This window comes from Elephas maximus, chromosome 16, assembly GCF_024166365.1.
Source record: "Elephas maximus indicus isolate mEleMax1 chromosome 16, mEleMax1 primary haplotype, whole genome shotgun sequence".
Lineage (NCBI taxonomy): Eukaryota > Metazoa > Chordata > Mammalia > Proboscidea > Elephantidae > Elephas > Elephas maximus.
This window is the reverse complement of record NC_064834.1, coordinates 82,635,131-82,696,078: the sequence shown is the minus strand read 5'-3', so window position 1 is coordinate 82,696,078 and position 60,948 is coordinate 82,635,131. Positions and strand designations below refer to the sequence as shown.

Genomic DNA, 60,948 nt, shown 5'->3' with positions numbered 1-60,948 from the left:
GTCAATTTCTTTTGCGATATAAAAGAGATTAATAAGCAAGCAAGCGGAGGGTGGAGGTGGGGGAGATAGATGTCAAACTACGTGGAGATCTCCAAGGAACCAGGAAACAGAAGTTGAAGAGTTAAGAACATTTCCGCAGAACAGACACAGAGAGAAAGCCTTCCCGTAGAGCTGGTGTCCTGAGTTCGAACTTCTAGCCCCTTAAACTGTGAGAAAATAAATTTCTGTTTGTTAAAGCATCCTGTCATGGGTTGAATTATGTCCCCCCAAAAATGTGTGTGTCAACTTGGTTAGGCCATGATTCCCAGTATTCTGTGGTTGTCCTCCCATTTTGTGATTGTAATTTTGTGTTAAAGAGCATTAGGGTGGGATTGTAACACCTTTACCAGGCACATCCCTGATCCAATGTAAAGGGAGTTTCCCTGGGGTGTGGCCTGAACCACCTTTTATCTCTCAAGAGATAAAAGGAAAGGGAAACAAGCAGAGAGCTGGGGACCTCATACCACAAAGGAAGCGGTGCTGCCAGCAGAGTGCGTCCTTTGGACCCGAAGCTCCTTTGCTGAGGTGCTCCCAGACCAAGGGAAGACTGATGACAAGGACCTTCCTCTAGAGCTGACAGAGAAGGAAAGCCTTGCCCTGGAGCCATCACCCTGAATTTGAACTTCTAGCCTACTGGACTGTAAGCGAATAAACTTCTCTTTATTAAAGCCATCCACTTGTGGTATTTCTGTTGTAGCAGCACTACATGACTAAGATTCATGCACACGCAAACTTTTACACACATGGACCCTCATGTACTCACAAAATGTGCTCACATGCACACACACACAGGGCATTTATACATACAAACACACACACACGTGCATACACACTACACATACAAATACACACACATATGCACTGTCATGCACTTACACACACATACTCACACACACTCACACCTCCCTATAATCCCTCACGCACGCACTCACACCACAGTCACACCCACTTCCACTCATCCCTTCACAAACTCCTCATAACATGCACATACACTCACAAGTATGTACACACATAGTTGCACACACATGCACAAAAGAAGTGACACAAAATTGTATCTCAGACAACAGGATTGAGATCAGGTCTACCCACCCACATCCTTTCTGAAGCTCAGGCCACACTAAGCTCTCCCACTGTTGTTAGGCTCTGAATGTTATGCGCTGCAGCACAGCAGGAAATGGAGTATGTCATAACACTCTTCCCAGGTGGACTCAGATGGCTAAACCAACATTAGAACACATCGAGGTTTAACAGTCAGTGTAACTCTCCTTGGTTTGAATGATGTGCGCTCTCTGTCCCCCAGGGGTGCTTAGGGCTGGAAGAAGGCTAGAAGACCCCCACCCTGTGAAGGGGACTGGTGTCAGAAGTGCAGCCCCACGGGCTCCCCAGCCAGCCCTGGGCCCTGGGTTCAGAGCAGGGGCCATGCACCCATGCAGCCCATCCCATTGCAAGCAAGAGACCAGGAACTAGCCTCAGAGCGAACAATGCAGATACTGTATTTCGTCTGAGCCTGCTCTGTGACTACAGCACACAGGGCAGTGTCGCTGCGGCTGCGCCAGTTACAGAAGCAGGTGTGCAGAGGTGGATGCGGACCCAACAGTGGTCACAGCAGAGGCTGCTGGTGCCTCCATCAGGTTTTAAGGACTCGCGGGATTCTCGAAGGGCATGGTACACAGTAGTGAGGGTACAGACACTGTTCACGTTTACGCAAACACAGGGAAGCACAGTGCCTTGCACAGGCCCTGCATATCCACCCTGGGAACCAGGCTCCCACTGCAGCGGAGCAGGACACCAGATCCTCTGAGGTGTGCATATGGGAACCCCTTCCCCTGGTGAGACCCCCCCCCACTGGTCAGCACAATCACAGTGAGGACAGCTGCGGTCAACTGGCCCATGGCGTCTGCAAAGAGCACAGCTGGGATTAAAACCCAGGGTTCCCATGGCTAGGAAAGCAAACTGCTTTTGAGTTTGTGCGTGTGAGAGAGCATGTGTGATTATATGAGTCTGGGTGTGAGAATTACGTGAGTGTGCAAGAGTGTGAGACGGGTGAAGGTGAGCATACACGAGCATGTGCATGTATGAGTGTGAACATATGTGAGTGTACAAGTGTGCAAGACTGAGAATTGTGTGTGAGGGTGAGTGTGAGCATGTGAGAGTGTTGCCAGTGTGTCTCTAAGAGTTTGTGAAAATGTGATTGTGGGTGTGTGCATGTGTTTATATGTGTGAGTGTGCAAGAGTGTATGCAGACATCTGAGTGTGTATGTGTGTCTAGATGTTTGAGTGTGTGAAGATATCTGAGTGTGTATGTGCATGCATGTGCACACAAGTCACCAGCAGGGATGGGGGGATCCAGGTGCAGGATACTCAGCCTCCAGGGGAGGGGAGACCCCCCCCTTGTGTGATGGGCTCATGGCCATTGATAGGTGTCCTTTGAGTCAAGGTTTTGTGCCCAGATGTTCATGGAAATGCAACACAGGAAGTGAGTTTGTATGTCACAACTGCCGGCCCGCCCGCCCACCCTCTTGCTTTCTGGGAGAGAGAACTTTATTGTTTCCAACTCCTATATTGGGATGGAATCCAGGTAAGTTTAAACCAAACCAAAAACCAAACCCCATGCCGTCAAGTCGATTCCAACTCATAGCGACCAGGTAAGTGTAGGCTCCACTAAAGTGTGTTTGGGCATTTCCAAAGCAGCGGCCCTCCTGCACCCCACGTGGCCCCTGAGTGCTCCCATGGCTCCAGGTGTCCTGTTGTGGCCCAGGCCTGCGGGGCCAGGCGCCCTGGAGCTGTGGTTGGGGGTCCTGTGCTGGGTCCCTAGGGACGACGCAGGCTCAGACAGGGGATGGTCAGGGCCGCATGAGAGCTGGGGCCCAGGGCGCCGGTGACTCTGCCAGCACCGCCCTCAGAACAGACCTTAGAGAAGAGCCACCTTAGACACAAGGAAACATCCCCTGAGTGCCTGTAGGTTCGTGCAAATCCGCACAGCAGGTGTGGTCGGTGGGGACCTATGTGGGGACTCACCGACGGCGGCACACGCATTATCTCAGCTCAGAATCACAAGGGCTGGAGGGGGTCCTTAGGTGAAGCCCTGCCTCCCCCAGGACTAGACGCTAAGGAAGAGTTGGGACCCTAAGGAATAGTTGGAACCCGGCTGTGGACTGGTGGACTCAGCGGGGGTGGGGGTGGGGCTCAGCGGGGTGGGGGGATCAGCGGAGGAGGGTGGGGGCTCAGCGAGGGCGCCCAGAGTGCCTGCCCTCTGGTCCTTGACAGCGAAGTGGCTTCAGAGAGTCGCTGTGGGGGCACCACCCCAACCCCCGGGCAGAGAGACCCCCACTGCTCGGAGCTCTTCAGGGGCACAGGCGGGAGGGGGTTGGGGGCAGCAGAGCAGGGAGGCCAGTGTGAGCCCCACACCCTACACGGTGGTCTCATTCCTCCAGGGCCCCGTGCGAATGTTGCCCGTGCTGTCAGCGCCGTAGGGCAGGCCCTCGAGCACTGCACCCTTGAGCGCTCCGTTCTGCCCGGGGCCACCGAAGGGCAGGGACTGTGTCCTGCGGAGCATCTCAAAATGGGCCGAGCCAAGGGCTGGGCCGGGCCGCGGGGCGCAGCCGTGGAGCGCAGCGCAGTTGCCGTTGCCCTCGGGCTGGCTGGCCACAGGGAAGGGGTCCCCTTGGGGGCAGCAGGCCAAAGTGTGCGCGCCGGCTGGGCCCTCCAGCGAGCTGGGGGGACTGTCCGTGCGCGAGCTGTGGGGGCTGCCGTCCAGGCTGGACGGGATGTGGTAGGCATACTCGTGCTCGGCTGCTGGTGGCCGGCCGAAGAAGGGCGGCTTAGTCCTGCCCTGGAGGCACCGGTGCGGGTGTGGGCCGCGCCTGAAGGCGTCTTCACCGCTACAGGCAAAGGCATCCTCGGCGCTGCCTCCCAGGGCCTCCTCCTGCATCAGCTGCTCGCAGTGCATCTTGGCGCAACAGGGCGTGACCTGCGACAGACAGTGGGCGTGGCCCTGGGCGGCCTGCAGGTTGGTCATCTTGCAGCGGCCAGAGGACGGGTGGCCACAGTCCACGTGACCCGGGTGTGGTGAGTTCTGCAGGCAGTCCCCGTTGGCGCCGGGCTGCATGGCCCCGGCGCGCCTGCGGGCGGGGCGGCAGGACCACCAGCAGTGCCACACATCCTCGCGCTTGGCGCAGTGGTGGATGAGCACGAAGAGCCCCAACGTCACGCAGAAGGCCCCGTACAGGCAGCTGAAGACCATGTCCAGGAAGTGGCCCTGCGACACGGCCAGCGCCCCGAAGGCCCAGGTGGCGGTGAAGAGGAACAGCGTGAAGGCGGCAGCGCGCAGCTGCGCTTTGAAGGAGTGCTCATTCTGCAGCAGCGATGCTGCGGGGCCGTCGCAGCTGGGCCCTGTGCCGGGCCCTGCTCTGTGGCCGTGGCCCACTTGCGGAGCTGCCAGCCGCTGCTGCTCCTCGGTCCGCTCCCGCAGTTCGTACCTGCACTCGGGGTGGCGGCGCAGCTGGACGTAGGTGCAGAGGAAGTATGCGCAGGTGACCAGGGCGATGAAGGCAGCTGGCCCGTAGAAGGCACCCAGGCTGGGCTCCCAGGCCATCCAGCAGCTGTGGGAAGGAGAGTGGTTAGGTCCTGTGGCCTAGCCCCAAAAGGAAAGACCTGCAGCTGCAGAGGGAACCCGCGGGTCTGTCTGCCACCTCCTGGGGCTGCCTCTTTCCTAGAGAGTCACCTCCCTCTGCCAACCCCCTGAGCATTAGGCTGTCCTTTCTCTCCCTCCTCTGCAAGGGCCATAGCCTGAAGCTAGCTAGGCTGGCTACAGCCTCTGCCTTGTGGGGTTGAAGGTGGTGGTGAGTCCTTCTAGCTCAGGATGAGGAGAGAGGGGTCAGGCGGGGTCTTCACCTCCCTAGAAAGTAGGTTCAATGGCCTGAGGGTTTGGAGGGTCAGCTAAGGCTGTGCCCATGACCTTAGCCTGGAGGGGTGGCCACTGGGTGTGAGCGTGAGGAAGGCCCCACTACAGGGCCAGGTGGGGAGGACCCTTTGCTGGAAGATCAGGAGGCAGCTCCAATGCTCAGGTGGGTGGGGCAGAGGGGTGGGAGGCGGCCACTGCTGGTCAAGGAGGCACATCCTGTAGGCGGAAATCTGGTGTCAGGGGCTGGGCTGCACCTCTGTTCCTGTGGGGGAGCCTCAGTGGGCTGTCCCATCGCCACCTTCTGCAGCCCAGATACTCACTATGCAGCATCCCCATCTTCGGTCCCATAGTTCCTGATGTTTGTGGCGGCTGTGACCCCACAGATGATGAAAGGCACCCCTCCACTGATGAGATAAAACCTGCCAGAAGAACAGAGCCACACTTACCCCCTCTGAACGCAACTGGGTAAACAGGTGGTCTGAAGTCCTGCCAGCACCTTGTCCCCCAGTATTGGCTTCTCCTCCCTCCTCCTCTGCTGCTGTGCCATGTGCACTGATGACCCTGGGTAGGGCCACAGCATGGGGTGGGGAGCTGTGTGCTTCCCACGATGGGCAGGACAGGGACCACAGTGGATGCTGTGGTGCTGCCCAGACCCACCTTCAGGATAGGGCCGCTCATTCCTCTGCTGCAGGGACCTGGCTGCTGATGGTTCTCAGCTAAGCTCCTCTTTGGGAACTGGCCTCAGCCAGCGTCCAAGGTCCCATGCCCTCCTGTGGGCAGCAGTGGCCAGGGACTGGCCAGTTTAGGAGATTAAAGGCCCCAGAGCCTCAGGACAGGGCACTCTGAAGGGCCCCCAGCTCCTCCTGGGATCATTGAGGCTTTTGTTGCATTTGTATCATAGCCCAACTTACTGTCCCAGAAAACAAATAGTAAAATAGAGGCCTAAATCCAACCATTTCAAAATTACATTAAAACTTAGCAGAATAAGCACGCTGATTAAAAAGTGGAGATTGTCAGAATAGATAAAAAGCATGTTAAAAATCTATATCTTATCTACTTATCTATCCGGAAACCCTGGTGGCATAGTGGTTAAGAGCTATGACTGCTGACCAAAAGGTCAGCAGTTTGAATCCACCAGGTGCTCCTTGGAAACTCTATGGGGCAGATCTACTGTGTTCTGTAGGGTCGCTATGAGTCGGAATTGACTCCATGGCAGTGGGTTAAGGGGGTTTTATTTATCTATCCATTTATTTATTTATTGCTGATCACAGTAGAAACACTTTAAATGTAATGACACAGATAGGTTGAAACGAAATAGATGAAAAAGATATGTGGTGCAAACCATAAACCTAAGAAGGCTAAAATAGACTTTAAGATGAAATAGACTTTCATAATGATCTCAGTATTAATTCATTAGGAAAACATTATAACCATAACTATGTGTCAAATAAAAGAATTTAAAACATGTGGAACAGAAATTGACAAATTAAAGGGAGAAGTAGACAGTTTTAAGATTATAGTTGGTGATTAAAACACCTGTCTCTCAGCAATTGGTAGAACAACTAGATGCAAGACCAGTATAAAAGCATGAAGGATCTGGACAATACTACAAACCACTTTGACCTAATTGTTGCTCATCAAGCACCACAGCTAACTACTGTACAACACACACTCTTCCCAAGTACACACTGTTGTTCACTGTGGTAGGCCAGGTGATGGTCTGTAAAAAAATTCTCAACAAATTTAAAAGGCTTGAAGTCATACAAGGAATATTCTATGACCACAATGAAATTAAAATAGAAATGAATAACAATAAGATAACTAGGAAAACCACACATATTTGGAAATTAAACAAAGTACTTCTAAATCATTCATGGATCAAAGAAGAAATCACAAAGGAATTTGGAAAATATTTTTAAAAGAATAGTCTTAGGCTGGGTTTTCTAGAGAAGCAAAACCAGTGAAGCAAAACCCGAGAGAGATTGATTCATCTCAAGGAAACGGCTCAGGTGGTTGTAGAGGCTGGCAAGTCCTAAGACTAGGGGTCAAGTGTCAGGCTGGGGGCCTCTCCTGATTCATGTAGCTGCAGGGGCTGACGAACCCAAGGTGGGCAGATCAGATGGCAGGCTCACAGGCTGCAGAGGATGAGGAATCCCAGATCAGCAGGTAAGCTGCTAGCTCCAGTTTCAACTGCCATAGGTCAGGTTATGACAAGCTGGATGCAAAATCCAGAGTGGGAGCCTTGCTGGAACATCCATTTATATACTGGAGGCAGGCCACACCCCCAAGGAAACTTCCTTTCAACTGATTGGCTGTTCATAGCAGACCTCATCATGGAGTTGATTACAACATAAGTGCCAAATTATAACTGTCAAACCACTGAGAATCATGGCCCAGACAAGTTGACACACAACCTTAACCATCACAGTCCACCCCTTGTCAACCTGGCATCTATACACATCTCCTCAAACCATACACAAAAATAAAGACAATTACAAAGTCATACTTGCACCTAACATAATACAATGAACATGCATACAACCAAAAACACACCAAACCTGTTTACATCTTATAAGGGAAGAAAATAAAAATTTTTAATGTAAACATACAAGGCAGAAATACTCATAACAACTACAGTCCTCATTTCTGCAACTGGTCATGTATTTAGAACTACCTTCTTCTACCACGCATTCTGTATTCCCTTTACCCTCAGCAATCACCTCAGCTGATCATGGTTCTTTCCCTGGTGGGGTGACCCAGACTTTCCTTCCTGAAGGGTCTGGTCCATTAGTAGTCGTGTCGGAATTGGGTTGCTCCGGATTTCCATTGACTTTAATCACAGGGCACGGTAGTACTAAGAGACACTCTAAGGGATCTCCTGCATTCCAGGCATATTCTTCTTTACCTCCATTATGTAGTTTCAATCCGATTTCCTGTTGGTAATTAGGATCAGGTAACTCCCTTCTTTGCCTGTTGATCCAGAGGCATAAGGAGCCCAAAGGGGCCGGGTGGCACTCTTAACTTCCAGTTCAACAGAGTCAGTGATATGTCTCCAGATGGGAGCATTCCACCCTTTGGAAGTAAGACCTATAGACCCACAGAGCACAGGGTCACAGAGATAGGAAACAAAAATTTTGCCAGTGAGTCACTAGGGATAATAATGCATGGTGTCACTCCCATTTCCACCCCTTGATTCCTGGACCCATGAGTCCTGGCTGTAGGGGAAACAGCAGCATATATTGGAAGCTGGTTTAGATTATGTACAGCCTCCTGGAGAACACTGCCCCAACTCTACAAGGTATTGGCACCTAACTGCAATCATAATTGTGTCTTTAGAAGGCCATTCCATCATTCTATCAAGCCAGCTATTCAGGATGACAGGGAACATGGTAAGACCAGTGAATTCCATGAGGATGGGCCCATTGCTGTACTTCATTTGCTGTGAAGTGAGTCCTTTAATCTGAGACAATGCTGTGTGGGATACCATGACAGAGGATAAGGCATTCCATAAGTCCATAGATGGTAGTTTTGGCAGTAGGATTGCATGGAAGGAAGGCAAATCCATATCCAGAGTAAGTGTCTATTCCAGTAAGAACAAAATGCTGCCCTTTCCATGATGGAAGCAGTCCAGTATAATCAAGCTGACACCAGTTTGCTGGCTGATCATCCCTAGGAATGGTGTCAGTGTTGGTCTCTGCTGCTGGCCAATTGGGCACTTAGCAGTGGCTATAGCCAAGTCAGCCTGGGTAAATGGAAATTCATGTTGCTGAGCCCATATATAACCTCCATCCCTGCCACTGTGGCCACTTGGGCAATGATGGGAGTGATTGAGGAAAGAAGATGACTGGTTTCCACAGAACATGTCATCCTGTCCACTCCAATGTTGAAATTCTCCTAACATGGGGTCACATTCACATGAGACACAAATATCTTCACTTCTTTGGCTCATTTTTTTTAATCCACATAACTTTTTTTTTTTAATCCACATAAGTCTTACCCATACTTCCTAATCACAAATTTTCCAATCATGTTCTTTCCAAGTCCCTGACAATTCTGACACAGTCCATGAATCAGTATATAATCACACGTCTGGCCATTTCTTCTTCCAAGCAAAGGGAAAAACCAGGTTGACTGCTCAAAGTTCTGCCCTTGGGAATATTTCCCTTCGCCACTGTCCTTCAGGGAGGTCCCAGAAAAGGGCTGTAGTGCTACCAATGTCCACTTTCAACTGGTGCCTGCATATTATGCAGAACCATCTATAAGCCAGGCATGAGTTTTCCTTCTTAAGTCAACTGATCCTAAGTAACACCTCATGAGGCTGTAGGTGAAGACTGGGAGATGGAAGGTAATATGACAGGACTGAAGACCATGGGCATTTGCGCCACTTCCTCATGCAATTTATTTGTGCCCTCAGGTCATGCTTGGGCCCGATTTAATGATGGAGTGCTGCTGTGCATGTCTGACTTTATGACTCTGTAAGTCAGATAACATTCAGTTTATGATGGGTAGCTCAGGCCACATGATGACTTGGTGGCCCATGGTTAAGCATTCAGTCTCTACTAAGGCCCAGTAACAAGCCAAAAGTTGTTTCTCAAAAGCAGAGTAGTTATCAGCAGGGGATTGCAGGGCTTTGCTCCCAAATCCTAAGTGTCTGCTCTGTAGGGGCCTGCAAAAGACTCCAAAGGAGCTCTGATGGTGCAGTGGTTAAGAGTTGGGGTGCTACCCGAAAGGTCAGCAATTCAAATCCACCAGCTGCTCCTTGGAAACTCTATGGGGCAGTGCCACTCTGTCCTATAAGGTTGCTATGAGTTGGAATCAACTTGATGGCCAGCGGGTTTGGTTTCGGTAAAGACTCCCAACAGCATCCCTATCTTCCAGTGACACTACAAGCACCATTGAATCAGCTGGATCATATGGCCCAAGTGGCAGAGGGCTTGCCTGGCAGCCTGAACCTGTTGCAGAGCCTTCTCCTATTCTGTGCCCCACTCAAAACCAGTGGCTCTTTGAGTCATTTAATAAATAGGCAGCAGTAGCACACCCAAATGAGGGATATGTTGCTTCCAAGATCCAAAGAAGCCCAGCAGGCGTTGTGCTTCCATTACAGTTGTGGGAGGGGCCAAGTACAATAACTTACCCTTCACTTTAGAAGAAATATCTTAACAGGCCCCACACCACTGGACCTCTAGAAATGTCACCGAGGTAGAAGGCTCCTGAATTTTTGTGAGATTGAATTCCCACCCTCTAACACGCAAATGTTTACAAGTAAGTCCGGTGTCACTGATGTTTCTCACTTACTAGGTCTGATCAGCATAATGTAATGAATGTAATGGACTGGTGTGACGTCTTGTGGAAGGGAAAGACGAACGAGTTTCTTGCAGACTAAATTATGACATAGGGCTGGAGAGTTGACATGCCCCTGAGTTAGGACACTGAAGCTGTATTTTTGGCCTTGCCAGCTGAAAGCAAACTGCTTCTGGCAGTCCATTGAAAGTGGAATCAAGAAAAAGGCATTGGCCAGATCAATAGCTGCACACCTGGTACCAGGAGATGGATTAATTTGCTCAAGAAACCACATCTGGAACAGCAGCTGCAAATGGAGTCACCACCTGGTTAAGTTTACAGTAATCCACTGTCATTCTCCAAGATCCATCTCTCTTTTGCACAGGCCAAATAGGCAAGCTGAATAGGAATGTGGTGGGAATCACCACCCCTGCATCCTTCAAGTCCTTGGTGATGGAAGAAATCTCTGCAATCCCACCAGGAATGAGGCGTTGCATTTGGCATATTATTTTCCTAGGTAGGGACAATTCTAATGTCTTCCACTTGGCTTTTCCTACTGTTAATAGCCCTTATTCCATTTGTCAGGGATCCATTGTGAGGGTTCTGCCAGTTGTTGAGTATATCCATTTCAACTATGCATTCTGGAACTGGGGAAATCATTACAGGATGGATTCGGGGACCCACTGGACCCCACAGTGAGATGAACCTGAGCTAAGAATCTCTTAATAACCTGACCTCCAAAAGTCTCCATCCTGCCTCGTGGGCCACAGTAACATTTGTGTCTCCTGGAATTAGTGTCAGTTCAGAGCCACTGTCTGGTAATCCCCCCAAAGTCTGATTATTTCCTTTTCCTCACTGAACGTTCACTCTTGTAAAAGACTGTAGATCCCGTTAGGGGAAGGCTGGGAGAAAGATTAACAGTATAAATTTTTGACAGTGTAGTGGGGTCCTTCCTCAAGGGACCCAGCCTGCCCTTCATTCAAGGTTCTGTGGGTCTATAAACTGGCTTAAGCCTGGGAATTGATTGAGGGGCTGTGACTCTCAGTTCTGGCTAGACTCTTGTTCATTTGAACTAGAATTCTTCTGCTTGTGCAGATCAAGTAAATATTTAGTAGATTTCCCATCTCTTTCACCCCTAGGGGGCACCATGACTAAGTAGCCAATGCCATAAGTCCATATAAGTCAGACTATTCTTATTACTGCTTTGACTACTCTGTCCATTATTGTAATCACGCCCTCCCTGTCTTTGTCAATTGAGTGCCACCACTCGGACCCTACTACCACAAGGCCCAGTCAGCACCTTTGTAGTTAGGTGTCTTAATTCAGTTAGGGCAGTCCCCACTGTCAAATCTGACTAACATGAAATAGCAACCACAGCAGTCTTCCAGGATGCTCTGGCTCCCTTCCCAAGTTTGTTCCTCACCATAGTGGTAAAGGTGTGTCCACTAGGCACTCCATGTGTGGGTCTATGGGTCTAACCTGATAAATCCACTCTAACATGCCAATTACTCAAGTTTTTAGATACCTTCTTCTATAATATACCAAGGCTGGTCTGGCACTTCAATTTGATTTCATATAGGCCACTGTGCAATCCATGCTTCAGCAAACCAACCAAATAAACTTAGATTCTTTCATAACCTCTTGAGCTAAAACATTGAATGAAGTATCTGTGCTTTTTCTTTTTTTGTGCTTAGTAGACCCATATTAATAAACTTCAACTGATCCAGCTTATGTTTCTTGCACTATTATCCCACATCCCCCTTGATAACCATTCCCACAAATATTCCCCAGGTTTCTGTTTGTACATCTTAGAAAAGTCAAGCAGTTCTTTTGGAGTGTAGTATACCTTCTTCTGGGTCACACTTTGTACTTCACCTTTTGGGGCTCGCTGTTGCTATGAGTTGGAATCAACTTGATGGCAATGGGTTTTTTTTGGGAGGGGGACACTTAAGTCTAGTTATTGGTCTAGAAGCAAAAATGGGTGGTAGGAATGTGCTCTGAGAACATTCGGCAATGTTTTGTAAGGCATCTTTCTCAAGGGATACACCAGGCAATGACTCAGATGCCTCCCCAGGTGATGATTCAGATGCCATCCCAGGCAATATTTCAGACAAAGACTCTTCAGGCACAGCTGGGTTAACCTTATCAGATGGGGATAGAGGGCCTTATGGTTTTACTAAGGAGGGTGGCTTAGCTAAGATGGAGTAATCTCTTCAGGTGGGAGTGAGAGGGCTGGTTCTGTTGGCAGGAATGATTCAATGGAATTTAGGAGCTCAGCTTCCTGATTATCTGCCCATGTGTCCCCATTCCAAGTTTCAGGATCTCATTTCTTTTCAATCAATGCCATCACTTTAAACTTCAGACACGATTTGAGTTTGGGAATTCATCGGCATTGTAATTCAGCCACTCTTATGATAAGACCCTGAGTTTGGTTTTTGGCAATATCAGCTCTGTTACTACAAGAAATAATGTTTTCTTTCAGTTCTCAAGTGGCAAATTTGAGGCCATTTATGCTGTGCTTGAGCTGTGACTCTGAAGTCCTGAGCTCATCTCTTTCTTTCACCAGTTTTTAAAAATGAAAATAGGACCAATCAACCCTCTTCTTTATACTTCTCATTCTGAAAAATTTGTAGAAGTATCAAACATGTGATCATGCAGAGTCTCACCTCTCACCAATACTTGATCTATCAGTGGTGAAATTTTTTGTATTTCTATTGTCACCTCATGCCATAGATTAGCAGTGTCCTCTTTACTACTGGAAGGAGAGTCATCAACATCTTTAAAACTAACCAGATTTGAGGACCAATTTAGAAAACTTATCTTTACAATTTTGTTTCTCTAGAACCACTCTCAGTACTCAGTCTTAGGCTGAGTTCTCTAAAGAAGCAAAACCAGTAAAAAAAAAAAAAAAAAAATATATATATATATATATATACAGAGAGAGATTTATCTCAAGAAAATGGATCACACAATTGTAGAGGCTGGTAAGTCCCAAGTCCGTAGATCAAGTGTCAGGCTGGAGGCTTCTCCTGACTTACATAGCTGCAAGAGTGATCGGCAGGTCAGGTGGTAGGCTGCTGGTTCACAGGCTTTGGAGGCTGTCGAATCCCAAGATCAGCAGGTAAGCTGTTGACTCAAGTACCAAGAACTGGGGCTCAGATGATGCTGAGCCAGATGCAGGATCCAGAGTAAGAACTTTGCTGGTTATTGTGTTGTTGTTAGGTGTTGTTGAGTCAATTCCGACTCATAGTGACTCTATGTACTACAGAATGAAACACTGCCCAGTCCTGTGCCATGCTGACAATCATTGTTATGCTTGAGCCCATTGTTGCACCCACTGTGTCAATCCATCTCATTGAAGGTCTTCCTCTTTTTCACTGACCCTCTACTTTACCAAGCAAGAAGTCCTTCCCCAGGGACTGATCCCTCTTGATAACATGTCCAAGGTATGTAAGATGTAGTCTCGCCATCCTTGTTTCTAAGGATCATTCTGGTTGTACTTCTTCCAAGACAGATTTGTTCATTCTTTTGGCAGTCCATGGTTTATTCAATATTCTTCTCCAACACCACAATTCAAAGGCATCAATTCTTCAGTCTTCCTTATTCATTGTCTAGCTTTTGCATGCCTATGATGTGATTGAAAATACTATGGATTGGGTCAGGGGCACCTTAGTCTTCAAGGTGATATCTTTGCCTTTCAACATTTTAAAGAGGTCTTTCACAGCAGATTTGCCCAAGGCAAGGTGTCTTTGGATTTCTTGACTGCTGCTTCCATGGGTGTTAATTGTGGATCCAAGTAAAACGAAATCCTTGACAACGTAAACCTTTTCTCTGTTTATCATGATGTTGCTTATTGGTCCAGTTGTGAGGATTTTTGTTTTCTTTACTTTGAGGTATAATACATACTAAAGGCTGTAGTCTTTGATCTTCATCAGTAAGCGCTTCAAATCCTCTTCATTTTTAGCAAGCAAGGTTGTGTCATCCGCATAATGCAGGTTGTTAACGAGTCTTCCTCCAATCCTGATGCCCCGTTCTTCTTCCCACAATTCAGCTTCTTGGATTATTTGCTCAGCGTACAGATTGAATAAAAAAAAAAAGATTGAATAGGTATGGTGAAAGGATAAAACCTTGATACACACTTTTACTGACTTTAAACCAAGCATTATCCCATTGCTCTGTTTGAAAAACTGCCTCTTGACCTATCTACAAGTTTCTCATGAGAACAATTAAGTGTTCTGAAATTCCATTCTTTGCAATGTTATCCATAGTTTGTTATGATCCACACAGTCAAATGCCTTTGCCTACTCAATAAAACACAGGTAAACGTCTTTCTGGTATTCTCTGCTTTCAGCCAGGATCCATCTGACATCAACAATGATATCCCTGGTTCCACCTCCTCTTCTGAATCCAGCCTGAGTTTCTGTCCTCTCCCTGTTGATATAATGCTGCAGCCGCTTTTGAATGATCTTCAGGAAAATTTTACTTCTGTGATATTAATGATATTGTTCTATAATTTCCACATTCTGTTGAATCACCTTTCTTGGGAATAGGTGCAAATATGGATCTCTTCCAGTCAGTAAGCCAGGTAGCTTGTCTTCCAAATTTCTTAGATTAGATGAGTGAGTGCTTCCAGAGCTGCATTTGTTTGTTGAAACATCTCAATCGATATTTCATCAATTCCTGGAGCCTTGTTTTTCACCAATGCCTTCAGTGCACCTTGGATTTTGTCCTTCAGTACCATTGGTTCTGATCATATGCTACCTCTTGAAATGGTTGGACGTCGACCAATTCTTTTTGGTATAATGACTCTATGTATTCCTTCCATCTTCTTTTGATGCTTCCTGCATCGTTTACTATTTCCCCATGGAATCCTTCACTATTGCAACTCTAGGCTTGAATTTTTCTTCACTTCCTTCAGCTTGAGAAATGCCAAGTGTGTTCTACCCTTTTGGTTTTCTATCTCCAGCTCTTTGCACATGTCATTATAATACTTTACTTTGTCTTCTTGAGCCATCCTTTGAAATCTTCTGTTCAGTTCTTTTTTACTTCATCATTTCTTCCTTTTGCTTTAGCTACTCAACTTTCAAGGGCAAGTTTCAGAGTCTCTTCTGACATCCATTTTGGTCTTTTCTTTCTTTCTGTCTTTTCAATGACCTCTTGCTTTCTTCATGGATGTCCTTGATGTCATTCCACAAGTCATCTGGTCCTCAGTTATCAATGTTCAACGTGTCAAATATATTCTTGAGATGGTCTCTCAATTCAGGTGGGATATACTCAGGGGTGTACTTTGGCTCTTGTCAACTTCTTTCAATTTTCTTCAGTTTTCACTTGAACTTGAGTATGAGCAATTGACGGTCTGTTCTGCAGTCTTCCGATGGCCTTGATCTGACTGATGATATTAAGATTTTCCATCGTCTCTTTCCACAGATGTAGTTGATTTGATTCCTGTGTATTCCATCTGTTGAGGTCCACGTGTACAGTTGCCATTTATGTTGGTGAAAAAAGTTATTTGCAATGAAGAAGTCGTTGGTCTTGTAAAATTCTATCATGAGATCTCCAGCATCGTTTCTATCACCAAGGCCATATTTCCAACTACTGGTCCTTCTTCTTTGTTTCCAACTTTCAAATTCCAATCGCCAGTAATTACCAATGCATCCTGATTGCATGTTCAATCAATTTCAGACTGCAGAAGTTGGCAAAGGTCTTCAGTTTCTTCATCTGTAGCCTTAGTGGTTGGTGTGTAACCTTGCTGGAACATCTATTTATATACTGGAGGCAGTTCACACCCCCAAATAAACTTCTTTTCAACTGATTAGCTGCTTGTAGCAGATGTCATCATGGAGTTGATTACATCACTATATGACTGCCAAATTGCATCATCACATAACTGCCAAAAAAAACGCCAAACTATATCACAATTGCCAAGCCACTGAGAATCATGGCTCAGCCAAACTGACACACAACCTTAACCATCACAGAATGATAAAGAAAATACAATACATCAAAATTTCTGGGATACAGCTAAGGCAGCCCTTAGAAGGAAATTTATAGTTTTAAATGCTTACATCAGAAAAAAGGAAAGGTCTGAAATTCAGCAACCTAAGATTCCACCCTTGCAACCTGGGAATATAAAGAGCAAAAATAAACCCAGAGGGAAGGTGATAACAAAGATAAGAATCAAAATAAATAAAAAAAGAAAATAAACAATAGTGACAATTATGAAGTCCAGAAGTTGATGCTTTGAAAAGATCCACAAAATTATCAGCCTCTAGCTAAAATGATGAGGAAAAAAGAGATAGGATGAAAATGGCCAATACCAAAAAAAGAGGGGATATTACTACACATTCTACGGATGTTAAAAGAATCATGAAAGTCTGATGTAAATAATTTTATGCCAACAGACTCAGCAACTTAGTCGAAATGGATAAATTCTTTGGAAAAAGACAAATTACAAAAATTGAAACAAGAAGAACTAGAAAATCTGAATATTCTGTATCTAGTGAAGAAGTTGAACTTAATATAAGAAAACGTATAACAAAGATAACTTCAGGCCCAGGCAGTGTAGTTGGTACATTTTATCACGCATTTGAGGAAGAAGTCACATCCATCTTACATCTTTCTTTTTCAGAAAATAGAAGGGACACGTGCTAACTCATCTTATGAGGTCAGCCTAGTCCCAGGATCCAAACCTGACAGACATTGACAAGAAATAGAAAATTCCCTTATGACATTTCTCTTGAACACAGAAAAATTTCTAAAAATACATTAGCAAAAAAAAACCTAGAAAGTTTATAAACAGGATAATACATCATGACTAAGGTTTATCGCAGTAATACAAGGTTAGTTTGTCCCTCAAGAAAATCAATCAACGCTGTTCAACATATAAACAAAGTGGAGGAGAAAACCTTATGATCATTTAAATAGACACAGGAAAAGTGTTTGACAAAATTCAAAGTACATTTATCATAAAAAAAATCTTAGAAAAGTAGGAGTAAAAGGAAATTCTACCAATTTATTAAAATACAGCTAGGAGAAACCTAAGGTCCCTGGGTGGAAAAAATGTTCTGCGCTCAACTGCTAATCTAAAGGTTGGCAGTTCAAACACACCCACTGGTACCCTGGAAGAAAAGTCTGGCAATCTGCTTTCTTTAAGGTTACAGCCAAGAAAACCTTACGGAGCAACTCTACTCAGTAAACTCATGGAATTGCCACGAGTCACAACCAACTCGACGGGAACTAACAACGAGAACCTGCAGCTAATGTCATGCTTTCTGATGGGATATGAAATTTTTCCTCTTTAGGATTGGGAACAAGGCAAGGTTGTCCCTCGCACTGATTCTATTAAACATTGTCCTGAAGACCCTAGCTGTTATAATAAGGCGAACAAAAGAAACAAAGGCTTCAGATAGAAAAGAAAGAAGCAAAAAGGTCTCGTTTGCAGATGACTGATTACGTGGACAGCTCTGTGGCATCTACAGAACAACTACATTTAAACCCGGGAGAGCTGGAACTCAATGAGACTGCCTTGCTTTTCTGAGTTTCAAAAGTTTTCCACCTTTGATAGGGTGCAGCCTTACCACTTTTCTATTGCTCTCTATTAGTGGAAAATATTTGAGTTTTTCCTTCTCCGACAGGTTTCCACCTTACACAGTTTCCAGCTTTCATCAGTTTTGTTGTACTAGAACTGATTAATGAATTTAGGAAGGTGCAAGGTTAATGCATAAATATCAATTATATTTTTATAGATTAGCAGGAAATCATTGGAAAATGAAACAAGAATGATATTTACAATGACATCAAAAACACAACCCTAGTTGTCATCCCAGCAGATTCTATTTTTGTAAAAGTTGACCAACCAACCCTCAAATCTATATGAAAATGTAAAGGACTCAGAATATCCAAAGCCATTTTGGAAAACAGAAGCCAAGTTAGAGGATTCACATCGTGTGACTTTGAGACCTATTACTGGGCTTCCATGGGGGAGTCCTTGGGAGACACACAGATAAGCTCTTGGCTACTAGTTGAAAGGTTCACTGTTTGAACCCAAAGATCACAGCCATGAAAACCCTGTGGAGCACGGTTCTACTCTAACACACTTGGGGTTACAACTAGTTTTTGTTTTTTTTTAATAAAGCTTCCATAATCACAACAGTGTGGTGTTGAAGAAAGGACAACCTGATAAAGGGAACAGGCTAGGATCCAGATATAGACCCACAGTTACACAGCCATTGACTCTACAGAGGCACCACGCCTTTTTAACCTTCATTCACACTGTGAAAAAAAATTGATTCAGGATGGATTATAGCCCTGCGAGTAAAAGTTAAAACCATAAAGTGTTTAGAGGAAAACACAGGAGAGTATCTTTGTGACATAAGAAGAAGGAACACCTGTAAACAAATATTGAAATCTGTTGGATGCCAAAGTGTTTGGGGGACGTTGTGATGTTTGCAGTTTACGTTGAAATGTATAAAAATAAGGTGGATTGGGGAATAGATGGGGGGGAGGACAGTAAGATGTTAATAGTAGGGTGTAGGTGGTGGGGTGCAGGGGTGTTCACTGTAAAATTCTTTCTGTATGTCTGAAAATTTTCACAATAAAGTGTTAGGGAAAGCGGGGAAAACCCATCTGGACTCTTCCCTGAGCATCTCCTCTAGAGAAGAATATTCTCAGCCTAGAGAATACAGATTCCACCCAGAACTCCTCAGACACTTCAGGAGGGCAGCTGGGCACCAGCGGAGGAGTAGGGGGCCCTGGAGACCTGACCTGAAGGTGAGCCCACCCAGGCCACTGGGCTGCTCTGACTTCTCCTGACGTCACACTGGGTGGCACTCCTGTGGGTGACGTGGGCAGAGAAGAGAGGGTTCCCCCTGCAGCATCTCCCATCCCCGGAACCCCCGGGCCTCAGTCCACATCCCTTCGGGGTGATAGAGCCCCCAGGGATCCACCTGGTTTTCAGTGCCCTGCAGCCAGGTAGGAGGGGTTTGGAAGTCCCAGGCTAAGATGTCCAGTGTCCTTGGAGATTTGTGAGCAGCTTCCAAGCCTCTGCCAGTGACTGTGGACTGCGGGTCAACCCCACGGATGGCCTCCTTACCCCCACCAAGCCCCAGGCTGCTGAGCAGGGACAGAGGGCCTGTGGCCACACAGTACCTAGTATGGACAGCAGGGGGCGCAGGAGGTCTTCGAGGGAGCACTTCACTTTCCCTGCATTCACTCTGCTGATCCCAGGACCCAGAGACTTCTCTGCCGGTGGCTGTGGCCACACCCTCTCACCTGAGTTCTGAGCCCCAGCCTTGGGCGGGGGAACCCAGTAAAACCCAGTGCCGTCGAGTGGATTCCGACTCATAGCGACCCTACAGGACAGAGTAGAGCCACCCCATAGAGTTTCCAAGGAGTGCCTGGTGGATTTGAACTGCTGACCCTTTGGTTTGCAGCCAGGCTCCAATTCCCCTTCCCTGCACCTGCCCTCAGCCTCCTAGAATTCTTATACGTCAGTTTCTCCCTCAGCCTTTTATACCCATCAAATGCCCCTGTTCATATTCGGCTGGGCCCGATGTAGTCACAAGGGTCCTTTTAAGTGGAAGAGGGAGGCAAGAGGGCCAGCCAGAGCGGGCCTGGAAGATGCCACGCTGCTGGCTCTGAGGATGGAGGTGGGCTCACAGCCAGGAGTGCAGAAGGCATCTCCAAACAAAAGCCAAACCCATTACCATCAAGTCCATTCCAACTCGTAGCGACCTTATAGGACAGAATAGAACTGCCCCGTATGGTTTCCAAGGAGCACCTGGTGGATTTAAACTGCCCACCTTTTGGTTAGCAGCCTTAGCTCTCAACCTCTACGCCACCAGGGTTTCCAAGGCAGCTCCAGGAGCTGGAAAAGGGAGTAGGTCCTCCCCAGGAGCCTCCGACGGAGCCTGCCCTGCCACACCTTGATTATACCCTTAAGACTCGTTTTTGACTTCTGACCTCCAGAACCCTAAGATAATGGATTTGTGTTGTTTTAAGCCACTGAGGGTGTGGTAGTTGGTTACAGCAGCTCTGGCACACTCACATAGCCCCCAAGCACACATCACACAGGGAGATGGACATACGGCCCTTGGCAGCACTGCCCCCACCTATGGGGAGCAATGAGCAAACCACGCTGTCCTACAGCCCACCCACATTGCACAGCAAGGGGCTACCTGGAACTACAGTCAGTGCATATACATGAACGGATCTTAAGAAACTGTGTGCAGTGCCAGAAACCCATCAGAAATGGTATCGAGTGAGTGATTCCCCATAGACGCAGCTCGAGACCAGTCCAGGCTGACCTCGAATAGGAAACCTGAAGCAAGGCAGGAACACGTTCTCAAGCCCAGGCCACGTGTGGGCTCTGCTGTGCGCGAGGCTGGTGGAAGCAGCGGGTCCAAGTACACGCAGAAGCAAGTGCTCCCGCTCAGTCGGACGGCAGGTGTTCAGTGTCTTGTCAAGCGCTGCAGTCTCGGTCACTCAGGTGAACGCTCTGTTAATGGTTAGTTGGTGGACAACCAGCTCGAGCCCACTGGGGCTTCTAACTTTCAACTCGACGGGCCTTTCCCGAACCAGCCGTCATATTTTAAATGGGCGTTTGTTTAAGAATTGTACCTCTGTGTTTTTACAACCAGTAATTAGTAACCCTCTGGAGCTGCATTTAAACATCCAACTCTGAGACATTCAGCTGACCGCCTCCCAGCTGCGCGCTAGTGCTGCCCAGCAGGCCACATCACTCCGCCTCTAAAGTTCCAGGACGTGGCCCGACAGTGAGCACATCGCTGTGGGCTTGGCCACTGGAGCTGGAGGAAAGGATGGGCTTTGTGGGCTTGTGAGGTGCTGCGAATCCAGTTCTATAAACTTGCCAGGAGCACTCCCGAAGACCCACCCCCACAGATGAGGTTCTAGGGGCTGGGAGATAGGGTTCCCCAAACACTTGAGTCACATGGTGGCAAAGAGCCTCACCAAAAGGAGGAAAATGTGGAATTTTAGGGGAGACCCAGAATTTTAGTGGAGGAGAAAGAAGCCAGGACAGTGGAGAATTGAACAGTGTGCTATTTAGCCTTTGAGCCCTGAGCTGTTCTTGCCATTAGGCATGGGGGTGGGGGGGGGGTGGTGGGGAGAAGGGGCTGGGAGAATACAGGGGCATTGAACTTCCTGCAATCATGGCTGCCAGCTATGCTCCACCACCTCTTGGGCAACTTGTGCTTAGGACATTGTACTTTATGTAAGGCTGAGTCACAGATCACAAGCACTGGCCTCGAAGCAAACCCCAATTCTGGAAAGTTCTGCTAGTGAGGCTGTGAGTAAGGCCTCATGCTGTCAGGGGCTGGGGTGCTGCTGGGCCACCCACCCTTACTGGGAGGTACTGGCCCCAGACACTCTGGCAGAAGACAAGGTCAGCCTGGTGGTGCTGCCTGGGTCCCTTCCCCTTTGCACATGCCCACACTTTCGTAACCCCCAGCCCTGAAGCAGCCTTCACCCCTTGGACCCAGTGCTCAACCAACCAGAGGTGCTGGAGGAGCAGCAATGTCTGGGATGTATGGGTTGTAAGAGGGGCAGGCAGGGGCCAAGGGGATGCCAAGATCCCATCCTGGGGCTGGATGGGGGTGGTCTCAGAGGCTGGGAGCAGAGGGACGTGGCACACTTTCCCGAGGACAGTGCGGGGAGAGGGGCTTTTCATCTGATCCCCTCCCCAAGGGGTGGTTGATCTGTGGTGGGTTCAGCCCTGCTCAGTGACACCTTGCCCATCCCTTGCTGGGAGACATTAGGGTTTCCCAGGCTTACTTAGGGGGCGCCCTTGTTGGGCTTCTTGAGAGGGCTGTGGCCAGAGTTCACCTGGCTGCTTCTCCCTTGGGAGGGCTGTGGCCAGAGCTCACCTGGCTGCTTCTCCCTTGGGAGGAGTGTGGCCAGAGCTCACCTGGCTGCTTCTCCCTTGGGAGGAGTGTGGCCAGAGCTCACCTGGCTGCTTCTCCCTTGGGAGGAGTGTGGCCAGAGCTCACCTGGCTGCTTCTCCCTTGGGAGGGCTGTGGCCAGAGCTCACCTGGCTGCTTCTCCCTTGGGAGGGCTGTGGCCAGAGCTCACCTGGCTGCTTCTCCCTTGGGAGGGCTGTGGCCAGAGCTCACCTGGCTGCTTCTCCCTTGGGAGGAGTGTGGCCAGAGCTCACCTGGCTGCTTCTCTCTGCCTCTTTGGTGAAAGAGGGTTAAGTGGGGGGCTGCTGTGGGGTTCCTGGTTCCAGGTGAGCAGACACTGCTGCCGGCAGGGGGTCTTGGCTGCTGCATTCTCACTGCGTGCACCTGGAGGCTGGGCCATTGGATCTTCTGAGGTCCTTGTCCAGGGCTCTGGGTGAGTGTGAAGCACCCTGTACATAGGCACGGCTGAGAGGCCCAAGTGGCCCTGACTCTTCTGGCCGCTGTGATCCCAGCTCACACGGGGAGGTGGCTTGTCCCAAGGACTGGTCCCCAGGCATGCATTCCACGTGGAGAAGGAATGGACTCACCCTACTGGCCATGCCCAGGTCGAGGGCCCGAGGGCTCCCCGCTCTGAATGGCCTCTGAGCCAGGCCTACCTTGGCCATGAGCCCCCAGGGGCCTGTGGTCCTGGTGTGCACCCAGCCTGCGTAGGCTTTGGAATTTCTCTGTGGCTGAGGAGGGGCTCCTCATTGAGGGACCCTCCCTTTAGGAACTATGCCTTCCACTGGCAGGAACATGTCTGTGTCAAGTGCCTGACTCTCACTGGGTACTGGATGAGAGAGTGAATAAATGAATGAAAGCACTCTCTTCCTGCTGGGCTCATGATGTCCCTTGTTTAAATGTCTTGCTGCTAGTTCAACTATTTTTCAAACAGAAAAACCACCAGCAGACCTTAAATAATAGGAAATGATTTGGGTGTACTATATTAGAAAGGGCAAAACAGATTGCAAAATTAGGACATAATTACATGTAGCTAAATTGGGAATTAGTCCCTGAGCTTCTATTAAATTGAAACGAGAACTCTGTCTGCTGCTGGGGTGGCTTTTCTTTGGCCGACAGAGGAGCAGGAGATGTGGGCAAGTCATACTCAGAGACCCTCCTTAAATCAGGCTGACCAGGGGGATTAGGAGGGGAGGCACCCCCCGGGCAGCCCAGCCCACCTGAAACCTCTGCCATTTCAGCCACATCCTTGGGCAGTTAATTTAACAAGTGCTGAAATGAAGCCCATGGAGCGGTATGGTTAGGAGCAGTGTGCTCAGGGACCTTTGGTTATTAAATTATTCTTCAATACCTGCTGTGATAGAACCCTGGTGGCACAGTGGTTAAGAACTATGGTTGCCAACCAAAATGTCAGGAGTTCGAATCCACCGGCCACTCCTTGGAAACCCTATGGGAGCAGTTCTATTCTGTCCTATAGGGTCACTATGAGTCAGAATCTACTAGATGGCAATTTTTTTTTTTTTTTTTTTAGAGTTACCTGCTACAGTGATAAGATTGGGCAGTCAAACTGAAAGCATACGAAGACATGTGGTTCTAACAGAAGTTAAAAGAGAATCCAGGAAAATGACAAATCTAGATTCTGAAGTTTTGCTGTAAAGTCCTATGCAACTTATGGTCTTTCAGAAATGGGTGCCGAACCATTTACCCTTGTTTTTGGGAAGAGGTCAGCTCAGAGTCATGATTTCCACCCTTGTTCTCTTTCTTTCAGTGTTTCTTGCCACTCTGGGGGCTGCGCACTGAGGCCTGGCTCACAGGACTTGGCGCCTACAAACAGTGCATGCCCCAAACCTCTGCACACAAGACCCTCCTCCATGTGGGGCCGGTCCTGGCTCTCAGGACACAGGGGAGATGGGACCCCCATCATGTGGGTGGTCAGAGTGAACCTCCATCTAGTAAGCTGTGAAAAAAAATCCTCACGTTGCCACATATCTCCCTCCACAGACTTAGGAGCAAGGCAGATAAAGGCCACAAAGCTAATTAAGCTGAAGAATTCTGGGGCTCCATGGCTGCTTCCTCAATCTCTGGGGCAAGGCTCAGGGTTTCTCCGCTCCTGGAATGAGCCCTAGTGAGAGGACAGAGCTCCGGACAGCACTGGGGGCCTTAGGAGGACCAGCCTCTGCTGCGGACCAGGTCCCTTCCTAGACAGAGGGGTCCACCACAGTTAACTGGCTGCATCAGCCCAATGCTCAGCAAGGATGCTTTACTTTAGGGCTTTTTTTTGGTCAGGAGAGTCAGCCTGTGAAATGCCTACTGGCTCTGAGTCCTGCAGTACTTTTTATGGGTATGTTTCCTCTGAAAATTCTCTGAAATGGCCTTGGTTTTCCCAAAGGATGAGAAGAGGGGCGAAGCAGAGAACCGACATGGAGGGCAGGTGAACCCGAGCGGCAATCCCCGCAGGGCCCCCGATGTGACCAGGGACATGCGAGATGGGACACGTCGACATGGATCCCCGATGGCATCACCTGAGTTCAAACAGGAGCGTCTCATAGGCACCTGTGTCCTTTTATCCCTTGTTTGAAAGCTCTCCACACTGCATGGGGACACAGGCTGCCTCATCCTCAAACAAGGACACAAGCTTTGGGCCAACACCCCGGCTGAGATCTGCCGCCCATGGGGCACCTGGCTTTGCATTGGCAGGAGGGTGTCGGCATTCTGCTCAGAGGTCCAGCCCAATGTGACAGCCTGCCTGATGGCAGGAGGTGTTGGGCGTCTTTCCCCCAGGACCGCCGGGTTCTTGGGACCTTGGATCTGAGTCTCTGTTGATGATGATGGTGTGCACGGGGTCAGGAATGCAGAAAGGACGCCTGTTTCGGGGCAGATGGGCAGAGCTGCTCTGATATGGGTGCTTCTAGTAGAGGAAGAGTGGGCGGAGACCGTCGGGGGGGAGTTGCCCTGGGGCACATTGGGGGCAGAGGGGCATGTGGGCACAGGCGTGTGGGGACAGGCATGTGGGCACAGGTGTGCACATGGGTTTAAAGAGGTGGCAGAGAGGGCCGGGAGCAGCTCCCTGGGACTGGTGGTTGGGTGGGCACTGCCCAGGCTCAGCAGGGGTGGGTGGTGCTGGCTGGTGAGCAAGGGTGGGTGAGGGACACACCTGTTGATGGGGAGGGGAAGGAATGGCAAGAGCCCAAGTGGTGTGCTGGCAGGAGGCGCCGGGTGGCTCTGATGTGTTTAGGAGGAGAGATTGGCATGGTGGGCTGGGTGGAGGTGGAGTGAGATGATGACAGGCTTCCGGACAGGGCTCTGGGTGGATGGTGGTGCCTCCCCAGGACGGAAGGGCACAGGAGACAGGTCTGTCTAGGAGAGGAGGAAGGGGCCCTCCCTGGACACATGGAGCCTGAGGTGCCTTTGGACAGGATGTGCAGATGTCCAGACATCAGGGACATGGGGCTCGGGTGCTGCAGAGACAGGCCTGGCTGGGATGGGAGCAGTGGCGGCTGTCAGCGACCAACCATTGACCTTCTGGTGAAGGCCTTTCCCACCTGCGTGGGCACAGACACGCTGCCCCAGCACCGACCACCCTGACGTGTAGACATGGACGTGTCTCATATGTGCTCCACACAGCACAGACGGGCAGAGACCGCCGACAGGAGCAGGGGCCCACTCACTGGGGGCTCAGCTGGGGGTCAGCACCCAGGAGAAGAGACAGGCCTTCTCAAGAACACCTTCCAAGTTGTGTCCCATGGAAAAACATGGGGGAGAGGGGCCCCTTGAGACCGAAGGTGGGCCCACTGTGAAAACCATCAGTGTTTCCTGCAGGCCAAGTGGACAGAGAGGTGTCTTTAGGCTGCTACTGAGTGAGGGGTCTGGAGGGTTATGCCTGGCATGTCTTCTCATGGACTGGACTTTTTAAGAGGCCAAACGGGATGGATGAGTTTCCATGGCGTGCTTCCCCTGCCCTGGCTCCTCAGCATGGCTCCACCCCTGCCCACACGTGACAGGTACACTGCTACTTAGCGCGCAGCAGACTGGAAGCTGCGGCACCTTGGAACAGACCATTCCTGAGTCCCCTGTGATGCCCAAAGCGGGGGAGATGTAGCTCCAAGGCCAGGACCTGACCTGCCAGGGGTGTGGGAATGCCAGCCACTTGGAATTGATGCTGTGTGCCCTCTGGAGACGGGAGGAACCCTTCTGACGGTGGGTGGGGCAGCCCACCTTCTGGTCAGTCTCCACGCCCTCTCCAGGTGAGCTCAGGTAGAGGCGGATCCAAGAATTGCTGCCCTGTTTGGTCAGGGACAGTGAGTCATGGAGGCTATGGGGAGGGGCCTCGCCTGCTGTCACAGGCACACCAAGACCCGCCAGAGCCTGTGAGTGTGACCCTGTTTTGAATTCCACTGAAGTCCTGGAAAATTCTGCAGGCTTCCGCCTGGGTTCCTTATGTGTCCCAGACATTTTTTTGCATCTTCTTTCTGATCTGTTATCACTAGGGGGTGCTCAGAGCCGGGTCACTGGGGGAAATGGAAATGCTGTCCCCCCAGACCTCCTGGTGGAATTTCCAGCACCAGTCCAGGTGACAAAGTTGGCACTGATTCAGGGGTGAGAAGACTGAGGCACAGCTGGACTCTCCAGGTCTTGGTGGCTGAGCTTTCGGATGGTGGATGACCATGGGGGAAGTCTGCCTGCCGAGAGCCCAGGCCTCAGGGCTGAGACACACCACGCCCCGCACCTGTCTGACGCGACAGCTCCTCCTAACTCTCAGGGACTCTTGTATATGCGGTCTCCTCCTGCATCCCTGCTTCCCTCCCAGCCTCTCCCCTAAACATTAGCACATCCTACCCCTGACCACCCTTTCCCACTCGCTCCCTCTTCTGCTCCACTCACTCCTTCTGCCCCTGGCCATCAGGTCCACTGCCCCATTGATGCCCTGTCCTGGTCCTTCCCACCAAACTCCACGTGGATGCTCGTGGGCCCTCCACGAGCACCCCCAGCTCGGTGTACCCTCCTCCTTCTTTGTCAGTCTCTGATAAGACGCCACACCTGGCAGATCCATCCTCTGACTTCTCCATGTCTGTCCTGCAGTGCTGAGCTTGGGGCAGAGACGCAAATACGCGTGGGGACTGTCTCATGTCAACTCCTGCCCCCCTTGAGTGGCCTTAGTGCCAGCAACCACCCAGCTGTTTTCCCAGCCCGTTCTCTCTCCTCTCCAACTCTTCCAAACCTTCTCTCTGCAACTTCACCCCTCCCCATCTTCACTATCATTTGATGGCCCCTGGAGAACTATGGCTATGCCCACACACCCGCTCACACCTGCTCACACCTGGATCATTCCCTTTAACATACAAACAAGCTGTAATTTCTTCCACCTTACCATCAAAACACAAACAACCAAGGAGTCTGTCATTGTCCGTGGCCCGCGGGCCCCAACCCGTCTTGTCTGCATGTTGTGGATGTGATTCCTCAGTTCCAAGCCCCCAGCCCACTGACCCCAGCCTGCCATCTGTGAACCACAGCTGTGACTCCCCAGGTCTGAGCCCCCAGCCCACTGACCCCAGCCTGCCATCTGCGAACCACAGCTGTGACTCCCCAGGTCTGAGCCCACGGCCCACTGAGCCCAGCTTGCCATCTGCGAACCACAGGTGTGACTCCCCAGGTCTCAGCCCACAGCCCGCTGACATCAGCCTGCCATCTGTGAACCACAGGTGTGACTACCCAGGTCTCAGCCCACAGCCCGCTGACATCAGCCTGCCATCTGTGAACCACAGGTGTGACTCCCCAGGTCTCAGCCCCCAGCCCACTGACCCCAGCCTGCCATCTGCGAACCACAGGTGTGACTCCCCAGGTCTCAGCCCACAGCCCGCTGACATCAGCCTGCCATCTGTGAACCACAGGTGTGACTCCCCAGGTCTCAGCCCACAGCCCACTGACCCCAGCCTGCCATCTGTGAACCACAGGTGTGACTCCCCAGGTCCGAGCCCCCAGCCCACTGACCCCAGCCTGCCATCTGCGAACCACAGCTGTGACTCCCCAGGTCTGAGGCCACGGCCCACTAAGCCCAGCTGCCATCTGTGAATCACAGCTGTGACTCTTCATGTCCAAGTCCATGGCCCACTGACCCCAGCCTGCCATCTGCGAACCACAGGTGTGACTCTTCATGTCCAAGTCCATGGCCCACTGACCCCAGCCTGTCATCTTCGAACCACAGGTGTGACTCCCCAGGTCCGAGCCCACAGCCCGCTGACCCCAGCCTGCCATCTGTGAACCATAGGTGTGACTCCCCAGGTCCGAGCCCCCGGCCCACTGACCCCAGCCTGCCGTCTGTGAACCACAGCTGTGACTCCCCAGGTCTGAACCCACGGCCCACTGAGCCCAGCCTGCCATCTGTGAACCACAGGTGTGGCTTTTCAGGTCCAAGTCCATGGCCCACTGACCCCAGCCAGCCATCTGCGAACCACAGCTGTGACTCCCCAGATCCAAGTCCCCAGCCCGCTGACCCCAGCCTGTCATCTGCGAACCACAGGTGTGACTCCCCAGGTCTGGCCCATGGCCCACTGACCCCAGCCTGCCATCTGCGAACCACAGATGTGACTCCCCAGATCCAAGTCCCCGGCCCGCTGACCCCAGCCTGCCATCTGTGAACCACAGGTGTGACTCCCCAGGTCTGAGTCCACGGCTCACCGACCCTAGCCCACCATCCGTGCACTGTGGATATGATGCCCCAGGTCTGAGCCCACAGCCTGCTGACTGCAGCACCACCCACCCGACAGTATAATGTGCATTTGGAAAAAGGCACATAGGAAAAGAGCAGGACACTGTGTGGATCCACCCCACTCTTCCAAACACTAGGCAGGCTCTAGTCACTGACAGACACTTGAGAGGAGTTTTAAGCCCAGGGGACCTGGGGCACCCACAGGAGAGACAGGGTGATGGATCCCTGCTGCCTGGCCCTTCAGAGGGCAGAGGTGCTGCCCGGCTGGTTGCTAAGTGGCAACACATTTGCCGAATCAGAAAATCAAACAATATCAGACAATGCTCTGGGCAGAGATTACTGTATTTACTTGAACAACACAGTGCACTGTCTTATCTGCCTCAAATGAGACCTCCCGGTGGTGTTAGGACACACTGAGATGCCCGGAGCTGGCCAAGGCTCTGCCAGAGGGACTGGGTGCCATGGCCTTCACACATGAGCTACCTCGGCCAACAGTCATGAACCTCCAAGAAACCCACAATCGCCCAACATTCAGAGCAGCCTTCTGGCTGTGGGGCACCTTACAAAATGGTGTCACCCGAGAAAACTCAGCCAGCAGCTCAAGGCCAGGCCCTCGTGGGGCTCCCTTCCAGGGGAAGGGCCAGAAAGACACTGGGTGTGTTGGCGGATTTTGTGTGTCTACTTGGCTCTGGGGCCCAGCTGTTTGGTCAAAGGCTAGTCTAGATGTTGCTGTGAAGACATTTTGTGGACGTGATTATGGTCTTTCTACAGTCAGCTGATGCTAAGTAAAGGAGAAGACCCTTGGTGATGTGGGTGGGCCTGATTTAATCAGTGGAAGGCCTTAAGGTTTCCTGTAGAAGAAGGATTCTGCTCGAGGTCATAACATAGAAATCCTGCCAGGGTTCCCAGCCTGCCACCTGCACTATGAGTTTTGGACTTGCCAGCCCCACAGTCTCATCAGCCAGTTCCTCAAATTCATCTGTCTCTCTGCCTTCTGTTGTCTCGGAGAGCCCTGACTGCTACGTGGGGCTTATATACCGCACCTCCCGTGGGCTGGCCCCATGCTTAAGGTCTGCACGTGGACAACACATGGCGTTTACTGACTTAGGTGCTGGGGATTCCATCTTGACAAAGCAAAGCCCTTGCCCCAGGGGGATTTTGGGGTCCCCATGGCTACCAGGCACTTCCACCACTCCTGTCCCACGTCCTAGGAACCCTCCTGGACTGAGAAACATCCTGCCAGCCACTCCCATCCCACCTGGAAATGCATGATTGAGGAACTAGCAGGCCTGGGTGTCCTGGAGACCATGTGCAAACCAGCAACGCCCAGAGCACCCCACCACCTCCCACTTGGGGGGCTGTAGGCAGCCTCACCCCGCAGGAGGCATGTCCAGCACTTGGACCAGCTGGCTCCAGCCACAGTGACATGACCTATAGACCCTCTTTGCCCCCTGGTCCCTGTATGGCACCCTTGCTCTCAGGCCCTAGCCCAGGAAAGGGCTGGGGCCGGGCCCTCAGAGGTAGCTGCGCGAGTGGACGCTGTACCTGAGCAGTGGCTGCTTGGGGTAGGGTGGCCTGTCTGCACCGGTGCAGGGCGGGGCCTTCCTGGTCACCTGCTTGTAGATGTTCCTGGCGGTCACCCCGATCCAGAGCATGGTGGACAGCGTGCAGTAGTGCAGCATGATACCCACCTGGGGAGGGAGAGCCCGTCAGCCGCCCGGGGCCTTCCAGAAAGCTGGGTCCCAGCCCGCCCCACCCCCCTCTGCATCCTCAGGGACAAAGAGGAGGCCTGCAAGGAACAAGTGGCTTCTCTCAGGCAGACTGGCTGCAGGACCCCTCGTGGAAGATGCACGAGCTACAGGAGCCTTACGACTAGTGAGCTTTACCCTTCTTCTGTCAGAGAGACGGAGAACCAGAGGCCTTGGGGGAGTCTGGGGGCCTGGGAGGTCTGGGAGAAGGCCTGAGGGGGCCTGGGGGCCTGGAAGGTCTAGGGAGGGGTCCCAGGGGGCCTGGGAGAGCATGGGGGCCTGGGGGATCCTGGGGGCCTGGGTCGGGGGGAGACTGCAAGCCTGGGGAAAACTGGGGGAGATTGGGGGAGTCTGGGATCTGAGGGAGCGTGGGGGAGTCTGGGGGCCTGAGGAGGCTGGGGGAGCCTAGGGGAGACTGGAGGAGCCTGGAGAGCCTCGGGGAGCCTAGGAGGACCTGGGAGAGCAGGAAGGAGCCTGGAGGTCTGGGGGCCTGGGGGAGCCTGGGTGTCGGGGGGGAGCCTAAGGGAGACTGGGGGAGCCTGGGGGCCTGGAAGGGTCTGGGGGCCTGGAGGAGTCTGGGGGACCTGGGGGAGCCTGAAGAGCCTTGGGGGGCCTGGGGGAGCCTAGTGAACCTGGGGGGACCTGGGAGAGCAGGAGGGAGCCTGGGGGCCTGGGGGTTCTGGGGGACCTGTGGCATTGCAGGCACGACTAAACATCGGCAGGGTGAGGGGCTGGCATGTGTGTGGTCAGAGCCACCCCTGATGACAGAAACCTTGCCAGAGTCATGCCCACGGCTCGCACTCGCCACTCCCACTCTTTATGCACCCGTAAGCCTTCACCCCTGCCTGATTCTATGAAGTGAGGTTACCTCTGAATTAATAACCTGAAATTTTATGGTGACAAGTAAAATACTGCTATAATTGGAAAGGACATAAATGTTTAAGGAACACAGAGATTCTCTGAATACAGCTATCAGAGCACCTTGATGAGTAATCAAATCCAGAGCTCGGTTTTATTTGAGATGGAACTATAATCCCTGATGAGAACTTTGTCGGGTGGGGTGGGAAACCGAAGCTTTCTGTTGAGGGTTTCTATGGAGCCCTGCCGTGGCTCACAGCAGAAGGTGTCCAGGCCCTGCCTGTCCTGGCCCTGCCTGGCCAGTGTTCTTAGGGCGGCTCCCTCCCAGGCACACAGGCCTTACTGGGCCTGGCCGCAGTTGGGAGGCACTGGGAGCCACTTGGTGAGAAATCCCTGGCGGAGAAGAAAACAGAAGAAGGGGAAGTCCAGTGGCTTGGCCCCTCACCTGAAGGATGGCCGTCTTTCTTTTCAGTGGGCGGTGGCATGGCGGTCACCACCTGGTAGCCCTATGACACTGCTTAGTCCCTCCAGCTGCAGGACGCGGACCAAGGGCTGGAGAGGGCAGGGAGTGGCCCGGAGCTAGGAGGAGGCAGGCAGCAAAGGGAGAGGGGAGTCCATTCCTCGTCCAAGTGTGCAGAGCCTCGCCAGATGGGGATGAGTTGGGGGTTATGGGCACAAACAAACAGAATGCTGCCTCACAAATATCAACTTTAGGGTGGACACGTGGAGAGGTTAAAATATTCCTAGGCTGCTCCCAGTTTTGGGTAATTATGAACGAAGCTGTTAAATACTTTCATATGCAGGTTTTTGGGTGAACATATGTTTTCATTGCCTTTGGGTAAATACCCAGGAGTGCGATTGCTGTATTGTATGGCTCTAAAGCCTATGTTTAGCTTTGTAAGAAACTTCCAGACTGTCTTGCAAAATGGCTGCACCATTTTGCATTCCCGCCAGCACTGAGAGTTCCTGTAGCTCCCCAGCCTCATCAGCACTTGGTGTTGTCAGTATTTTAGGTTTTATCCATTCCAATAGTTGTGTAGTGGTATCTCCTTGTTTTACTTTGCAATTCCTTAATGACAAATGAGGGAAACTCACAATGACATGGATTGACACAATAGCTTCAACAGTGGACTATAGCCAATGATTATGAAAGTGGCACAGAACTGGGCAACACTGTATTCTGTTGTTTGTAAAGTCACCACGAGTCAGAGCCGACTCAAAGGCAAGAAAAACAAGGATGACATATGATGATGAGAATCTTTTCATATGCTTATTTGCATCTGTGTAACTTCTTTGGTGAGGTGTCTGTTCAGATCTTTTGCCCATTTTGTAATTGGATTGTTTGCTTTCTTATTGTTGAGTTTTAAGAGTTATTTGCATACTTTCTCCCTTTCTGTGGCTTATCTTTCACTCTCCTAACAGTGTTTCTTACAGAGCAGAATTTTTCAATTTTAATGAAATCCAACTTATCATTTTTTTCTTTTATGGGTCATGCTTTTGGTGTTGTATCTAAAAAGTCATCATCAAACCCAAGATCACCTAGATTTTCTCCTGTGTTGTCTTCTAGAAGTTTTGTAGCTCTGCGTCTGACATCTAGGTCTATGACCCATTTCGAGTTAATTTTTGTGAAAGATGTAAGCTCTGTTTTGATTGATTTTTTTCAGGATATCCTTCAACAGGTGAATGGATAACAGCACTGTGGTATGTCCATACAATGGACTGTTATTCAACAATAAAAAATAAGATGAGCTATGAAGCCACAAAAAAGACATGGAGGAATCTAAAACACACATTGCTGAGTGAAAGAAATCAGCCTGAAAGGGCTTGTACTGTAGGATTCCAAGTAGATGACAGTCTGGAAAAGGCAAACTATAGAGACAGGGAAAAGATCAGTGGTTGCCAGGGGCTTGGGGGGAGGGTGAACAGGTGGAGCACAGAACATTTTTAGGGCAGTGAAACTACTCTGCATGATACTGTAATGGTGGGTACCTGATATTGTATTTGTCAAAACCCCGGGACTGTACAGATCAGAGTGAAACCTAGTGTGAACTATGGGCTTTAGTTAATGATGCATCCACATGGGTTCATCAGTCCTAACAAATATATCACATGAATATGTTAATGAGAGGAGAGACTGTGGGCAACCGGTGGGAGAACACAAGGAGCCTCTATACTTGCTGCACAGTTTCTCTGTACACCTAAAATGTCCCTGAACAATAAAGTCTATTAAACACTGCTTAGCCGCAGGGATGTGCCCTTCTGGGCTTTACTGACAGCTTCCTCACCCAGGCCAGCGCCAACGCAACTGTTCATCACAAGACTGGCAGCAGCCATCTGTGCGTGTTCATGATGTCACTTAATACTTTTAATGAGGCTGATGGTCATCTCTTTGTTGCCATAACAACCATCTATTCTCTGCAGCTGGGAGGCTGGTCTTCTCTCGACAGTTTCCTGGTAACATGGCTCAGGTGGGGAAGGCTGGCCCTGAGGAGTCCTGGGTGGGCACCAAGGGTGGGCTCTGAGGTGGACGAGGTGCCAGTGTTGGGGGAGGCTTGACTGCTGACTGGGAAGCCCACACGTTTTCTGGTTTTTCCCCCTCAGGCCTCTCTCTTTGGGCTGCTTCTCACCTGGGAGGCTGCACATGGTGATGTGAGGCAACACGACCGAGAGGCCCAGGTGGAGGCGAGGCCTTGTCTGGGCAGTCACAGGGAGAGACCAGCACATGAGGGCCTCAAGGCCACCTCCAGAGCTCTAGATTTCTCCCGCCACCCCATAGTGGGCTTTCTGCACTTTCACAAGTACATGGTTGGTTTCGGGGTCCGCGTTCTGCACTTTCACAGGTACATGGCTGGTTTTGGGGTTTGGGTTCCACACTTTCACAGGTACATGGTTGGCTTCGAGGTTTAGGCTCCACACTTTCACAGGTACATGGTTGGTTTCGGGGTCTGGGTTCAGCCCAACACCCCCACAGGCTGGGGACAGGAAGGCCCTTGATGCAAAGTTGCTGGGTGGATGATGGACAGATGGACAGGTGGGTGGGCAGGAGGTGCCCCAAGTGCCTCCTGGAAGTAGATCTAGGACTCAGGATGGCTTCAGGAACAGGCCTCGTCATCTTTCCCAACCAGCAGGTGGAGGCTCCTTTCCTGGGGGGTCCAGAGGTCTGCACGTGGACAACACATGGCCTGATAGGTTCTGGATGTCCAGTCGAGCCCTTCTGTCATTAATGTGATCTCCTCTACAGATCTCGACACTCAGGCCTCCTAAACTCTTCCCCCACCCCCCCCAAACACCTCCAGTGTTGCCCCTGGCTGACACTGCAGTGGAGGCTAGGCCTCTGGGGCCTGCCCCTGGGCCAGCCATGCAGGGGGCACAGCTCGCAGGGTTTCCTCTGGGCACAAGGCGTGTGGTCAGTGAGAGGCTGCAGCGCCACAGGCTGCACAGGCTGGCCAGCCACCACCAGTCCCCATGTGAGGCGAGCTCCTGGTGGTAGGGTTTGGACGTTGTGGTGTTTCTGACCAATCCATAGGGCTCTGTCTCCACACTGTCCAGCTGGCTGGGTTCAGGAGCATCAGCCTGGTGGCCCCACCCTCAGACATGTTCTAGTAGTGTTCTACCCAGCCATGCTGGGCTATGGATGGGTTGGGGGGGGCGCAATTCCAACCTGATTGCCTGTGATATGGGTTTGTGTGTGTCTTCACTGTAGCTCAGGGCTGTCCCTGTCTGGAAGCTCCAGGGAGGGCACTGGCCCAGGTGCCAAAGTCTCTAGAGCAGAGCTGTTTGGGGCTGGGTAACAACCCTGCTGTAGATCCCAGCTCAAGTTCTATGAGGCTGAACACGGCAGACACGGTGGAAGTGGCCGCATCTGGGCACTGCCACACAGGCAGGGGACAGTGTCTGCGCGTGTGCACCTTCCTTGAGGAGTCACCAGGCGAGGGGGGAGGGAGGTCTGTTTTGGTGACTTTTTGAGGTCCTCTTCAATGCTCCCTGCCCTGAAGCTCTGCTGGTAACTGAAAGGGAGAACAGACACCCCAACAGTTGAGCTTCCGGCTGTGGCTCAGGCCTGGGTCTACGTGGAGAGGGGTGGGGCCACCTGTACTTTGTTTTCTGTGGCCTGGACTGATGATCCCCTGATCATGAGTCCAGGCATACGAATCTGCAGCCTCCAACCTGGCAATAGGAGAATGGCCTGGCCCTTCCAACTCCCGCCTCTTCCCAGCTCCAGCACTCTGGTGAATTCAGGAGAGGCGGGCATGTCACCATCCCAGGGAAAACAATGTTTGTTGGATGGTAAACATCTAGTTAGCATGTCACCACAGGCCTTAGTGTAAGGTGGTCCAATTTAAAAATGAAGTATTTTATGTGATAAATGCTGAGCAAGACAGTCAGCTCACATGGGGAGCTGCATGATACAGACACCTGGATGCCCAGCTGTGTCCTCCACAAGAGACACCTGAGACAGCATCAGACTATCCTTTCATGAATAAGACAATTATCATAGTTTTCCCTTTTGGCAAGAAAGCCAATGGCCACGGCATCGTGGGGACAGGAACAGTACTCACCGCCTGGCACAGGATCGGGTACTTGGTGCGATTGATCCCACCAGCGAACACTGTGAACGTCAGTGCCGCGTGGAAGCAGAAATTCAGAAGTGTGTGGCGACCTTTTCTGCTGATGCGGATGGCACTGTGGGGAAGCAAGATGTCACTTCAGGAACGTGCATCCGCGGGTATAGCCTGAACGCAAGCCCTCTAACCCGGGGCCATGATCCCTGTGATGGGAACGGGTGGGCAACCCCAAGGGTATGGACTGCAGTGGGCGTGGAGAGGAACATGCAAAGGACATATGAGGGGAGAATACACACAGCTGCACTGGATCGAGCCTTAGCCGCTGCCATTGAATGACAACGTCAAGTTCCCTAGAATGCTATGATGGAAGCACTCTTGTTAAACCTTGAACCACCTGGGCATTTCACAGGTGAGGGTGTCAAGGTCCTGAGACATGGTTGTTCACAGTCACAGAGAGAGAGGGCGTGGCAGAGGAAAGGCAGATGCCACATCCCCTAGCTCCAGGACTGAGCTCCTCTCTATCTGAGCATGTCTGACACCTCAAGAAGAGGGCTGTGACTATTGCTGTGACTATATACAAGGCCCTGGCCACAGCCAACCCCTATCCTGGACTAGGATACCGCCTATGACTAGTGCCACCTCCATGACCATAAGCTTGTCTAAAGCTCTACCTTGACCCTGGCTATGACTATGCCTATGATATGCTTAGTCCATGACCATGGCTTGACTATGGCCAAAACCTTCACTGTGGCCCTGGATGCGCCTAAGCCCCTGCCCATGACCATGGCCCTGGATGCACCCAAGCCACTGCCCATGACCTTGGCCTTATTCAAGCCCAAGCCTCTTCACATGACTGTGGTTATGGCCATGCCTAGGCTTTGTCCATGACTTTGACTATTGATTTGACATTGACCACGGCCATGACTCCTCCTCACATATGCCCAGTGCCTCTCCAAATGATGCAGACACACCAAGGTCATCCCACCCCATCATCCAGCAAAAAAGCTCAGGAGTGGAAAACTGACTTCTAGATACAAAGGCACAATGTCAAGGGCTCTGCAGACTGCCCTGACTTCTCAAGAATGTGGGCTTCTGACCATTGTGCCATTTGCACTAATTTCACCCAAATTGATGAGAACTTGGGGGCCACAGTTGAGAAGACCCTAATGGCAGCTCAGTGTTACTGGACAGGCCTGCCTTTCCCTGGGCAGTGTTCACCTTTGGGGCTGGTGGGTGGGCAGGCAGTGGCAGGCCCAAGGTGGTTTGTGACCTGTGAAAAGCCTTCAAGGGAGGGCCCCTTGCTGAGTGAGGGACAGAGAGCTTTCCCTTGAGGTCCGTGACTTGCAAGTGGATGCCTGGTGTCTTAGGGGGTGTCCCCTAGGGCAGTCTCACCTGTGGTGCACAATATAAGTGATGACGGAGGCAAGGAGGCACAGCAACATGACTGCGGTGCAAGCATACACCACGGGGTGCAGGAGTTCCCCTGGGTGCTGGGGCAGGGAGAGGACAGTCTTCAAATCCTGGAAAGAAGACAGAAGCCTGTGACAACAAGGCTGCCCCCTGCTCTTCCCCGCCGCCCATCTCTCCCATGCAGCCTGCTCATGGCTTTTCTGACTTGGAGCCTCTGATTGTCAGGTTTTACAGAAACAGACACTTCACCTGGGGCAGACCCCCCTCAGGTAGGTGCTCTTGGCACGTGAAGCTGGATGGAGTTTGCCATTGCCCTCCCTGGAGCCTGAAAGCAAGCTTCCCAGGGGCACTGTTGTGGCCATGCCCTGGAAGTCTGCCCAGCCCTGTGCCATTCCAGGGTGTCGGTGGAGGATGCACCCTCTGTACCGCCCTCAAGCGCCAGATGGCCCCACACCTGCCTGCACTGGGGTCTGACTGAGCCCTCCAGAGTGGCAGCCTGATCGTTGAATTACCCCCAATGCCCACATCTGAACGCCACACCCATGGAAATCCTACTTCTCCACTCCCCCAGGAGGGTTTCCCATCAAGTTCCAGCCAGTCCACGTGGAGGCGACTCGGTCAATGGGCATGGGCAAAAGTCATCACAACTACACAGACAAGGGACCCAGATCTCCCCTGCCAGGTTCCGGGTGTCATTTGCCTGACTCCACCATTCCTCCCAGCACAAGCGAAAGGTTGAAGATCAAGGTTCAGAGGAGAACACCATCATCCCCATGGTAGAGCTAGCTCAGGGAAGAATGCCCAGGTTGGAACTGTTTGGAAACTAGGGGAGTTTTTTGTCCTTTTATTTATTACAGCTGAGTTCCCCTGGGTGTCAGACCTTGGGGTGGAGACACAAAAGAGAAAAACCACAGCCCCAGATGTACCTACATCTGAAGCAGCATCCAAAGATGGTTCTAGAAAACGCTGGCCAGGGGATGCTTACAGAGATGCATAACCTGAAAGCTTTGCTCTCTAAAGGCATTTGAGGAGGACAACATCCAGTTCCAGGGTCACATCTCCTTGGGGGGAGCACACGGGGCAGCCAGCACAGCCGGAGTGGCTGTGTGAGTGGGGGCCGGTGGTCCAGGGAGTGTGTCCGTGTGAGGATGGCTTCCTTGATGAGGGGCACAGCACCTGCTGGTGCACATACATGCTCTGTGAGAAACGGAAAAGGTTCTCTCTGGCCTCCCATTCTCCTTTCTTCCTCGAAACTAGAATCAACAACAGTGCCTTCCAGAGTGTTTATAGCTGACATTTGAAATTCAAAGTCAGTAATGTAAACTGGAGATAGAGTTTATATTTAAAGTTCACACCAAAACCAAACCTGTTGCTGTCAAGTCAATTCCAACTCATAGTGACCCTCCAGGGCATAGTAGAACTGCCCCATAGGGTTTCCAAGCAGTGCCTGGTGGATTTAAACTGTCCACCTTTTGGTTAGCACCCGTAGCTCTTAAGCACTATACCACCAGGGTTTCCACATGTCCACATTTCTCTTGGAAGCATGTTTCTCAAATGTCACATTGGCGAGGTCATGATGACAGACTGGTGTCCAGTTAAACAGAATATAAGAGGCTCCAGCTGACACAGCCCTTTGAGACCAGGAGACCCATTTGGGAAGAGAAGCACAGATCCCACGTCTGGGAGGCTGCAGGACCCCCAGGGGCCAGGAAGGGCGCCATCTAGAGGGCTACACGCAGGAGGAGGCTGCCGCTGTCGGGACGGGACGCCTGCGAGACCCGGAGCAGCTCAGTGAGCGGTGTCTTTAGAGCCAACTGTGAAGATTCGCACCCCTGGGAAGTGCGGGCTCTGTCTCTTGGATTCTTCTCAGAGAAAAAGCACGAAGCCACAGTCACAGGACTGGTGTGCAGGGGGTGACACCCTGGTGTGCTTGTTCTCCCCTTCTCTTGAGCAGCTCCCTTTACGTGTTATTTGGTTGTGTATGGCCTTTTGGTTGAGGAGTCCCTGGGTGGTCTAAGCGGTTAAGCACTCAGCTGATAACGGAAATGTTGGAGGTTGGAGTCCACCCAGAGGCAAATTCTGAAAATTCAGTAGTTGAAAACCCTATGCAGCATATTCTACTCTGACACACATGGGGTCGCCACGAGCCAAAGTTGACTCTGGGACAACTGGTAAACTCAAGTCCTTTTTGCATTGTAGGTCCGATGGGTCAGTGTGTTATGAAAGACAAGCGCAAAGGAAGGAGATGTGGGAAGAAAGAGGTAAACCGAGCCACACATCGTTTGCTTTGTAGAAGCACAACCCTCTTTTGTCTACAGTGAAACCCAGGAGGTAACCTCTTGGAGCTCATGGTATGGAGTGCTGGTGGGGAGTGGCATTCTGTCCTGCACAGGGAGCGTCCCCAAGCTAGCTCTGCCAAGTGAGCGGGCTTTGTGGTGGCGCTGGGCCAAGGAAGGCCAATTTCATTAGGGCCTGGTGCATTTTCCTTGTCTGTCTTTTTAATGATAATTACATCTTATCGATCTGCCAACCTTTCATGAAAGGGTTCCCAGGGGAAAGCAGGAGGCAAAAGGTAAGTAATTTATTCATGGGAACACACATTAATGTAATTGGGCATTCCATTTATATGGTCTGTTAAGGTTTTCTCTTTGGAGGGATACAAGGATTAGTAGAATTATGAGGAGATTTGGGGAAAGTGCATTCAAACTATCACAGGACTTCCTTCCTTCCTGGAATGGTTGTTACTTGTTTAAGGTTCTTAATTTAGAGGAAATGCTACTAGGGATGACAAGCTCTCCATTTGTGAGATGGACTTAAACTTGACAAGTCTTTAGTAACTTAAATATTGAGATGAGCTGCATAAAAAGCAACAAACAGCAAACAGCTTACTCAGTGCTCAGTAAAGGTCTGAAATGTTTGTGAGCGCCACAAACTATCTGAGCTGAGGAGACTGGTCCCTGTTGGTGGAGGTGGTGTCAGGACTGTTGCGGCCTTTGCGGGGTGATAGCTCCCTTCTACCTGCTGGACAAAGGGCATGGCAGGGGCGTACTGCACTCCAGTGGGGACTGGCATGTGACTTTAGAGTGGAAATCAACACACAACATAGGAGCTTTGTTTATCTCTTAACCGTTCAAAGATATGACTAACTCACTGGAGGGGGGTGAATTGTGTCCCCCAAAAGTTATGTTGAAGCCCTAAACCCTGCATCTGTGAATGTGACCCTGTTTGGGAAAATAAGGGTTCTCTTTGTTACATTAATGAGGCCACACCAGGATCGGGTGGGTTCTTAACCTAATCGCTTCTGAGCAGAATAGACACAGACACACACGGGGCAAGACAGATGCCATGTGAGGGCCCGTCTACAAGCGAAGGGCACCAAGGTTTGCTGGCAGCCACCAGAAACTAGGAGAGAGGACACAGGAGGAGTTGATGAGGCCGAGACCCTGACTTGGACCTCTAGCCTCCAGAATTGTGAGACACTCAGTTCCTGTTCCTTAAAGCCGCCTGGTTGTGGTGTGTCCATTACAACAGCCCCAGGGCACGAAGGCGCATGGAACACCTTTGGGTCCTGATCCCAGCTCTTCCCAGAGCTCACCTCCCCTCCCCGGCCTCCCTGGACCCTGTGGGGGTAGGCAGCGAGCCCTGATGCTTCTTGGCTGGTCTGCATGCCTGGCGCCTCGGCCCAGAGTTGGGGTCCCACCCTCCATCTGTCTGCTGGTCTCCTGGGGCTTGAACTTCCCCACTTGGTTTTGAATGTGGAGCACACAGTGAGAAAGGACAGGAGAAACACAGGGACACTCCTGGTGTGCTGTGTCTTTGCTATCCCTGACGCCAAGCAGGGCTGCGCTGGCCTGGGCCTCATGTCCTATCCTGGCTTCAGGGCCTGCAGGGCTGGGCAAAGGGACACCTCCGAGGACAGAGATGGCCACCCTAAAGCCAGAGCAGGGCTCTGCTGGGTAGCTGAGAGTCCCTGGCCCCTGCTGCTGCTTTCGACCGCTGGACGACCCCCTGGAGTGGAGCCACTAAAGCCAAAGCCTCTGTGCCACCCGCCACTGAGACCACAGGCTGAATAAATGCTTGCGCCAGCTAGACTGAAACCAGAGTTACTGAGGTAGGTGGTGCCAGGGAACTAGGAGACCATGTCATACCAGGCCATGCCACGCCATGCTATACCACACCACATCATGTCACATCATACCCTACCACACCATGTCACAACATGTCATGTTATAGCACATCATATGATACCATGTAACCAGAACAGGCCATGCCAGGGCACACCATGCCATGCCACACCACACTCTACCCTATCATACCATGTCATGTCATACCACATCATGCCATACCATGCCACATCACATCATATCACAAAGTGTAATACCATACCAGGCCACACCAGGCCATGCCATGCCATACCATGTCTTGTCATACCATGTCATGCCACACCATGCCACGTCACATTATATCATAACATGTAACACCATACCAGGCCATGCCAGGCCATACCACACCACACTGTACCCTATCATACCATGTCATGTCATACCACGTCATGCCACAGCATGCCACATCACATCATATCATACTCTCCCATGCCATGTCACTGCATGTCATGTCACGCCACATCATATCATACCATGTAACACCATGCCAGGCCATGCCAGGACACGCCGTACCACACCACAGTCTACCCTATCATACCGTGTCATGTCAAACTATGTCATGCCACATCATGTCATGTCACAGCACCATACCAGGCCACACCAGGCCATGCCATGCCAAACCATGTCATGTCATACCACGTCAAGCCATACCATGCCACATCATGTCATATCATACTCTACCACACCATGTCACGTGTTGTACCACATATCATACCATGTAACACCATACTGTGCCACACCACACCACGTTACGCCACATCATACTTTGTCACATCATACTATACACCGTGTCATGCCACACCACATCCCACCATACCATGCTAATCCTATCAGTCATTCTACTTAATTCCTGTCCTCACAACAAGGATTGCCAGAATAGCCGGCGCCTCAAGAGAGTGAGGACTGCCTCCCTCACAGTGACCAAGTCGACATCACGGTCAGGCCACCAGACTCTAGTCCCTGAGAGAAAGTGGAGGGAGTGCACACAGCCACACAGCTCTGGACGATTTTTGACTCATCTCAGATTGTCATTTTACTCCCTCAGAGCAGTTGCTCTCTGAGCTAAGTGTGGGGTCACAAGAGACTTTGGGGTACAGAGCAGTATGCATTTTGGACTGGATCTTTGGGATCCACTCTACGGCACTGATGTTTTGAGTTTAAATCCTCACAGCACCCCAAGCACAGACAATCATGTTCCATCTGCTGCTGTTTACTGAGAGCTGGGGTGCGGGAGCAGCGTGGGGGTGCACTGGCTACCCAGTGCTAGAACGCTGAAGGACAGATGAGACCCCGGAGCAGCCTGGCTTCTCGTTCCTGCATATTCATGATCTAACCAGAGAGCTGTGCTGCCAGGGAGAAGCACGGGAACCGGCAGCTGCTGGAAAGAAGCATTTGTGTGTGGCTGATACAGGAAGGGCCCAGAAACTGTGACCCATCTTTTATGCTTTAGAAGAGACGATTCCTTCCCATAGCATCAGGAGCCCAGGGAGGGGGTCCCAAGCACTGTTGTGTGTGGCTCGCAGGGTCACGGCACCACCCGCCCGTCCACGACCTCAAGCCTTCTCTTCTGGTGCTCTCCAGCCACTGGAAGTGAGCGTGCCCCACTGTCTACACCACAGACCCGGCTCCACACTGGGAGGGGCGGTCGCACTGTAGATTGGGGCAAGGGAGGACTGGGAGTTCTCTAGTCCTTCAGAAATGCTCTCAAGTATAAGCGTTCTTTGTTAGAAGTAAAACCCACACAGCTGATGAGATTTTAAACTCTCCACCACGTCTAACCAACAGCTCCCCAAAGTCTCAGATGAGATGGACACCACGAGGGATGGTGTCACGCAGGAGGGCCTGGTAAAGCGCTGGGCACAGCTAGGAGCCCCAAAGCCCCAGGGTCTTCATAGGCTGCGAGAGGTGGGGGAAAAGCAGACCCAGACAGAGCAGGGCTAGAAAAGTCACCCCACTCACAGCTTTGCAAAAACGGTCCAAGGGTCAGAGATGGCTGAACTCCGCACAGCCGGCCGGCTCCCAAAGGCTGTCCTGGGCTGCTGAACCTCCACGAGCCTCTCAGGGGGTAGACAACCCCCAGCCTGGCATTCGCCAATGCCAGGTTTCTGTTTCCAAACAAGGATCTGAATTTGAGGATGAGAAGCCACGGGTAACGCACCCCATCGCCTGGTGCCATGCTGGTGGTGGCACCTGCAGGGGCAACAGGTGTCTGGTTTGGAAGGTGGGAGGGCACCAGGGCCCACTGCCATCTCCTTAGGTGTGCTTCGTGTGAGAACACACAGCCCTGCCAGCACCTCAGGTTCCTCTAGAGCCTCCAGCAGCCTGAAGAGGGGCTGACCTTTAGAGTCCCTCTCCTGTTTGGACTGGGATTGCAGAATCGACCGGAAGGACGTGAGCGAGTGGTGCGGGTGGACGGATGGATGGTCCCCCAACAGAACGTCTGTGTGTAGGCACTCCTGCTGGTGTCTGGGCCGTGGCAGCCGAGTCCTACGGGCCATTAACATTCTCTGCACGTGCTGGAGTCTCTGCCGGCCGTCCCTCACACACACACACACACACGCACACACACACACGCACACACACACATACACACACGATGTATTATTTACTCGGCTATAAACCTTTCTGGAATTCAAAGCGGCAGCAGCCACCATGAAACCTTCAGGATAACCCCTCACAGGGGCTCACTCTGCAGCGGCAGGGGGATTGGCTCCCTGGAGAGAGGAAATGGCTTGCGGGTGGTGTCTGTTACACGCTGCCATCCCCCGCCCCTGTGCTGCGGTCCCCCGGTTGTCACTGGCCAACTCTGGGACGGGAGGGGTGGCAGGTTGCAGGGAGCCCATGAGGGAGAGAGCCCCCTGGTCTGGAGAGGTTTTTCAGGGCTGTGGACCTGACTGTGGGGCCTGAGCGAGGGCTCTCACCCCATCCCCAGGAGCTGGAGTGACCTGCACTTCCGTTTGGTAAGTGATTCAACACTGCGGTATGCCTGTAACTAATTAGCATGATCCACGCTGAGCCTCCGGGAGCAGACACTCCTGGAACCCAGGTGCTCTCAGACCTAGCCCGGCCCCCGTCCCATCCCAGTGGACTCCCCACCACAGGACCCAGCAAACGCTGGCCCCCAACTTCCTGTTTTGCCCTTCGGACACCGTGAGTGGTGGGCAGGGCCGGGGACTACTCACCATGAGCACCCAAGTGACCGACGCCAATGCTACACAGAGGGTGGCGCCGCCCAGCCAATTACGTGGCACCTTGCTCCCCGCCGGCCTCCATGCCATCCAGAAGGTCAGCGTCCCAGACAGCGACAGTGGGGCTGAGCCCCCAGGCAGAGCACCTCAGAGGTACTGCGATGGGGTGGGTGAGGCTGCCAGGCTGCACCCATCTGCAAAGACAGTGGTGTCAGGGGCACCGTAAGGACCCACAGTCCAAAGCACATCCCTGCCCCGGCTAATGTCCACCTGGCTGGAACAGCAGCTGCCCCCCGAGGTCTGTCCCCCTCATTATCTCCAGCCTGTTGGAGTTGCTGGCATGGGCTCGTCTAGGCGTGCAGAGATTCGGGGTGACGGCCCAGGGTCCAGGAAACTCAGGACCTTAAAGGGAAGGACAGCAGCAGATGCTGCCTTCTGGGGAGCATCCCCTCCCCATGTTGACTGCCGGACCACACTCCCATGCTAGTATGAGAAGGGACCCTGCTCTGGGCTGCCCAGGCCAGCCAACACATCTGTCCACACAGCCCAGCCACACTGGGAGAATCAAATGGATCCAGATTAATCTCCCCACAAATCGCCAGCCTGGCAGGCAAATGCACTGTGCAGATATGGGGGCCTGATCCCCCCAGCTTGCCTCCCTGGCACCTCACCCTGCTCCCTGCTTCACACAAACTTGTCCAGAACCTGCATTCGGGGCCCGGACCCCTCACCCTGCCACGCTGCTGCTCCTACCCGGCCTACTGCCCGCCTGGCCACCGCAGGGTCCTCCTCACCTATTGTGGCTGAGCTGGCTGGGGTGGTGACAGCCCCGTGCTGGCCGATGTCGGTGAGCTGCGCTGCCTACCCCACGCTAGGGCCCAGCTCCCCATCCCCAAAGCTGAGCGAGCTGGGGATCAACAGATTGCAGGGCTGCAGCCAGCAGGCACCGGCCGGGCTCAGAGCTCTCCTCGCAGTGGCTGCCCCAGTGCCTGCTGCCTCGGCCACCTCCAGCGGGCAGCAGCCGGGGACCAAGGGCCGGCAGCGGGCGGCTGGGAGGCAGCCGTCACCATGGGGATGGAGGAGGCGCCGGTGGCGGCGGGCGCTCCCTGCAGCAGGGAGGAGGGGTTCCCGGCCCGCCCGCCACCGGCTGCCCGCCCGTCATACTGCAGCCCCAATTTAAAGAGACACCCGGCCAGGTTCAGCGTTCTCAAACAGCACCAGACACTCACGTACCAGCGTCCCTGGGAGTAGCAGAAGCATAGCTGGGGGTGTTCTGTTTTTAAAGAAGCCACTATCTACTGAGGGCCCCGGTACAGAAATATGAAAAAAGAGACAGACTTAAGAGGTGTTTTTGTATTCTCAGTGTTAAAATATCCTCAAATCGGAATATGCCAAAGCAGGTGCCCACAGTGACTTCTCCCAGCATGAATCAGCAGTGTGGACCCTGTCAGTGTAGACGGGGGTCCTGCCTGCCCAAGTGTTGATGAAGCAAAGCACATCACAGCCCCTGTGCCCTGTGATAGAATTGGGTGCTGGCCGGGTCAGACCCCACGTCTGTGGGATAGAAGGGATGCCATGAATGGGGCGGCACAGGCCAAGAGTGTACGTAGCCCTTCAGGACCCCCATCCCCCATCTTCGAGGAGACCTCCTGCCCCCTCCCACCTTTGCTCAAGCCCCTTGGGGGCCCAGCCCTCCATGCTGTTCTCTCCCCCAGAAGCTGTCCCGGGGCAGGGCCTTGAGTCTGTCCTATTTTGGGGCTTCACTAAGAGTAAGAGAGGATAAGAATAGGTACAGGGGTCTGTATCTGTAGCCTCTCCGGGCGGGGAGCAGGGACTGTTTTTTTCCGTCTAGTGTGACTGCTTCACCTGCCTGGCACTGGCCCTGCAGGGTGGGGCATCACGGGCTCAGTGGGAGCAAAGACTCAATCCAGTCTTGGCACCTGCTCCCACCAGCTGGGAAGGGGCTGCTCAGAGGGGTTCAGGCTGACCAGCGCCAGCTGTGCTGTGGGGGCCGTGGCCTGTGGGCCCCCCCCAACCCAGGCACCACTTGGGGATGTTTGCTGCTGCAGCCTCTTCTGCTCCACTCTCCTCTGTCTTCTCATTCACCCCATAGACGGTGCAGGCGCTCCCCTGTGCTGCCTGCTCGGAGGTGTGGGGTCAGCCCTGGCTCCTTGCAGCTGACTGTCTGGTGGGGACAACTCTCCAGCCCTGAGTGAGTACAGGCACCTGGTGTGCGGCAGGCTGGAACCACAGTCCTTCTGAGGCCTGAGAGGGTGACTTTGCTGGATGCAGAGGAGAAGGTGGGAGAGTCTTTCCAGCATTGGAACAGTGGGGCTGAGCCCAGCTGGGAGGCGTGAGGAGGAGCCGAGGGAGGCAGAGCCGAGGGGGCACCGGAGTGTGGAGAGCCAGGTCAAAATCCAAGCTGATCACCCAGCCCCAAATGGCCATCCCAGTAGCATCTGTGACTCTGCCTGTGAGTCCTGTTCCCATGGAAGAGAAGGATTCTTAATTGATGAGGAGATGGAGGCTTAGCCAGGTCAAGGGACTAAGCCAGTCATATGGCCACTGAGTGGATGCAAGGGTTCTATCTGAATTCCATGACTCCCAATCCAGTGCTCCCTTCTCTACCCACAGCCCTTAATGCCCTCCATCTCGCCCAGTATTCTCAACGCTCCCTAGTCCGCATCTCACCCAGTATTCCTATCATTCCTTTGTCTGCCATCTCACCCAGAATTCCCAACATTCCTCTCTCTGCCATCTCACCCAGTATTCCCAACACTCCTCTGTCCTCCATCTCACCCAGTATTCCCAACATTACTCTGTCCTCTGTCTCACCTAGTATTCCCAACACTCTTTGTCTGCCATCTCGGTATTCTCAACACTCCTCTGTCTGCCCTGTCACGCAGAATTACCAATGCTCCTCTGTCCTCCATCTCACCCAGTACTCCCGACACTCCTCTGTCCTCCATCTCACCCAGTACTCCCAATGCTCCTCTGTCCTCCATCTCACCCAGTATTCCCAACATTCTTCTGCGCTCCGTCTCACCCAGTATTCCCAGCCTTCCTTTGTTTGCCATCTCACTCAGTATTCCCAACATCGCATGTCCTCCATCTCACCCAGTATTCCCAACACTCCTCTGTCTGCTATCTCACTCAGTATTCCCAACACTCCTCTATCCTCCATCTCACCTAGTATTCCCAACGCTCCTCTGTCCACCATCTTTCCCAGTATTCCCAATACTTCTTGTCTTCCAACTCACCCAGTATTCCCAACACTCCTCTGTCCTCCATCTCACCCAGTATTTCCAACATTCCGCTGTCTTCCGTTTCACCCAGTATTCCCAACATTCCTCTGTCTGCCATCTCACCCAATATTCCCAACATTCCTTTGTCCTCCATCTCACCCAGTATTCCCAACACTCCTCTGTCTCTCTTCTCCAAATGAAAGGGAAAGACAAAAGAAAAATGAAAAAGATTAAGACAATGACAAAAATCAAGACAAACAAACAAAAAAAACCCCAAAACTTATCACTGTTTCAAAGTGTAGATCAATAAAGATTCTCACTGAGGAAAAGATGAAATCCCCAGGCTTTTTTTTTTTTTTTTTGGGACCTTGTGTGTCTGTACTCTTCCATCTAAATGTTTAATTTCATCTAAATGTTTACTGAAGGTATTCAACCAAGTGTATCAGTCAGGGTTCCATCAGTAGGAGTTGTATCTTCTTCTTCCATCTCCATCATACCCATACTCACATTCACACCCATATCTATACCCATATCCATGCCTGTATCTATATCTATTTTAAAGGATTTACTGCAAGGAACTGGCTCAGGTGATTAGGGGCACTGGCTAAGCAGGGCAGAAATCCATAGGCCAGGCCATGAGAAGAGTGGCTGGAACTCTTGGACAGGAACTGATGCTGCTGTCCAAAGGTGTAACGTCTTCCTCAGAGAACCCTTGTTTTGCTCTTAAGGCCTTCAACCGATTGGGTCAGGCCCACCCACATTATCCAGGTGTTATGGGTTGAATTTTGTTTCACAAAATATGTGCCATAAATTCTAACTGTGGTTATTATCCCATTTGGAAATGGGTTTTCTTTGTTATGTTAAGAAGACAGCATTAATATAGAAAACAAACAAACCAGTTTCCGTCGAGTAGATTCCAACTCATACTCACCCTACAGGACAGAATAGAAGTGCCCCATAGAGTTTCCAAGGAGCACTTGGTGGATTCAAACGGCTATCCTTTTGGTTAGCAGCTGTAGCTGTTAACCACTATGCCACCAGGGTTTCCTGTTAGTGTAGAGTGTGTCTTAAAGGAATCTATTTTGAGATATACAAGGAGTAGACTGAGCTAGCAACCACGCAAGCAAGCAGAGTGGGGAAGATAGATGCCAAGCCACATGAAGATCGCCAAGGCACCAAGGAACAGAAGCTGAAAAGAGACATGGAGCCGACAGAAAGAAAAAGCCCTCCCCTAGTGCTCCCTCGTCTATGCCAAGAAATTCAGAAGACAGCTACCTGGCCAGCTGACTGGAAGAGATCTATATTTATGCCTACTCCAAAGAAAGGTGATCCAACAGGATGTGGAAATTATCTAACAATATCAAGTAAAATTTTGCTGAAGATCACTCAAAAGTACTCACTGCAGTGTATCGACAGGGAACTGCCAGGAATTCAAGCTGGATTCAGAAGAGGACTTGGAACCAGGGATATCATTGCTGATGTCAGATGGGCCCTGGTTGAAAGCAGAGAATACCAGAAAGATGTTTACCTGTGTTTCATTGACCATACAAAGGCATTCGATCGTGTGGATCGTAACAAATTATGGATAACATTGTGAAAAATGGGAATTCCAGAACACTTAATTGTGTTTGTGAGGAACGTGTACATAGACCAAGAGGCAGTCCTTTGAACAGAACAAGGGGATACTGCACGGTTTAAAGTCAGGAAAGGTGTGCACCAGGATTGTATCTTTTCACCACACTAATCCAGCATGTATGCTGAGCAAATAATCTGAGAATCTGGACTATATGAGGAAGAACAGGGCATCAGGAATGGAGGAAGACTCATTAACGACCCGTGTTATGCAGATGACACAACCTTGCTTGCTGACGGTGAAGAGGACTCAAAGCACTTACTGATGAAGATCGAAGACCACAGCCTTCAGTAAGGATTATACCTCAACATAAAAAAAACAAAAATCATCACAACTGAACCAATAAGCAACATCATGATAAACGGAGAAAAGGTTGACATTGTCAAGGATTTCATTTTACTTGGATCCACAATTAAAAGCCATGGAAGCAGCAGTCAAGAAATCAAAAGAAGCATTGCATTGGGCAAATCTGCTGCAAAAGACCCCTTTGAAGTGTTAAAAAGCAAAGATGTCACCTTGAGGACTAAGGTGCACCTGACCCAAGCCATGGTGTTTTCTGTCACCTCATATATGCATGTGAAAGCTGGATGGTGAATAAGGAAAACCAAAGAAAAATTGATGCCTTTTAGTTGTGGTATTGGCAAAAAATACTGAATACATCATGGCTGCCAAAAGAATGAAAAAATCTGACCTGGAAGAAATTCGAACTCTAGCCTTCTAAACTGTAAGAAAATAAACTTCTGTTAAAGCCACTTACGTGTGGTATTTCTGTTGTATCAGTACTAGATAGGTAAGACACCAGGGTGACCTTTATGTAAGAGACATACAGTCACTGATTGAGGATGTTAATATCTACAAAATACCTTCAAAGCAACACCCTGATCAGTGTTGGATTGGAGACTATGCCCCAGCCAAAGGACCCCTGGTGGTGCAGTGGCTAAAACGATAGACTGCTAACCGAAAGGTTGGCAGTTTGAAACCACCAGCAGTTCCAGGGAAGAAAGATGTGACAGTCTGCTTCCATAGAGATTCAAGCCTTGAAAACCTCATGGGGTCAATGCGAGTTGGAATCAACTCGATGGCGTTGGGTTTGGCTTTTGGTTTAGGCCTCAGCCAAGTGAACACTTAAAACTGACCCTCACACTAGGCCACTTCCATCTACAGAACAGAGATCAGCATGTGTTTTGTGTGAAAGGCAGGTGAAACTATTTCAGGCCCCAAGGCCTGAATGTCTCGTGACAACACCTCACCTGGTGATAGCGAGAAAGCAGCTGTAGACAACACACAAACACGTGGGCGTGGCTGTGCCAATAAAGCTTTATTTATGAGTGCTGAAGTTTGAATTTCACATCATCTTTATGGGCTGTGAGACAGTATTCTTCGGATTTTTTTCTAACCATTTAAACACACACGAAGACCATTCAGCCCACAGGCGTAGTTTGGTGATCCATGCTGTGGAAGGAAGGATGTTCTCGGTTGAGATGCTCAAGGCCTCCCTCAGATTCAACCCATCTCACCAGGGGCCCAGAGGACTGGCTGGTGCCAGGTGGAGCCCTGCCCTCCCTGGCCCTACTGCTGTGAACTGCCACTGGCAGGTGCCCCCCTGGATTTCTTCCTGACTCAAGGATTAGCAGGACTTTGCAATCCTAATGTGTTAAAAGCTCATCTTCTGAAAGAAAATATTCATTAAAATAGGCCTCCAGATGCGCTGAGAACTCACTTCTGAAAATTGTGACTGACACACATGGCACGTTTGCAGTCTAATCAGCACCAAAGACTCATTTTACCCATAAAACACGTGTTCCCAGCAGACTGCATGCTTTTCCCTTCTTGTATTCTCGAGTCCCCAGCTGGCCTCTGGAAAGGCCAGCTCTACAACATCACGTGCAAGGAGCGCCGGATCCCTGGAGCCCTGACCCCACAGGGCTGTTTCAGGTCTGGCTGACAAGGAGGAACCTGGCTTCCACTGGAACATCAGGGCCTTAACCAAGGTGCTCACCCTCCCCTCTGCAGCATTCAAGTCTTTATTAGATTGCTGCATGTTCCTTCCTTCTGAGGGAAATTCATTTCCTGATAGATGCCAGTGCGGCCGTTTTTCTCCCAGTGCCCTGGGGTGGCTCGGGCTGGGCAGCTCTGGAGGGCTAGGGTGCTGCTCTGGGGGTGCCTCCTTGGGGTGGTCGCCATCATGAGGGCTCAGGAAGGGCCGTGTTCACCTGTGCTTGAGTTCACTCAGCCCCCACCCCATTGGCAGTGGAAGGGCCAAAGTCACTGCTGTCATGATGAACAAGCCCCTAGACCCTGCTCAGAGCCGAGGACACACGGGAACCAGGTCTCTCTGCCTCTTTTTGGCTTGGCAACTCTCAAGGCTATTAGTGGGAGAATAGGGAAGGGTTTTGAAGATGAAGGTGGTCCAGCTCTGACAGACTCCTCGAAGGTCAAGGAACCTCCAAATCTTCTGTGGGGCGGGGGGTGGGGGGATGCAGGCAGAGACCAGGGAAAGACAGTCTCTCCTGTCCTCCCAGCTCCAGGGCGGATACCCGACTCGGCCCATGGCTGCAGGCAGCGGCTCTGTCTGAAATGCGTGCTGAGCATGTCTCTGGAATAAGAAGGTCTCAGGGCCACCTGCTGACACCCTGCAGACCTGCATTGCATCTGAACGTGTCAGAGGTCTCAGGAGTCACTCATTTGCTTTCCAGCCATTTTGTGGGTATTCCAAGAAATGAAAAGGGAAAAGCCCACCATGGTGTGAGAAACGGCCATCTCTGCACGAGGCAGCGGGTGGCAGTGGGGTATGTGTGTGCATCATGTGTGGCGTGTATGGGGTGTGTGTATGTTGTGCACAGTGGTGGCGTGGTGTGTGCGGAGTGTGTGAGGTATGTACACGGTGTGTGAGGCATGTGAGAGGTGTGTGCACAGGGTGTGTGCGGTGTGTGCGGTATGTGCACAGCATGTATGGTGTGGTCGTGGTGTGTGAGACATGCGCATGTTGTATGTTAGGCATGTGCATGTCATGTGTGCAGTGTCTGTGGTGTGTGCAATGTGTGTGGTGTGTGTGAGGTGCGTGCTAGGCACGTGCAGCATGTGTGAGGTGTGTGAGACATGTGTGCAAGGTGCATATGAGGCATGTGTGTGGTGTGTGCAGAATGTGTGAGGCACGTGTGACGTGTGTGAGGCGTGTTTCCAAGGTGTTTATGGGGCATGTGTGTGGTGTGGTGAAGTGTGTGCATAGCACAGGAGAGGGGTATGAGAGGCGCGTGCATGGCGTGTGAGGTGTGTGCACGGTGTGGGCACTGCCCAGCCCAGCCTGGGGGGCCTATGACACAAGCACCCCTGAGCCACGACCTCATCATGAGTTTCCAGCGTCATTCGTGGAGCAGAATTAAACAGAGATCTCAGTTGCCATGACGACCAGCTGTCTCCTACACACACATCAGTTTGAATTTGTGCAGACCATTTCTAACGAAGATTCAAGCCAACAAATTCATTCTTCCCCGGAGGTGAAGCCCAGTTGAGAAGCAGTTTAATAATAAAATTAAACTAAAAACACCCCTAAGATGGGCATCCTCTCAGGAAGGGCCTCCTGAGGCAGCCGAGACCCCTGAGGCCGAGTGGGGCAGGGCTGCCTCGAGCAGCCTCTGGCTGATCTTCCTGCAGTGAACAGACACCTTGAGTGCTTGCTGGCCTCTGGCAGAATGAGGGCTTCAGTGGTTTGTACACGGGGCCATGTTCGCATATCCCTGTAAATGTTCAATGTGGTGCACGGGGTGCAGGATGTCATGTGGGGGCTCCCCAGGTCCCAGGGTCAGGGGTCAGCCAGGCCGAGTTTGGGGCGCAGGACACTGAACAACCCTCTCCAGCTCCTTGGCTGCTCGTCACTCCCAGCCACCGCCCTGCTTGCTGCTGGAAGGAGGGGAGGCACCCACAGTCTCAGGCCAGGAAGCCAGTCGGCCGAGGATGCCCAGTCTGTTCCTCTGACGGGTCTTACACCAACGTGGGGCCAGGCGGGGTGTCTCCTGCCTCATAGCTGCTTAGCGCAGAAGTGACTGGAGCTGAGGGTTAAGTGGCGCAGGGCCTCCTCCCGATGGGCCACCCTATGGCATCTTGTCTCCCCAAGAGCTGACCAAAAGCATCAGAAGGGAGACTTTGGGGAGAAGAATCTTGAAGGGGCAGAAAGAGTGGAGAGAATATGAAGAAAAAAAGTGCTTTAATGTGAAAACACCTCCCACTTCTCCACCTTCCTCCCTGGCCGCTGGTAGACTGTTACTCTTTTTTCCCTCCTCTCAAAATCATGTCTTCTTTCTCCTTCTCAACTCCACTGTGTGGGTTGAGCACAGACCCTCTGCCAGCTCTCTTCTTTGGGATGGAGCCTGAGAATGGGGACACCCCTGCTGGAGAGCAGGGCTGGAGGTGGGTGCCGAGCTCTGGGACAAGCAGAGGGAGTCCTGGGACAAAAGCTCTGGCCTTGTTTGGGGCCAGGGCCTGCTTTGCTGGAGGGGATTTGAATGGGGGAGTGGAATAGAACGATCTTGGGGGTGCTTAGGACGGGGGGGGGTGTCTGGTACTGTGTGGAATTTTGCTACGGCGGGGCCTGAGACGGGGGATGAGGAGGGTGGGTTTGCCTTGGCTAGCATGGTGCTGTGTGTTGTGCTGGAACTTTGCTCAGACTCCTTACCCATTCTCGCTGAGCCCCCATTCTCCAGACCACACCCCTCCCGCCCAGGAGATGAGTACCACCCCAAGCAATGCCGCTCCCACCCAAGAGAGCCACTTTCGAAGGTCCTTCACTAGCTGCTTACCGGACAAATCCCTGGTTTTCCAAGCTGTCTGCTGACCTATGCCTGGAAAACTTGAGTATGTGGGGCTCGGGATAAAATACCAGCTCAGGCTGATCCTGACCATAGCTACATGAGAAAGCTGAATTCACAGCTTATATTCCAAAGGGTAGAAGATTGTTCTCAAGAACAAGATGAAGGCACCTCAGGTGCATCGGAGCAGCTGAGCTCCTTGGAACACCCTCCATGGTTCAGGGGCCCTGTTCCCACACAGCAATGTCTGCATTCTGCCCACTGTCTGTGAATTTCTGGTTTGCAGCCACTCATTGTGTGAGTGGAAAAACGCAGCCCCAGTTTATTAGGGTCTATTGGATAAGCACTATTTTTTTGTTGTTGTTGGATAAGTACATGTTTGAATTCTACTTGTTAACTGTAAAAACACAGCACTTGCTGATTGACAGTCTCAAGGCACAACCCAAATTGTAACCTGACCTTCTGATGTTTTATTGACTCGGTGACCATGAGCTTCAAGTCCTTCCCACCAAGGACCATGGTCTGCACGGACAGGTTCATGGATGGCCTCAGGGAGCTGTCAGAAAGTGCCTCCTAACGCTGCTGAGAGCAGCCTCTCATTAATCCTTCTGTAGTGTTTGCCACAGAGCTAGGGTTCAACAGGTTGTGAGGGACCTTCCCACAGTGCTGGTCACATGGGCCACGCCACAGATGCAGTGCTGAGCAGCAAGTTTCAACCAGCAGTGCCCAGGGCAGGATCACTTGATGGGTCTCGAACGCAGCATCTCCAGAAGCATGTCCTTGTCTGCACCATCCCATTTCAATGTGTCCAGGAATCCAGCCCCAGACATGGAACGACGAAGGATTCCATAAACTCTGCTGCTGAACTTCCACATGCAGCACAGAATTTTAATAAGGGATGATTGCAGGGAGAGGTAAACTGTACATGAAAGAGCCGTTCTGTTAGTTTAACAGCAAATACTCCTATCTTCGCATGATCGTCCAATAAGTCAGAGGACAAATCACCCAGCCACGAGACACTTGCTTTGCAAAGGCATAAGGAATGCATTCTCAAATTCGTCGGTTTCATGGAGATAATTTCTTCTGGACTCAGAAGTTAATATAGGTCCTTGGAAACATTTGTAGGCATGTAGCTTTCATATCCAGAACCTTCCCGTACCACATCGCTCCTTTCTCCACTGGCTGGCATCAAGACTGTCTATGCCGACTACGAACATGGGACAAATTCTAGAAAATACATCCAGTTATCCTGATGATTTTAAACTTCATGGACCTGAATAACTAACCAAATGACCTGGTTTTTGTAGCACATTCAGCCTTGTGGGACTGTAGTTAGTATTTCAGGTGAGGCCTGGTGCTCTTTTTGGAGGTGAGATCACATCTAGGGTCCTCCTGGCAGTCTCCTTTCCCTGAGGAACTTTCTCTGCTTATCCTTGCTCTCAGGGATGAGTAATCCCACGTCACCCTCTGTCCTTGGAGCACAGAACAGCTGAGCTGCCTTGGATTACCCTCCTTGATTCAGGGAAGGGGACGAAAGGAGAGATCAGGGTCTGGGCCCCTTGCACAGTTCAGGGTCCTGCATAGGACAAGGAGAAACGGCTCCAGTGAGAAGGCAGGCAACCCAAGAATCCTACTCCACCCCCCACCCCAGAGGATCCACACACACATGCCTTCCAATATCCACTCCAGCACCCGCTCACCCATACCCGCTCCCCCAACCCCATTGACACTGACTACTCACCAGATTCCTTCCCTGGCCTCCAGCTGTCCAGCGCCCACGGGCTCGACTCCGAGTCAGTCCTTGGGTGCATCTGACTGGGAAGCCAGGAGGGTTCTGAGAGCAGCAGGCGTAGCCTCCTCTGGGACCAGCTCCCTCTGCAGCTCCCATGGCTCCTTGGATGAAACAGGGAGGAGGCTGTGAGGAAAAGTCCCTGGTGCTTCCCAGAGCAGTGCTGGTCTGCAAGGTGGCACTGTCCTGGGACGGCCTCCCTGCTGTCCTGGCCCACTCAACTGGAGGGATGTTCTCTCAATCCAACACAGCCTCCTGGCATGGACCTACCCTGCCCACCTGCCATGTGTGAGCCTGGGTCCTGCTGCCACGTGGCCCTGCCGAGGCCACACTTGTCTGACACGCACGTCCAGCCCAGCCCCGCAGTTCTCCCCTCACCTGCTTGGCTCCTGACAAGGTGGCCAGTGATTGGGGCAAAGCAATTTTACTAAATTAAGTGTGGCAGAAAACAAGTCGTTCCACCTGGCAGTTTTGTTAAAACAATTATTTGTTTGAAAATTAATATTCCCGAATGACTGGCTTTTCTAGTGTTAGCAAATTTGCACACCACAGGACAGCTTTGCAATTCCTCCCATATTTCAACCTCTCTTCCTCAACTTTCAAAATACCTTTTAGCATAAAAATAGTCTTCTTAGTTTTTAACTTCTAATCATTTTCAGCCAGTTACTCCTGCTTTGTGGGTAAGAGCAGACATTTGGAGCAATCTCAACGCCCAGCTATTGGGTTTGCCTTGGACTAACTGACAAGTCCCCCCACCGGAGCACAGCTAACAGAGCACAGTGGTAGTGCAAGCCGCCTGCTGGTGCACACCTCTCTGCAGACGCATCACTGTGTGAATGTGAGTGTATGGCTGTATGTGAGTTTGTGTGAGTGTGAGTATGTATGTATATCCGTGAATGTCAGTGCGTGTGAGTGTGATATGGGTGTGAGCGTATAAGAGAATGTAAGTATGTGAATGTGTGAGTATGTGTTTGAGTGTGAGTACGTGAGTGTGTGAACATGTGTGAGTGTGCATGTTAGGCAAGTTTGTGTTTGAGTGTGAGTACATGAGTGTGTGTGGGTTTTTTGGACTGAAAAGGATCCAAGTGGACACGTGAAGGGTTTAGCGTTGCTGGCTCTGGCTGAACGGGATGGTATTTCTTATCTAACTCTTTTGCTTGCATATTTTCAGATACTGCTTTATTGACTATGTATTGCTTTGTTTTAAAGCAAACCTAAGAAAGTCAGTTTAAAGAATAAAAAAGAGTATGAGATTTTTATTATCGTGACATTTAGGTTGCCAACTAATCCCTTAGTTGTAGCTATTTGTTTTGTTCCAATTTTTTCCTACATTACAAAGCAGGGCAGAGAGAATAACTAAAACTGATTACAAACAAAAAAATCAAGAAATAAGGAAAAAGCAGCATTCCAAGAAAGAGAAACGAACATAGAAAAATCCTTGAATTCTGAAAAAGTGGCATGACTTGTGCTTGTAAATATCTTGAAGTTCCCCCTTTGTGGAGATCACTGCTCCTGTAAAAGAGGTGACGGGACACTCCTTTATTCAGCGTGGATGGGGCGCCTGGGGTGCGAGCCATCTGTCCTTCAGCTGGGGACACGGGGGCCCTCGGAGCTCACACGGTGGTGTAGACAGGTCAAACAAGTCGGGAGGTACAACTGTGCTTTCAGGTAAGTGCTCTGAGGATGGACCAGGCTGGGTAGGGCCTGGAGAGGCTGGGTAGGGTCCCCTCTCCCAGAAGTCCCCGTCTGTAGAGCGAATTCCGCTGCTGAAACATGAGTCCTCCCCAGAGCACGCAGATGGCCAGGGAGACCCCTCTGGGGACATGACCAGTGGTGCTGCCTTGGGAGACGAAGGGCGGATGAACGCTCAGACACCAGGACACTCATGTGTGCACGCTCACACCTGGGGCCACACAACTCGGTGCCCTCTGGCTTCCAAAGGCTCCACCAGGGCAGAAAGCAGCGAAGTCACCATCAAATTTGCCTTAAACATGTTTGATTTTTTTTTTCCTCCAAGTTGGCATGTTTATGCATTTTGTAGCCTATAAAAGCTAAAAAAAAAACCAAACAACTAAGTGCTCATTAATTTCAAAATACAGCTTACGAACTCCAAATATTTGACCAGTGAGTCCATATGTTTAGCATTTATTTCAGCTAGAACAGCAGGGAGAGGGGGAACTTTGAGAAAGATGCAGGTGGCTGGGGTGAGGGTGGTGGTAGCACAAAAGAATACTTGGCTCCTCCCTGCACTAAGGGCACATGTGGCTGGGGGGCAGGGTCAGCTGTGAGGCTAGCAGACCCCCCCGGGCCACACCCCACATACCCCTGGGTGGCTGCGGGTGGAAGGTGCCGTGACTTTGGTGGAGACTGTCCTGAATGATGAGGATGAGGCACGGGCTGCAGAGGATGTTGGGAGGATCATGGGTGGTCCCACCGGCACCCCCGCCATCCTCACCCCAGCAGGCCGTCCAGTACACTGTTCTCCAGACAGTTCCATGAGTGTGCCCCCATGCCAGGCGAGCAGGCCGGAAAGCTGGCGTTCCCCAGAGGCTGAAGAAGAAAGGCCCCTCCGGCCCTTCCCCAGGAGGCAGCCCAGGCACAGCTCCCACCTGCCTGAGGGTACGGCCCCGACCCCATCCAAAGACACAGCCCCCACCCAGCCTGGGGGCACAACTCCACATGGTCCAGTGGGGCTTTGGTGGCTGTGGCCCCAGACTCTGGACACTCCTGGTTCCGAGGGCCCACCTGAGAGAAGGAACATGAAGGAGGGCTTGGCTTGGCCCTGAGGCCATTACAGAAGGGACGCTGAACATCAGAGTGGAGACCTGGGACACCAGCCACCTCTTGTCACACAGGCGGAGAGAGACAGTGCCCAGGCCGGAGCCCAGACTCTTCGTAGCCCAACTACCCACCCATGTCTGAGCCAAGTGGGAACTTAGCAGACCGACAGTGAAAAAAATGCTGCGCTGCTGGGGTTTTCTGGACTGGCATGGAGGCTTCCTGTGTATACCCCCCACAGAAAGAAGTGTGCCACTGAGCCCCGAAAACGACCTGCTGGTCTCACAGCTGGAACTTGCAGGAGGGAGGGAGGGAGACCTGCAGACACTCCATCTTCTATTTGCATCCCCCATTGTGCCACTTTAAGCCTTAGTCACTTCACAACCACTGATAAAATGAGCCCTCCTAATCCTCAGTGTAAAAAGATGCCTGGTTAAGCAATTTCCTCCAAATGCAATTTGGACACAGTCAGATCCATCAAGCCAGGGTTTCAAATCGGCTTTCAAATTCCTCCCTCAAATTTCCACCCTTAATTCTCACTCCTAAAAGAGGTCAGCCCAGTTTGAGGCACTGAGGAGAGCTCTCAGAGGTGACCTCCCCGTTGGTCACACCCTGGGCAGGTGTCCTGTGGTCATTGGCAGCAGGCCCTGCCAGGAAACCCCAAAGGGCCCAAAGGGCACTGGTGGGGGGTATGGTATGTGTAGGGGGGTACAAATGGGGTGGAACTCGTACTGAACCTGCAAATGGCCCTCTGAGAGGAAGGCTTGGCCCCCGTGTGGGTGGGGAACAGCCCGCAGGGCAGGATTTGGGGTCCTGACTCGGTTTCCTCTGCCATGGTGGTCACTTCTGTGTCTGGAGAGGACAGGTGGATGGAAACCTGACTGGTCGGAGCCTCGGCCAAGCTGATGCAATATTGAGCCTGGGGCACCAACAGTGGCTTCTCCCGTGGGGCAATGGTGCTCTGGGCATACTGACTCCTCCCTGCTTGATCACAGCTGGGGCTGGGTCACTGGCTCCTCCCCACTTGAACACTGCCAGGCCCAGGTCCCTGGGCTCCCACTGCGGCCTGAGAGGAGCAAGAGTCTCTGCTATGCCCCCCAGATGAGCTCAAGGCCTGAGGCTCCTGACAGTGACATGTGAACCACCCATTAACCTAGAGGAGGTAAGGCCCAAGGGGACTGCTTCTGCAGGATCCAGCATTATTTGTGGTTTGATTTGTTTTCACGCTGACAAGTGAGGGTTTTTGGAAAAAGATTGCCGGGCCTTTCTTCCTAATCTGTCTTAGTCTGAAAGCTCCACTGAAACCTGTTCAGCATTATTGTAACACTCAGTCCTCCACTAATGGTGGATTGGCCAGGAAACAAACCTGGGTCTCTTGCATAGAAGGCAAGAATTCTCCTGTGGAACCACCGACGACCTCTAGATACAACCACCTACTTAAAGATATACAGGCGCCACAGGGCTCTGTCACACACCATCACCACAGGTCAGGCTCACACAACATTCCAAAAAGTCCAGACTGTGGGAAACTCTACACCAAAAACAACAAGGTTTCTCCAGCAAAAAATTTGCAAGGAGGAAAAAAAACAAAAAAAGCAAAGCTCAAGGAAGACCTATAAATTAAGCAAACAAAGTAAAATTATAAATTAAAAGACGCTTAAGAGACTAGGAAGAAGGGCCTGGCTATCTACCTCTGAAAAGAATTTGTTAGTGAAAACCATATGAATACCAGCAGAACAATGTCTGGTATACTGCTGAAAGATGAGTTCCTCAGGTTGGAAGGCACTCAAAATACGACTGGGGAAGAGCTGCCTCCTGGAAGTAAAGTCGACCTTAATGTCATGCATGGAGTCAAGCTTTCGGGACCTTCATTTGCTGATGTGGCTTCAAACATCCATTAAGAATTGGAAAGTGGAATGTATG

The 60,948-nt window shown here is 51.4% G+C and overlaps 1 protein-coding gene across 1 annotated transcript; it reads right to left on the bottom strand.

Moving 5' to 3' along the window:
* Window positions 1-3,448: 3,448 nt before the first annotated feature.
* On the bottom strand, window positions 3,449-30,513 carry ADGRA1 (adhesion G protein-coupled receptor A1). The gene is made up of 3 exons (XM_049855987.1): window positions 30,389-30,513; window positions 5,263-5,361; window positions 3,449-4,640 (listed from the first exon to the last, which is right to left on the bottom strand). Exons 1-3 carry the CDS (start codon window positions 30,496-30,498, stop codon window positions 3,449-3,451), a joined length of 1,401 nt encoding a protein of 466 aa, XP_049711944.1. The 5' UTR covers window positions 30,499-30,513.
* Window positions 30,514-60,948: the final 30,435 nt, after the last annotated feature.

Excerpts from the sequence above, each read along its gene's own strand:
- ADGRA1 (XM_049855987.1), bottom strand. The coding sequence starts at position 30,498 with ATGCTCTGGATCGGGGTGACCGCCAGGAACATCTACAAGCAGGTGACC. Across the intron at positions 5,362-30,388 it reads CCCAAGCAGCCACTGCTCAG|GTTTTATCTCATCAGTGGAG; the intron begins GTACAGCGTCCA and ends TTCTTCTGGCAG. Across the intron at positions 4,641-5,262 it reads GAAGATGGGGATGCTGCATA|CTGCTGGATGGCCTGGGAGC; the intron begins GTGAGTATCTGG and ends TCCTTCCCACAG.